General features: G+C 41.0%; 2 protein-coding genes across 3 annotated transcripts; both read left to right on the forward strand.

Annotated features, from left to right (window-relative positions):
• The first annotated feature begins 1,190 nt into the window (after positions 1 to 1,190).
• FBXO9 (F-box protein 9) lies at positions 1,191 to 51,506 on the forward strand. 2 transcript variants are annotated; one of them, XM_005300222.5, is made up of 13 exons: positions 1,191 to 1,571; positions 13,818 to 13,895; positions 16,381 to 16,530; positions 19,196 to 19,253; positions 36,224 to 36,323; positions 38,965 to 39,095; positions 43,088 to 43,202; positions 44,400 to 44,518; positions 44,812 to 44,902; positions 45,949 to 46,044; positions 47,102 to 47,195; positions 48,350 to 48,504; positions 49,599 to 51,506. In XM_005300222.5, the coding sequence occupies exons 1-13, from the start codon at positions 1,569 to 1,571 to the stop codon at positions 49,705 to 49,707; spliced, it is 1,299 nt and encodes a 432-aa protein (XP_005300279.2). In that variant the 5' UTR covers positions 1,191 to 1,568; the 3' UTR covers positions 49,708 to 51,506. The 2 variants fall into 2 exon arrangements, with proteins under 2 accessions (XP_005300279.2, XP_005300280.2); XM_005300223.5 differs by lacking the exon at positions 16,381 to 16,530 and having other exon boundaries at positions 1,286 to 1,571.
• LOC135982221 (myb/SANT-like DNA-binding domain-containing protein 1) lies at positions 5,988 to 10,051 on the forward strand. The gene is made up of 2 exons (XM_065587801.1): positions 5,988 to 8,504; positions 9,495 to 10,051. The coding sequence occupies exons 1-2, from the start codon at positions 7,730 to 7,732 to the stop codon at positions 9,959 to 9,961; spliced, it is 1,242 nt and encodes a 413-aa protein (XP_065443873.1). The 5' UTR covers positions 5,988 to 7,729; the 3' UTR covers positions 9,962 to 10,051.
• Positions 51,507 to 57,187: the final 5,681 nt, after the last annotated feature.

Below are 57,187 nucleotides of genomic sequence, written 5' to 3' on the forward strand. Positions count from 1 at the left end.
TGGAGTTTTGCTGTTGACTTAGAGGGAAGCAGGATAGGATTCTGAGTCAGAGCTAAAGACAAGACTTCCTGTTTTGCCAGCCCTAGTAATGATATAATTAGGTCATTTGGGTTTCAAAGAATTTCCATTGTAAGAAGCAAACTTTTCCCTAAGATGCATTGGTGCAACAAAGGGCAAAATTTAGTCCTAGAACCCTGGATCCTGTTTAAGTCAATGGGAGTTTTGCAATCAATTGCAATTGAAGGATGATCAGGTTCTAAATTCATATTTTCACTTGCTCATAACTTTTTATAACATTTTCCTTTAAAGTGGAAACTTCTCATTCTTATTCTCAGACCACAAATGAAACGGGTTTGGGAGACGTGTGTGTGTAGTGTTTATGCTTGTGTGGTGAACGGATAGTCAATTCTACCTCCCTAAGATTCCCTATGCTACTTAAAGTGGAAGTCCACAAGTCTGCTTGGCCACGATCCTGCATCAGACTCTATTAGAAAACACAGACTCCTGCTCCTGTGCACAATTCAAGAGGAGTTCACATGATCCAGATGTCTGGGCTATCTTATACCAATTTAGGAGTGGGATCCTACACTGTTGAGTAGCATTGTCAGACAGATGCCTATTTCATCCCAGAGATGGCTGCATGTCGGTGGTGGGTGACGCGATTCATATACAATTATAAAGTTTGTTATATCCGTTGGATTCGACTGGTTGAAAATGGTGCTGTATTACTAGGCTATTATACATTATTCTTTGGTCCACACTGAGTAATTCTACGTATGGTCTTCAACAATGCCTGGGTCTGATCTTTGGGCAGGCAGATAATGCACCAGGCTAGCCCCAGCAGAAACACACTGTCATTACAACGTGGATCAGCTAACAGCAACCCCCATCCTTAGCGCCCTACCTGCAGGAGTACATACAACCCGCAGGAACTACAGGTCCCAGCAGCCACTGCTCCCATCTCTAGTTGAATAGCCCATGGGAGACTAAAAGAACAGGAGTACTTGTGGCACCTTATGCTCTAATAAATTTGTTAGTCTCTAAGGTGCCACAACTACTCCTGTTCTTTTTGCGGATACAGACTAACACGGCTGCTACTCTGAAACATGTCTGTGCTTCCTTTCCATTTGATTGGCCTGTTAAAAACAATTTAATTCCCAGAATGCAATGCTTCTCCTCGAGCGGAGTACAGAGACTACATTGCCCAGGAGGCAACGCTCCACCTTGAGCCAAGCGGGGAACCAGGCGGAATGGTGTATTGCATGCTGGGACTTGCAGTCCTCACGGCCGACGCTCCGTAGTTAAACGGCCCGTGCGTCGGGAGGGCGACGCTCTGTCCTTTCTCTCAGTGCTCGTGGGGGTCTGTCTGGGCCAGGGTCTCGGCTGCTCCCGGTCCTCCTGCCCCTCACTCTCCGGGAAGATGGCTGCCGTACGCAGGGCTCGCAGTTACTCCCGCTGCGTGGTGCGCTTCTCCGACCGAGAACTCTGCTAAGTCACCCTGTGGGGACGAGACACGGACCGAGCACGGGGCAAGGACCCCCGGACAGCGCCGCCTGACCGACCGCAGCATGGTGAGCAGCGCCCGGCCCGGCCGTGCCTGCTCCCTGCGGCTGCTGCAGTGCGGGCCCTGGGGCGGGAGGGGGCTGGGGGCAGGGCGCGGGCCCGAGGCGGCTGCTGTCATTGGCTGCCGGAGGGGAGGGGGCGTCCCTGGCAACCGTCAACGGTGGGTGTGCGGGTGTTTACCGCTGGAAGCCCGGCCCTGCTCTCCGCTCCGCTGGGGACCTTCTCCGCGCCGGTGTGGGCCGGGCCCTGCCTTCTCCTGGGGCCGTAACCCCGTGTGTGTGTCTCGGGGGCTAGCGCTGCACTGACCTCGCCCCTCAGCTCCTGGCCCTTGTGGGGTGTGTCCTGGCAGACGAGCTGCCTGGGACCAGACGCACCTGGAGGGGGGAGATCCCAGTGCGAGGTACTGGAGGATAGTGGTGTCGTGGCACCACGTTGTGCCCCAGGACAGCAGTGTGGCATCAGGCTGTTGCGCCTGCCACAAGGCAGCAGAGGAGGGGCCCTGCAAGCCCCGTTTGAAGCAGGCTAGCCCCTGTCCCCCCCACTCATTAGAATTATACGTGGATGTGTACATGACCATATCAATAAAACATTACAGAGACTTTGAAGGCTCAGGGCTGTTTTGAAGAGCCTAGTAGGCCAGGCTTCTCTGCTTGGTGGAGCATTTGCTGCAGAGGTCAAGCCTGCTGGTGGCTTTGTACAAAGCAGTAGATAAAGGGACTGTTGTCCTGAGGGCTGCACCTCCCTGTGAATTTTTAAAACATCAATCATCAGATTATCTAGACACACCTCTACTTTGTACTGATGGTAGCAATCAAAAGATCTCAAAACACTTTACCCCAGCCACTAAGCTTTTATGTTTCTGCAGAACAAAGAAGATTATTTCCCTTTAAGTGGAAACAGATGGATAAGGTTTTATTGTCTTACACTGCTAAAAAGAACCCAAGCACCTGGCTTTTAGTTCTGTGCTTTAACCTCATCTTTGGGTGACTACAGTCTACATGAACTTGTGCACATTTCCCATGTGCTTTTCAGCTGGGCATAGTATAGATGCCCTTTGGCTGGATCCGATCTGAGGTCTAGGTGTTTTTGACTGACATCCAAGGAGAGAAAAATATTAGTGCATAACATATCTTATCTGTAAGGAAATATCCTGTGAAAAGTCCTTAATCTTCCCAGAGCTTTTTTGAAGCAGACCTGAATTATAATGCTCATTAGATACATGGAGAAAGGTAAAAATATTAACCAGAGGAAATAATAGGGCAAGGTCAAAGTCAAAGACTTTCTTGGTTCTAAGTCTGTAACATTATAGGTGGAGGAAAAACTTTCTGCCTGTTCTGGTTTGAAGATTAATGATGTCATTTTTGCCTAAAGTCTGTGTAAACCCAAATATGGTATGTTAGCTATGGAAAGATGTGAAGGGTGATTTGTTTTAGAGTAGTTGAGCACATTAACACTTACTCAGGAAGGGAGGCTTACTTTGCACTGTTAATACTGGTTCTGTGAAGGTCTTTGTTCATACCTTGGCTACAATAAAACTTCAGTGGTGTTTCCTCAGTAATTGATAGGCTGCTATATTGTCTCAGAAATGCACTGTATAGTGCTGGTTTGCAGGACAGTGATAACCGAGCTCTGCAAATAACAAGTTTTTGAAATATGGCAACTTCTTTGTAAATAAACGTGAATTAAACTGACCCAGCTGTTTTTAGATTTTGACCTGTACAGCCAGTAACAAATTGACTATGTTTCCCTTTGTGACTGTTTATTTCAGTGTTAAGGGAAATGGAAGATTAATGTAAACTCTGTATGGCTTAGTTATTAGTGCATGTTAAAGTGATTAAAGGTGAAGATACCTTTAAAGCAGCAGGGTAAAGTCTTTCAATGGCTTTACTTTCTTGTTTGAGTTGTGATGTAGTAACTAAATATGTGATGATGTGAAGTTAGTAGGGGAAAGGTTGCTTCTGTAGAGAAGCAGAGTAACTTCTCTTGTCTTATTGGGTCAGTGTAAGTGTTAAGTGGCCTTTAAAAAACAGTATTTGAGTGAACTTCAGAAAAATACAGATCTTTACTCATTACACAAGTAATTGAACTTTCAAATCAGGAGGAGAAACTTAAATTTACGAATTAGAAGTGAGTTGTGTTTGAGCTTTGTACTGAGTACAGACAAATGGGAGACCAATGGAATTCAGAACTCACAGTTTATAACGGCAGCTTGAAGGCTCAGCAGTTCTGACAGTTGGTTTTGGGCAGGACCTTGAAGTTCAGAGTGGCAGTCTTGCTTGCTTGGATTGAAGATGAGCAATTAGTTATAGGACTCTCCTGTAAGGACTTCCTTAACAGCATTGAATTTCACTCTGGAAGGCTACTGGCCAGAGAGGGGATCGGCAACCTTTCAGAAGTGGTGTGCCAAGTCTTCATTTATTCACTAATTTAAGGTTTTGCGTGCCAGTAATACATTTTAATGTTTTTAGAAGGTCTCTTTATGTCTATAATATATAACTAAACTATTGTTGAATGTAAAGTAGATAAGGTTTTTAAAATGTTTAAGAAGCTTCATTTAAAATTAAATTAAAATGCAGAGTCCCCCGGACCGGTGGCCAGGACCCGACCAGTGAGTGCCACTGAAAATCAGCTCGCGTGCTGCCTTTGGCATGCGTGCCATAGGTTGCCTACCCCTGGGCCAGAGTAAAGTCTTAGTGGCAAAGCGAGGAGTTGTGTTCTTGGCACAAAGGAGCGTGAAAGTACAGTTGGCTCAGACACAAGCTTGGAGGAAAAATCATGATTCCACCAAAGACATCTTGTAGTAGGTTACTTAAAACAGATTAGATCTAAAGTTGGGTATTTTGTTCCAGACAATTGTCAATTAAGATTTAAAAGTTCACCACTTTGTCTAGTTAAACAGGTGGTTACTTGTTAAGTTTTATTGGGATCATGCCCTCACTTCCTAGAAGATATCAGGGTTTGTTGGGTTTACAGAACATGATTAGATACTGAAATGCTACAGTGATAGGGGCACTGTAGTCCAGTACACAATGTCTACCAGGAAGTAAGGGCAGAGTCCCATTATAATCCAAATTTAAGAAGCAATGTTGCCAGCAGAGTGAAACATGCATTCTAAGATGAATGTCTGGTTCAAACTAGGGTTTTATATTTTGACTGTTTTGGATAACCTGATGACTAGTACAGGAAGCAACATTAAGAAATTCAGAAGAAGTGCAGTTTTAAGTTCAGATCACAGACTGCAGAAATAGATGTAGATCTACTCATTCTGCCATGCTGCAGGTTGTGTGGTCTGCTATGCGAATCCTGAAAGATATCAGCAATCCTGGGACAAATCATTCAAATATTGATAAAATCAATGCATATATGGATAACAAGCTAGCCCAGCTAACTTGTAGTAATTTGGGACAGAAGATACCCAAGTGGGACTCCAGAAAACATAAAGGATCTTCTGGCTGTCATTTCATCTGTTAGGTAAAACAAATATAGTCTTGGCATACTTCATTTAAGTGGAGCACAGCAATGTGATGTAATTTACTTATCATAGGACTTTCAGATGGAATAATCTGGTGATGCAAGTTCATGGAGTCCTGAATTTTTGCATTTGTACTGTGAAGGAAATTAAATCTATACTGAAGAAGCCTACAGTATTTCCTTTAGGGCTGTCGATTAAATTGCAATTAACTCACACTATTAACTAAAAAAATAATCCCAATTATTGCAGTTTTAAATCATAGTTACACAATAGAATATTAATTGAAATTTATTAAATATTTTTGGATGTTTTTCTACATTTTCAAATATATTGATTTCAATAACAGAATAAAGTGTACCTTGTTCACTTTATATAGTTTTGATTACAAATTTGCACTGTAAAAATGATAAAAAATATAGTATTTTTCAATTCACCTCATACAAGTACTATAGTGCGATCTCTATTGTGAAAGTGCAACTTACAAATCTTTTTTGTTACATAACTGCAATCAAAAAATAAAACAATTTAAAACTTCAGAGCCTACAATTCCACTCAGTCCTACGTCTTGTTCAGCCAATCGCTAATGGAATGATGGCCGAAGCATGAAGGGGCATACGCATTTGTAGCATATCTGGCGCGTAAATACCTTGCAACGCTGGCTATAAAAGTTCCATGCGAATGCCTGTTCTCTGTTTCAGGTGCCATTGTAAAGAAGAAGTGGGCAGCATTATCTCCTGCAAATGTAAACAAACTTCAGAGGGGTAGCCGTGTTTGTTGTTTTTTTACAGATCCAGACTGAGTGTCCTGTGGCACCTTATAGACTAACAGATGTATTGGAGCATAAGCTTTTGTGGGTGAATACCCACTTCGTCCGACGCACGTAGAACTGCTGAGAATCCCATTAATAAGTACAAAAATGTAATGCTAGGTCTCTTTGGCATGACAGAGAATTCTAGCAACATCTAGGAGAAACCTACTGTGCAACTAAAAAATGCTGAATTCTACATCTCCCCCCTCCCCCAAAATCAGTTTAAAACTCAAGCTAAAAGGTGAATTTGCATCCTATCAAACAGGCTTTTGCAGAACTATAAATTTAAACAGCCCTTGTAATCCCTCCAATCTTAAATCAGAGTAGAGTACAACTTCTGGGATACTTCACCTGCAACAGCAGCTTTTAGACACGACCAAATCTGCTGCTTTCTCAGGCAGTCAGACTGATCACTGAGTGACAAGTCTGTTTGTGTGCTGTTGCTACATGATTTGTAGCAATTTGTCATACTGGTATTCAAACTTAAGCAAGACAGAAGTTTTAGGATAGCTTGTTTACAAGCTAAGTGCACTTTAAAATAGGTTTTGATCCTTTGTTGAATGGGCAACTACTTAAAGCAGTTGTATATTTTTAGTCCTCTGTTCTAGAATTGGCCCTCTTTGGGAGTGGGGTCTGTTTAGCTTTGTTCAAGTTAACATGTATGCCAGTCCTGTTGAACTAGATTCATGCTCCTTAAATATAAATTTGTATAAAAGACTCATTTTAAAGTTATGGGCAGCTCCAGTTTCTTTTTATCATCAGCAAAGGTTGTAAATCTATATTAAACATTATCTTCCAAGTTCTCAAGTTGTCTACACACGTGAGGCTGTTATAGTTTATATCTTATAATTCTAAGCAATAGTCTCCTTTTAATGTGCAGTATACAAAAAATATTCAAACTACTGTCTAAAAAAGATTAACTGCTATATTTAAAAAAACCCCAAACACGTGTTTAACTCTAAGGGCATTTTAAAATGGCACTGTGTTCATGAAGCACAAGGTGCACTTCATGTTTCTTTTGGCTCTGTTTGTATGCTTTGATTTAATAAAGATCCATGCACTTAATTCAGTAATAGTGAACAGAATATTTACATAAAGCTTTACTACAAAGGTCTGCATGATGGCACAAACTTTCAGCCTAGAAAAAAGTAAGACTAGACTGAAAACTTTGTTTGCATAAGTTTGTCTAGATCGGGGGACACTACCATAACTCTTCCAAAATCCTAGATGAGCGTGTAAAAGACTGTAAAGTTTCTATTTTGATTAGCTGTGTTTAAATACCCCACCCTCCGCAAATCAACTTACATGGTGAATACCAGTACTTAAACAAAATTGACTCTTGAAAGGTTTGCAACCTTTTAAAATTATTCTTAGTATGGATACTCCTATCTGTTTCCAGTAAGAAGGTCAGCCAACAAGATCAGATATGGCTCTTAAGATATATTTAAAGTTGAGACTTAGTTAAAACATGACAGTTTCTCCTCTCTTGCAGTCGTAAGGGCCTAAAAGAAATAAATAGTATTCCTTCTAAAATGCCATTATTGACCAAACAAATAGCCACTTCATCTCACGATGTTAGCTACAATATGAACAAGACGACAGTAGGTAGAGTAAACACTAAATTTTCAGTGTTCTGATTCCAGCAGGAGCTCTTTTCTTTCCCTGTCTAAATATTCCAGTGAGTATCATAGTAACTTTGGCCTGGTCTACACTAGCAGGTTATGTCGAATTTAGCAGCGCTAAATCGAATTAACTCTGCACCCGTCCACACAACAAAGCTATTTAGTTCGACATCGAGGTCTCCTAAATTCGACTTCTGTACTCCTCACCAACGAGGGGAGTAGCGCTAAATTCGACATGGCCATGTCGAATTAGGCTAGGTGTGGATGGAAATCGACGCTAATAGCTCCGGGAGCTATCCCACAGTGCACCACTCTGACTCTCTGGACAGCAGTCAGAGCTCAGATGCTCTGACCAGCCCTCAGGAAAAGCCCCGGGAAAATTTGAATTCCTTTTCCTGTCTGGGCAGTTTGAATCTCATTTCCTGTTTGGACATCGTGGTGAGCTCAGCAGCACTGGCAACGATGCAGAGCTCTCCAGCAGAGATGGCCATGCAATCTCAGAATAGAAAGAGGGCCCCGGCATGGACTGATCGGGAAGTCTGGGATCTGATCGCTGTGTGGGGCGATGAGTCCGTGCTTTCGGAGCTGCGATCGAAAAGACGGAATGCAAAGATCTACGAGAAGATCTCCAAAGCCATGACAGAGAGAGGATACAGCCGGGATGCAACGCAGTGCCGCGTGAAAATCAAGGAGCTGAGACAAGGCTACCAGAAGACCAAAGAGGCAAACGGACGCTCCGGATCCCAGCCGCAGACATGCCGTTTCTACGAGGCACTGCATTCCATCCTAGGTGCGGCCGCCACCACTACCCCACCACTGACCGTGGACTCTGAGGATGGGATATTGTCCATGCCCGCTTCCTCTGAGATGGTAGTGGACGGGGAAGAAGAGGAAGGAGATGAGGAGGACGAGGCAGTCGACAGCGCTTACAACGCTGATTTCCCAGACAGCCAGGATCTCTTCATCACCCTCACAGAGATCCCGTACCAACCGTCCCCAGGCGTTAACCCGGACCCAGAATCAGGGGAAGGATCAGCCGGTAAGTGGTTTAAACATGTAAACATTTATTTATAAAAGAATATTAATATTAACTCTGGCTTTTTCATGATTAGATTGTCCTAGGCACTTAAAGTTCTAGTCTTTGGCAGTGCAACTGCTGCAAAAAAATCTAACAATGTCCGGTATATCTTGATCGGTTTGCCCTAGGTGCTGTACTGTTTAGCCCTTGCCAGTGCAGCTACAGTAAAATTCGGTCAATATATCCGGGGATAGAGCAGAAATCCTCATGGGACATCTCCATGAAGCTCTCCTGGAGGTAATTGGAAAGCCTTTGCATGAGGTCCGTGGGAGAGCGGCCTTGTTGTGTCCTCCATAGTATGAAACGTTTCCGCCCCAGGCTACCATCAAGTACTCCGGTATCATTGCCTTGCACAGTATGGCGGCATACGGCCCTGGTCTTTGGAGGTTTTCCCGAAGCATGCGTTCTTTGTCGCTGTCTGAAATACGCATCAGAGTGATGTCGCTCATGGTCACCTGCTTTGAATTAGGGGAATGTTAGTATTGGGACTGCTTCCCTGTTCCTTTACAGAACTGTAACCGCCGGTTTACAGCCATGCGGTGGAGGCGGGAGAGGGGCAGCATAGAGGGATCTTTCCCGGGGACAGCCGCGAGGGGGTGGGACAAGGGCAGAGTTCATGCTTGCCAGATTGCTGGCAGCAGGAACTGGCCAATGCTAGGAGCATTGCTTTGAACGTGAAAGTAGGGCAGTGCTATTATTAAAGATTTAAAATGCCACAAGTCTACGGCTTACCATGTCAGCCCACTACACAAATTCCGCTGTGCTGTTCCGATTCTGTGATCTGCACTGCAGGACCCCAGGGACTGAATGCGAAGGCCGAAAATTCGACCTTGTCCTGAGTGCGCATGTGATAGGTGCTGTGAATGGTCTTTTTCACAGAGAGACTATTTTCTTTGTTCACCCAAAAATTTATCTTTCTGAGGAATTCACTCCCTTTTTCCCATCCCACAGCTGTGGCTGTCTCCCGACCTACCCTGTCAGACTCCCAGAGGCCTTCGCAGATTAGGCGTAGACGTAAAAGGACACGGGACGACAGGTTCTCAGAACTTATGGGCTGCTCCCGAGCCGAGGCAACCCTGCAGAGTCAGTGGAGGGAGAACATGTCCCAATACCAGCGAGCACACAGCGAACGGGAGGAGAGGTGGCGGCAGGAAGACCAGCAGGCGACTCAAACACTGCTTGGACTAATGAGGGAGCAAACGGACACGCTCCGGTGCCTTGTGGATGTTCTGCAAGACCGGAGGCAGGAGGACAGAGCCCCGCTGCAGTCTATGTGTAACCACCGTCCCCCGCCACGAAGTCCCATACCCCCCTCACCGAAAGTACCAAGAAGGAGGGGCTGCAGAGCCCGTGAAAACTGTCACTCTACCCCTGCAGACTGCTCAAGTGGCAGGAGGCTGTCATTCCCCAAAATTTGATAAGTCCTTTCCTTCCCGCATCACCCAATCCCCCATCCCAGTTTCATCCCCTAACTGTCCATTTGCTAATAAAAAATAAGTTTCTCTTAATTGCTGTTTCCATCATATTTTTTTTTAGATGACAGTCTGTTTTAAGGGGGGGGAAAGGTGGTTGGTACAGACACAGGGGCAGGTTCAGCAGCAGGTCACACACACAGTGCAGTCACTAGGCACCCTGGTCAGTCTGGGAGGTGGTTTTCATTGTCTGTTGGGGGCGGGGGGCTATGAGATTTTTTGGCGGTGGCAGAGCGGTTACAGATCTTATGCAGCGGTCCTTATCCTGGATCACAGAGCCACGCAGCAGGGAATCTGTAACCGTCCTCCCCCTGCCACAAAGTCACATAGCCCCCACACACAGAGTCCCGAACAGGAGGGGTGGCAGGCTCCGTTCAAACAATCAGTCCGCCAGTGCGGACCACTGTAGAAGCAGGAGCCTGGCATTCCTCGAGTTTAGAAGCGTCCTTTGCATGAGTACACTACACCCGCTCCCCACCACAGTCTGCGTCCCAGTTTCAACACTTTACCGCGAAAACAGTAATAAATAAAACGTTGTTCATTAACAAATTTTCAGTGATTTTATTTTTAAACGTGGGTTGGAAGGGGGTGAACGGGGTATGAAACTGGAGAGGATTGTGAACAGTCACTGGGTAAAGAAACGGGGGCAGGTTCAGCTTCTCTGTAAACCAACAAAATTGTCACAGGTTACCCTGCTCACTCAGGAACCTAGCGTTCAAAGCCTCCCGGATGCACAGCGCGTCCCGCTGGGCTCTTCTAATCGCACTGCTGTCTGGCTGGGCGTAATCATCAGCAAGGCAATTTGCCTCAACCTCCCACCCCGCCATAAAGGTCTCCCCCTTGCTCTCACAGAGATTGTGGAGCACACAGCAAGCTGCAATAACAATGGGGATATTGGTTTCGCTGAGATCGGAGCGAGTCAATAAGCTTCTCCATCTCCCCTTGAGACGTCCAAAAGCACACTCCACCACCATTCTGCACTTGCTCAGACGGTAGTTGAAGAGTTCCTTTTCACTGTCCAGGGTGCCTGTATAGGGCTTCATGAGCCATGGCATTAGCGAGTAGGCTGGGTCCCCGAGGATCACTATAGGCATCTCGACATCCCCAACAGTTATTTTGTGGTCCGGGAAGTAAGCACCTTCCTGCAGCCGTCTAAACAGACCAGAGTTCCTGAAAACACGAGCGTCATGAACCTTGCCCTGCCATCCGACGTAGATGTTGGTAAAATGTCCCCTTTGGTCCACCAGTGCTTGCAGCACCATGGAAAAGTAGCCCTTTCGATTAATGTACTGGCTGGCCTGGTGGTCCGGTCCCAGGATAGGGATGTGAGTTCCATCTATGGCCCCACCGCAGTTTGGGAATCCCATCGCTGCGAAGCCATCTAGGATCACCTCCACGTTTCCCAGGGTCACTACCTTTGACAGCAGTACATCAACGATTGCCTTGGCTACTTGCATCACAACAACCCCCACGGTAGATTTGCCCACGCCAAAGTGGTTCGCGACTGACCGGTAGCTGTCTGGCGTGGCAAGTTTCCAGAGGGCTATGGCCACTCGCTTCTGGACAGTCAGGGCTGCTCGCATCCGGGTGTCCTTGCGCTTCAGGGCAGGGGACAGCAACTCAAAGTTCAAGGAAAGTTCCCTTCCGCATGCGAAAGTTTCTCAGCCACTGGGATTCATCCCAGACTTGCAGCACTATGCGGTCCCACCACTCAGTGCTTGTTTCACGTGCCCAGAATCGCCGTTCCACGGCATCAACATGACCCATTGCCACCATGATGTCCACGGCGCGGGGTCCCGTGCTTTGTGACAGGTCTGTGTCACTCTCAGACTTCATGTCCTCATCGCGCTGCCGTAGCCTCCTCGCCCGATTTCTCACCATCTGCCTCTGGAAAAGGTGGCTGATAAGGTGCGAGGTGTTGACAACGGCCATAACTGCAGCGATGGTCGCAGCGGGCTCCATGCTCGCAGTGCTGTGGCGTCCGCGATGTCACTCAGCAGAAAAGTGCGCGAACTGATTGCCCGCCGGCGCTTTCAGGGAGGGAGGGCGGTAGTGACGGTTGGATGACGACAGTTACCCAAAACCACCCTCGAAACATTTTTTCCCCCAGCAGGCATTAGGGGCTCGACCCAGAATTCCAATGGGCAGCGGGGACTGCAGGAACTGTGGGATAGCTGCCCACAGTGCACCGCTTCCAATGTCGACGCTTGCCCCGTTAGTGTGGACTCACACAGTCGGATTGCTGTCCTTAGTGTGGAAACACACGTTCGACTTTCTAATATCGATTCCACATATTCGATTTAAGTGACATCGAAGTACTCTCGTAGTGTAGACATACTCTTTGGGGCATTATCTTATCCTGTTGAATATTGTAGATAAAAACTATAGCTTCTGTCACTCAGATATTGAAACATCTTTAGTGTGTAACCCCCATAGCTTAGCTATCAGCTTCATACAGTAGAACCTCAGAGTTACAAATTGACCAGTCAACTACCACCTCATCTGGAACTGGAAGTACACAATCAGGCAGCAGCAGAGATAAAAACAAACAGATACAGTACTGTGTTAAATGTAAACTACTGAAAAATAAATGGAAAGCAGCATTTTTCTTCTGTGTAGTAAAGTTTCAAAGCTGTATTGACAATGTTCAGTTGTAAACTTTTGAAAGACCTGTAACGTTTTGTTCAGAGTTACAAACAACCTCCATGTCCGAGGTGTTCGTAACTGAGGTTCTACTGTAGTTATAGCATCACAATACCTCCAGCATTGCTGCTAGTACTATCTTAGAGTAAAACTAATTTAACCTGCTTAGTGACCACAGAAAATGTGTGACTGATATGCATCTTCATAACTAGCAGAATTCCTTTAGTGAACATTTTGCTTGCTGCAATAAGTCTTAAAGTATGTTGCTGTTAGTGTGACCATATATTATATTGGAATATTTACTATAGTTTTGAAGTACATATTGGTGTCAGTGTTTTATAGCTACATCGTGTTTGAAATCTGCTTAAGTCTTCCATCCAAGTGCTGAAGAATTCTACAAACTTTCTCAAACGTTAAAGGGCCAGATTTCAGTATAAGTAGGCCTAGTTCCATTGAGATCAGTAGAGCAACATCAGAGCTGTATTTAGTTCTAGCTTTTTCTGTTTGGGATGGTTGCTTCAAAGTGCAAACTGGTGCACTGTGGTGTTCATTTGCAGCCCAAACTGGAATAGCCCCAAGAGATATGTACTAGCTGCATTGATTAAGCTTCAGAGTTAATATTATTAATCACTTCACTGCTGAATGATGTACCAGTTATATGCAGCAAAGACATTGTGGCTGAAAATCCCCTTTAATATAGAAACTGCTTCTGTAACACACCTTTCAGCAACAAAAGTTTAAAGAAGTGGCACCATTACATTGAACTCTTGATTTTACCTGGGAGAAGGCAGTACAAGGTGCAGTCAATTGTCTAAAATGTTTTTATGAGTGAAATTTCAAAGTCCTCTTTTTATGGAGTTAAGTAACTCTACAATGTTTTCAATCCAAACATTGCAGCAATGCACTGATGCATGTAAAATGGCAAATGACATCTAGCTAGACTCTGCATTACCCAGTTTAAGTGAAATGCAAAATGCTTATTTCATTATCAGTTTCAACAGGTAATGCCACTAAACTTAATTTAGCCAAATATTAAGTTGATGTCAACAGGGACATTATTTTGAGGGGGAACATGTTTTTTTGTAATGAGTTTGTGCAGTTCGCACACAGAGTAATGTGTATACAGACTGCATATTCATGTCTAACTGTTCTCTATTAGGCAGGAGCTGAAGAAGATTGTCACTCTGATCTGATAAGAGCTGATGACAATGAAAGGCCTGGTGAAGCAAATCTTCAGGTATGTCTAAAGTTATGCTAATTTTGAAATGAAGTTCAGTTGGCATTTTCTTCCATAGTAGAAAGCGGATATGGTGCAGTTTAAGCAATCCCATAAGTAAAAGCACATTCTGCGATAGGATACTTTTTCCTATGGTACTTGTTTCCACATATTAATACAAAAAAAAAAAAAACTTGGCATTAAGGTTAAAATATACTTTCAAATATACACTGAAGGCAAACTTCAATGAGGGAAGTGTCATATAGTGACTTCACCTTTGTTTTATACCACATTACCCTCCCCATTTAAAAAAAACAAAAAACCCACCAACCAACCCCTACAAATTCAAGTTATAACCTTGATTCCATTTAGGGCTGTCAAGCGATTAAAAAAATTCATTGCACAGTTAAACAATACCATATATTAATTTTGATGTTTTCTACATTTTCAAATATATTGATTTAAATTAAAACACAGAATACAAAATGTACAGTGCTCACTTTATATTCATTTTTGATTACAAGTATTTGCACTGTAAACAACAAAAGAAATTGTATTTTCAATTCACCTAATATAAATACTGTAGTGCAATCTCCATGAAAATGGAACTTGCAAATGTCGAATTATGTACAAAAACTAACTGCATTCAAAAATAAAAATGTAAAACTTTAGAGCCTAGAAGTCCACTCAGTCCTACTTCAGCCAGTTGCTCAGACAAACAAGTTTGGTTACATTTGCAGGAGATAATGCTGCCTGCTTCTTGTTTAAAATGTCACCTGAAAGCGAGAACAGGCGTTCGCATAGGCGTCGCAAGAGATTTACTTGCCAGATGCGCTGAAGATACATATGTCCCTTCATTCTTCAGCCACCATTCCAGAGGATATGCATCCATGCTGATGATGGGTTCTACTCGATAATGATCGAAAGCAGAGTGGACCAATGCATATTCATTTTCATCATCTGAGTCACATGCCACCAGCAGAAGGTTGATTTTCTTTTTTGGTGGTTCAGGTTCTGTAGTTTCTGCATCTGAGTGCTGTACTTTTAAGACTTCTGAAAGTACGCTCCACACCTCATCCCTCTCAGATTTTGGAAGGCACTTCAGATTCTTAAACCTTGGGTCGAGTGCTGTAGCTATTTTTAGAAATCTCAAATTGGTATCTTCTTTGCATTTTGTCAAATCTGCAATGACAGTGTTTGTAAATCAAACAACATGTGCTGGCTCATCATCCAAGACTGCTATAACATGAAACATATAGCAGAATGCGGTTAAAACAGAGCAGGGGACATACAGTTGTCCCCCAAGAAGTTCAGTCACAAACTTAATGAATGCACTTTTTTTTTAAATGAACATCATCAGTATGGAAGCATGTCCTCCGGAATGGTGGCTGAAGCATGAAGCGGCATACGAATGTTTAGCATATCTGGCACGTAAATACCTTGCAACGCCGGCTACAAATAAGTGCCATATGAACTCCTGTTCTCACTTTCAGGTGATATTGTAGTATCTCCCGTAAATGTAAACAAACTTGGTTGTCTTCGTGATTGGCTGAACAAGAGGTAGGACTGAGTGGACTCGTAGGCTCTAAAGTTTTACATTGTTTTGTTTTTGAGTGCAGTTATGTAACCAAAAGAAAAAAGGGGCTACATTTGTAAGTTACACCTTCACGATAAAGATTGCACTACAGTTCTTGTATGAGGTGAATTCAAAAATACTATTTTTTATCATTTTTACAGAGCAAATATTTGTAATCAAAAATATAAAGTAAGCATGTCACTTTGTATTCTGTGTTGTAATAGAAATCAATATATTTGAAAATGTAGAAAAACATCCAAAAATATTTAATAAATTTCAGTTGGTATTCTATTGTTTAACAGTGCGATTAATCGTGATTAATTTTTTGAGTTAATCACATGGGTTAACTGCGATTAATCGACAGCCCTAATTGTAATCAAAGCTAGTTTACAATAATATATTCACAAGTGTAATAAACCAATTTTGCTATATAAAATTGAAATTAATTTAAAACATTGAGCTGACATTTTCTTAAATTATAGATGAATGAGAAGTAGACTTATTCTAACATTCAGAAAGATGACAGTGAGATTATTTCTATGAATTTAGGCCAGTATTAACTATATCATAATCACTTCTTGCAACAACCCAAATTTTCTTCTGTATACTGAATCATCCAAACAGAAGTAATTGCATTGTTGGAACTAAATTGTCCATAAGCCATAGCATTTCCTTGTGTGATTTTTCTGGTAATTCCACTGTAAGTGAAGCTAGAGGAAATGCCAATTCTAATCTGAACCAGAGTTTGCTAAATAAAGTCCCTATATTTACCCTTGTATAGCTAGTATTGTATGTGTAACGTATATTCAAAGTTCTTATTTGTAGACTGAACCTGTAGAGACTATGTAATCTCTTGTACAGGAGATGTACTGTCTGCCCAGAAGATGCTAAATCAGAGCCTATTAGGAGTTAATGTTTCTGAATTTTTAGGCAGAGCTCCAGATGTTTCGAGCTCGGTGGATTTTTGAACTTGCCCCAGGCATGAGTTCTGGTGGTTTGGAAACTGTGCCACGTGCAAGAGGCCCTGGAGTAAAGGCTATAGATACCAAAGGAAAGCAGGAGCTAGCAAAAGAGGAGAAGGTAGGAAAAAGATCACTTATTTTACTAATGGGCTGTCTTTGTTAGCATTCCATTAGCTTTTAACATTGAATGTTTAGTTTCTGGTTAAACCTGAAAAAGATCAGGCAGATAATTTCCTCTCTGTATGCTAGATTCACAAAGGGATGGTGTGGTGCCTAAGTTTTAGGAGCCTAGAAATTTGGGATTCACAAACTCTGAGTTAGGTGGTCAAGCTCCCTATAGGGGAGTGCATAGGGGAGATAGGTACCTAAGACTACGTAGAGTACAAGCACTTCACGTGTAGCCACTTGCTACAGCGAAAGGCAGGCTGCATCCACACTTGGAACTGTGGTGTGAGCTATATGCTTCAGTGAAGGACTGTGGCAGAGGGGAGCTATTGGAGTCTTTTAGTGCAGTAGGGAAAGCCTCTGGCAGTGGGACACTACACTGCTAAAAATAGCATTGTAGATGTGGGAGGCACTACTCAGGTCTGTAGAGAGCTCTCATAGGTTACATACCTGGAGAGGGGATGGGGTTCAGGTGTGAAGGGCATTCTCCTCACATAAACTGTACTCAGTCTACAGTGCTGTTTATACTCATGCTAGCTGGGTGTGTGGTGTCTGTACTCTGCGGTAAGTGTAGTTATACGCTAAGAATGGGATTTCCAAAAGTCAGCACATTGAGTGAGGCGCTGCCTTAGCTAACCATTGGGAGATGCCAAGGACAGGGTGTGTCCTAAGCCTCACTCCTTCCAAGGAGTCAGGGTCTTAAGTCTGGGCTGCAGGAATGTGCTGTTTCCTGCTTGGGATTCTCTGCTGTGAAGCCTCTCCTGCATATATAAATATAAAAAAGAGAGAGAATGAATGAGTGACTATAGTTTGGTGGTTTGGGTTCTCACCTGGAAGGAGGGAGACCCAGGTTCTAGTACCTTTGCTCCAATGACTAGTTATACAAAGTGCAACAGCTTTATCAGGAGAGACTGAGGGCATTTTCTTCCTTCAGCCTGAGGGGAGAATTGAAACCAGGTCTCCCACATTCTGGGTGAGTGCTTTAACCACCAAAGCTATAAGGTGGGCACTATTGCTACCACCTCCTCTCTGGCCAGATTTTGAATGGGCCCAAATCTGGTAGGTGAATTCCAAGTTCAGCCTACTGGATTGGGCCCTGCAGATGAGAAAGACAGAAGAACTCCTATATTCCCCTCCTTTGTGGATTTTGCTGGGGTTTAGGTGTCCATATGCTTAGTGAGACAGCAGTATGCGTGCACAGAGGCAGAAACTGAGGCGCCCAGAGGACTTTTACTACCAAAATGTAGGGCCAGTTTAGTCACTTACAGGGTTAGGTGGTAGCTGAGCAGGGGTTTTGTGAATGCCAGTGGTGCCAAACTGTTGAAGTTGGGCACATAAGTCCCTTTGTGAATCTAGCCCTGTGTTCCTTACCTTTTGCCACCTTCCCTCAAAATCCTATCCCCTTTTCCTCCTCCTTCTCATGCGTGGCTTTGCCTCCTTCACCAAATAGATGTATTGTGAAGTGATAGTGGCCTACCTCCTTTAACAGTGGGTGTTATATAGGTGAGTTCCAGTTGAATGAAGTCAGAGGTAAAATGACATGAAGTTTGTCAATCATATCTTCTTGTAATGGATATGTACAAACACTAAGAAAGCTAAAGATCTTCTGAACTAGGTCTATCACTAATGTGTTCTGGTTAAGTTCAGCTGGCATTTTCTCTCCCAGTTAAAGAAAAGGAAATAAGAGCCCTCCTGCCTTCCTTCCCCTGTGTCTCCTGACTTCTTGCACACATTTCCATTTTTGCTCTGGCTAGTCACCTGCATTTGTGAAAGTTCTTTCCAAGCATAGTGTAGCAGTATGGCCCCCACAATACTCTTGACTTTTTGGATCACTTAGTACTCTTTTGCAGGTCCCACTGTTCTTTATTGTTGCAGACTGGATTTGTAATTGATGTGCTTTTGCTCTTGTAGGTCAACTCTGTGGATTTGACTCTAATATCAGCCAGATGCTTTCTGTCTCACTCCCTGAGCTTTGCTTTCACAAGTGCTTTGCACGACACTTCCAGAATTGGCCTGGACTTTTTAAAAAAAAAAAAAAAAAAAAAAAAACTGAGTTAGAGCCAACGTGTGTCTAGGCAAAAGTGAGATACTTTACATAAGTTGAAGATTGTCACTCCCGTGCCAATTTTGGTGACATGAACAAATTATCAATCCTTCTTTGCAAAGTAATAAAACTTTAGAAAGCTTGTTCATTCCTGAGATAAGCTATCATTTGAATGGTAAGTTAAATATGGCACAGTTAGACTCCTTTTAAAACAAAAAGGAATTATTAGTTTATAAACCTATTTTCATAGGTTTCTAATGTGAGTGCTATTTCAACCATGGTTATAGTGGTGCTAGAAGTTATGCAATTCCTTATTTATAAGGGCTTAATGCCCTGATTTAATTAAAACTGGTGTAAGCAAGATTTAGGATCAGGCTCTGCGTTGGCTCAGAAATTCAGTTATTGTTAGTAGAACCTGAACGTCACTTCCGTGTTATTATATGCAATTGTGCTTTTACTGTTCTCCTTACCACCTCATAGTATAGAGTTATCAACTTGGATGAAAATTCTGGTAACTGGATTTACGTGGATGCTTGTAACAATTTTTTTTAAATGTTCTGTGTAATTTGTACAGGCAAGAGAATTGTTCCTGAAGGCTGTGGAACAAGAACAAAATGGGGCTCTTTATGAAGGTAACATGCAATTCTGAGATTACAAATCTAGTGCCTAGAAAAGTACTATACGGTTGATCAGGAGCCACTTTTTATTAGTTGCTACTGAAATAGTGAGAGCTGTGCACTCCTAATTAATAACTGGAGAATTATAAGTAGCAATTTGAGAACTGGAGTCCTTGGGTCACTCAAGCACTCCCAAGACTAAACTAACCTAAGAAAGAACAGACAGCTATGCTAAAGAAGCTCATTATTATAGTTAAGATTAAGCAAAATTATGAATCCAAGGCAGACTAAAAACACTAAGTCTCTCCCAGTCTTTTGGCAAGGAAATGTTTTACCCTCTTTAGCAGTATCTACACAAGTTTCAGTAGACTGAAATTTGTCTGGAGCAGTTTTTCCAGGGCCCTGGATAGTTTCTTTAATAGGAAAGCTCATATCAATTATTTTCTTTGCTGTGCAGTTACACCTTCAGTTTAACTAAACTAGCTTCTGTATTTTTAAAACAAACTGATGTCACATTTAACATGTTCACAGCTTTCTAGTAGATGCCTTCTTAGAAGTGTTAAATGGTTGACACTTAAATCTGGTCATCTTTAATTTGTCAGGTTTGCCCCCAAAATTGAAAATTCCCATGTAATGAAAGATTAAAGGCCACCTTTAGACAGCCTTCCTTCCTGTTTCTGCCCCTATTGGCACAGTTCTGGAAATGGAGGTTCAGAATAGTTGGAGGGAAAAAGAGCTGTACCTAAGCCCCAATTAAACAAGGTACTTAATCATGTGCCTGTCTTTAAACACATGGATAATCCCACTGTAATCAGTGGAGCTACTCATACCTAAAGGTAAGCACCTGATTAAGTACCTTGTTCAACTAGGGTGTCAGAACTTGCATCAGGGATCCCTACATTATGGGTCACCACTTCTGAGATCATGCAGTGGCTTGGGGCAAAAGGACCTCAGAGGTGGCAAGATACTAAATAACTTTTTTGCAATAAGTGTTACTTAGTTTAAAGGATAAACCCTTAGGGCTTGAACACATGAGCACTTATTTTGGTATAACTTAAGTTGCTCAGGGGAGTGAAAAAGCCACCCCTCCGAGCGACGTAACTTACATAGACTTAATCACCAGTGTGGACAGCGCTTCTCCCGCTGACATAGCTACTGCTGCTTGGGTAGGTGGAGTAATTCTGATGAGGAGAGAGTTTTCTCCCGTTGGCATAAAGCGTCTGCACTAGCAGCACTACAGCTACATCAGTACAGCTGCGCTGCAGTAGCGATTCTAGTGTAGACTAGCTCTTAGTGATGTCCTTTAAAGCCACAATATTACTATAATCTGAGAATTCCAATTAGCAATTTAGTCTAGTGCAGGATGAGTGAGTAGGAGACTGCTCAAGCCTCTGTTCCCAACAGTATTATAACCTATACTTTGTGTGCCTGAATTTACTCCTTAAACACAAAACAAACGAAAACAGTACAGGTCCTATTAAACTTCTTGCATTCTGCTGCATCTAAGCTGTGCATGCAGACAGCCTGTTAGCTGTAATTGAGACCCAAGGACACTGAACCTCACTTTACTGTTGCATCTGTATTTAATCTGTATAGGTAAATTCTGGCTAACAAGCAAATTAAAGATAGTTTCATGAAGGACAGCTAATTATTCTAATCATAGAACTGGAAGGGATCTTGAGAGGTCATCTAGTCTAGTTCCCTGCACTCGTGGCAGGACTAAGTATTATCTAGACCATTCCTGACAAGTGTTTGTCTAACCTGCTCTTAAATATCTCCAATGATGGAGACTCCACAACCTCCTTAGGCAGTTTATTCCAGTGCTTAACCCACCCCACCAGTTAGGAAGTTTTTCCTAATGTCCAACCTAAATCTCTCTGGCTGCAATTTAAGCCCGTTGCTTCTTGTCTTAGAAGAAGAGCACCGGGGGGGGAAAAAGGAAAAAGGAAAAAAAAAAAAAAAAAAAACAACCACCCTACAACCTGCTTTATGTTGACCCAGCAACTTTCAAGTCTTCGTACTTTGAGACAGAACTTCAGAACACAAAGTACACTAATTCATAATTACAGCACACACGGTCCTGAAGTTCAGAACATAAAGCCTTCAAAATTGTTACAGCATTTAAAAGTCCAATAACTCACTGAAAGATAAACTTGAGGCCTTGACAGAAGTCAGCAAGTGTTGATTTAAACTAAGTGTCACACACATCCCTTTGGCATGAGGCACATATTGCAGAAAGTTACATTTTCCTGTGCAACAAACATGGCTTCATAAGCTATTGCGCCTACAGTGATTACCACATTGAAAAGTGTATGTTATTAATATATTGCACTGTATTGGTGATGTGGTTGCCTAAATCTGAGCAATTGCTTTCAAAGCTTTGGAAAATTGACTAAAGAATTCCGTTTGAAGATTTAATCACTGTCTGGTGCTGCACAGCTTTCAGTCTTTGCAGTACTGGTACATTTGACTGTTTTGTTGGAGACTTCCTCTCTTGAAAAGCTGTATCAAGAAGTAGTTGAAGCTTTCCACCACATTCAAGGAGAATGGTTTATTGTAGACTTTACAGCTGCTATCATGGCAATGACAGGTGAGAACAGCTGATCAGAGAGCTCCAACTCATTGCAACTAATGCCAGGATGTCACCTTCTACACTGAACTGTTGCTACTAGTAGCACTTGTAAAGCAGTACCTGGACTTTCAGGAAGCTGTTGCAAATAGTGAATTTAGTTAAAAGCTGTCTAGTGAATTGACTTTTTGCATTGTTCTGATGACAGGTTCCTTTTACTGGAACCTTCTTAAACTTTCTCATTTAAATGAGGCAACTCATGAGGTAGAGTTTAGGTTTTCCTGTATAATAAAACACATGCTCCATCTTTGCTAACCTCCCCCCCCCCCCCCAAAACAACAACAACAACAACCACCACCAACTGTCATTATGTTGTTTGGCTACTTAGACTGAGCATTTGGGGACCAGTATTATCTTTAATCTCAATTATCAGTAATTGTTTTTGCCGATACCAGAGATGAAGTTATTGAAGGTGACAATTTAAGCATCTTTGGTAACCTAAACGAGCTGGACTCTTCTCTGGGAGCAGAATAGGAGTGTTCTCTCCCTGCATGAGAAGGTAGAAGTATTCACTAACACTTGTAAATTGGCCTTCTGGACACACAGAAGAAACTTGTGAACCTGAAACTTGAAGCCTGGTTTCAAACTTTGAAGGAACCGAGGAGTTGGTGAGAAACTATCAAATTCAGTCAGAATCTGAGTGAACCTCAGGCCCAGCAGTGGCACTACTAGCCTGGTACCCAAAGGATAAAGAGGTGGACCATCAACCCCTTTATTCAGAAGACAGTTTTATCAATGTTGAATGTGCCATTGCAGGATAGACTGACAGACCTGAGACTGGTTCCTGCACCTAATTGAAGAGGAATTTTGCACATTGACGGATTATCTGCTTTAGCTGCAGAAACCTTGAAAACTTTCCATCTTGTAACTCTAAGCGAGGTTTCCCTGTGGTGATCAAAAATAGTTGCTATCACCTGTGGTTAGATAACTCAGGTCAACCTCATGTGGAATCTCCCCTCAGAAAGACAAGCTCATGAGTTCTTAAAAGGGAGAGTATAAGTTTACTCTTCAGAACTTGAGAATTAGTAGTTGCAGTTGATTATTGTAACAATTTCTTCTGCATATAACAAGATGTGGGGGGATGGGAATAGTGAAACAATTTAACATGGAGGATGGTGCCTAGTGTTGAAAGTTCTGAGACCCCTGCATTAGAGAATTTACACTAGTGTAGGTGACTCAAGATAACTGCAGGGGGCTAGATTGCTCAGAAGCTTTGGGTACGTCTATACTTACCTTCGGGTTCGGCGGTAAGCAATCGACCTTCTGGGATCAATTTATTGCGTCTTGTCTAGACGCGATAAATCGATCCCGGAAGTGCTCGCCATCGACGCCGGTACTCATGCTCTGCGAGAGGAGTACGTGCAGTCGACGGGGGAGCCTGCCTGCCGCGTGTGGACCCGCGGTAAGTACCTTGTATTTCGAACTAAGGTACTTCGACTTCAGCTATGTTTTATTCACGTAGCTGAAGTTGTGTATCTTAGTTCAAACTGGGGGGGTTAGTGTGGACCAGCCCTTAGTAATAAGAATTAGAGCCATTCATAGAGTCAGTAACATCTTTTAAGTATCATCTGGTAACACAGTGAGACCACTAAACAGCTGCCAAATATCCAGGTAACATCTATCACAGATGAACTTTAACTTTCTGTAAGTGGGAGACTCTTTGCAAGTTAAGTTTTGCACATTAAAACCTATCAACCATGGTTTTAATTTGCTAAAGTGTACTCTGTTTTGACAGTTGTAATTGATTTTTGATTAGGCACTGTAGAATATTTTACCAGATGCTTAGAAAAGATACTTCACTACAGCATGCTAAAACCTTAACTAGTTTTGGTACTGATTAAGTACATAGATTACCCAGGTTGTACTATACCTGACAGTTCTAGCTATACAAAAAGATCAAGATTGAACTAGAGTGGATCACTTAGAACAGCAGACAGACAATCACCAGTCAGTGGAAGACTTGCTGGTAGGCTGGCTGGTGTTGGTTCACTTTGTAGTGTTTTTTTTTTAAACTACACACACTATATTACTTTTCCCATTAAGCAACTGCTGTATGGCTGCCACAAACATGTTATGATTGATAATGGGAGAAAAGATCTGTGCTATCATGACTAGAAGTATGCCTGAGACACACTAAGTGACCCATGCAATGTTAAAGGTTTCAGAATCCCTGCTCTAGGAATCTAGGTAAAGGGTGCGCTATACTGGCAGACAAACCTGAGACAGTGCTACATTTGCTGTGGATAAAAAGGTGTGTAGGCTATCAATTCAGTACCTCTTAAATTCTATTTTCTTCATTTTTTAGAAGAGTTCATGCTTTCCTCCCTACCTAATCAGTGACTTATGCAGGAATGAAGCCTTGCCCTGAGATAGCTTCAACTGACAGAAGATGCAGCAGCCTGTCTGCCTAGCATGCAGTGCTCTGCTGTCTCCACTCACATTGAATGGAGTCCAGTTAAAGATCTGAGTACTAATATTCAAGACTCAGTCAACTGATACATGTTGATAATCAAATCAGATGAGATACTGCATTACACTAAGAAAGGGAAATTTTGGACAGTGCATTCCTTTTTAGAAGGCACGATGGCTCTGATTAAGGAAAGCACTTATGCATGTACTCAAATCCTTTGCTAACTAGTGGGGAGGTCCTGAAATGGGGCTTGTATGGGGTGACATATTGCCCTTGAAATGTTAAGAGTCCACTGCAGCTCTCAAAGTGTGTTTCAGATGTACTGAGGAGTTACTTTCTCATGGTATCAAGTATCAGAGGGGTAGCCGTGTTAGTCTGAATCTGTAAAAAGCAACAGAGGGTCTTGTGGCACCTTTAAGACTAACAGAGTCTGTTAGTCTTAAAGGTGCCACAAGACACTCTGTTGCTTTTCCCATGGTAGTGTAAAGTTGGTACAAAAGTGAAACCACCAAATAATTGATAAGAATCAACCATAAATCTAAGTTTTCCTTCTTTCCAACTTGGACACATCTGTGATGGGTTGAATCACAGAAACCCCCTTGGGAGCTGCCAACTGATGTGCCAAGACTACTACTATCCCTCCTTTCCCTGCCAGCTCGGGACCCCAGCACCCTGTCTTGCTGAGCCAGATACACCCGTCTGCTCCAACACAGACCCAGGGTCTGAATTACTTGCCCCAAAGCTGCAGACTTGACTGAAAGCAGCTAACAGAAGTGTTATCATCTTTAACACTCAGATGCCCAACTCCCAATGGGGCCTAAAACCCAAATAAATCAGTTTTACCCTGGATAACGCTTATACAGGGTAAACACAAATTATTCACTCTCTATAACACTGATAGAGAGATATGCACAGCTGTTTGCCCCCCCGGTATTAATACATACTCTGGGTTAATTAATAAGTAAAAAGTGATATTAAATACAGAAAGTAGGATTTAAGTGGTTCCAAGTAGTAAGATAGAACAAAGTGAATTACCAAGCAAAATAAAATAAAACATGCAAATCTAAACCTAATACAGTAATACAACTGAGTACAGATAATATCTTACCCTGAAAGATGTTTCTTTCACAGACTGAATGCCTTCCTAGTCTGGGCACAATCCTTTCCCCTGGTACAGCCCTTGTTCCAGCTCAGGTGGTAGCTAGGGGATTCCTCATAACGGCTCCCACTTTGTTTCTTTCCACCCATTTATATATCTTTTGCATAAGGCAGGAATCCTTTGTCCCTCTGGGTTCCCCCTCCCTTTCTCAATGGAAAAGCACTAGGTTAAAGATGGATTCCAGTTCAGGTGACATGATCATATGTTACTGTAAGACTTCATTGCCCTCTTGCCAGCAAACACATATACAGGAAGACTTACAGGTAAAACAGAGCCATCTGCAGTTAAATTGTCCTGGTTAATGGGAGTCATCAAGCTTCCAAACCACCATTAATGGCCCACACTTTGCATAATTACTATAGGCCCTCAGAGTTGTATTTCATATTTCTAGTTTCAGGTACAAGAGTGGTACCTTTATAAAAATAGGATGATCGCACTCAGTAGATAAGCTTTGTAATGATACCTTACAAGAGACCTTTTGCATAAAGCATATTCTAGTTATATTAGCATATTTTCATAAAATCATAGAGTACAATGTCACAACATCAACTCAGGCTAAGTTTTCCTCTGCATTCCTTCAGTAAAGAATATCTACTAGATAGTGACATTCCCATTTGAAGATGACATATTTAAACAGTGATTATTAGGTTGTTGCAAGAACATTATTCTAATACTAGACAGTAGCAGGGCTTTACTGCAGGTTTCCCAGCAAGCTTCCTCTAGTATACATAGGTTACAATAGTGGTCTTTATTTTGACCCAACTTAATACTCTCCAGACTACTGAGATATAATGAGTTATATTCTCTTGTTCAGTTAATTGGAGTTTGTACTAATACTTTACATGAACAAGCAAAAATCCTGTACAGCCTGTAATGCTTGACGTGTAATATTAGTATGGCTCCTATCTAATAAAGCCTTCATTACAACCACTTGATTTATCTGACCAAGTTTTATAGGGTTAGAGTTCTATTCCTGGTGGCTGTAACTTTAACTCCTATGTTCAGGGAGAGAAAAGCTCCAGTAACTTATCCTTCCTATGTTAAATAGCAAGAATGATTACCCAAATGCTTCAATCAGGAAATGAGCCCCAGCTGAGGTTCAAATACTATACCATAAAACCCCAGCACCACTATATCTAGGTGCTGCATGAACACAGGAAGAGATGCACAGGTCAGAACCCTATTGATTTTGGTGAAGAGTAGAAAATTAGTGTTTTCCAATTTTTAGCAAAATCAGTAGGGTTCTGATTAGAGGGGGCTGTCCAGGAAGGGGGGCAGGGGAAGGGAGAGAAATGGGAGGAAGCAAAGGGCCCACTAACCCTATACTTGAGATCATTGCCTCACCCCTGTATCTTAAGTATCATGGGTTGCACTACTCACCCTGGTCTGGTGCCGCCTCCTGGTTGCTGTGCGGATTAACTCAAGAGGTAGATTCGCTCTTCCACAGTTTGTATGCTGTCACAGGAATCACTCTTTTTCTCTCAGCAACTCCTCTCTCACTCCAGGACACATAGCATCTTCTTTGTGATTCAGCCCTCTGGCCACATCACTCACTGTTCCCCCTTCAGGGGTTCAATCCTAAGCAGTCTTCCCATTCACCACCCTGGTGTCACTACTTCAGTGGCTGGTGGGGGAACCCAGGTCCACCCTCTAGTCTGGGTTCCAGTCCAAGGACCCTCAACTCAGTAGTTGTGGACTTCCTCTCTTTGCCCTCACTGCTCCTTTCCTGGACTGCTTCCCCCTCTCTCCCTGAGTGTACTAGTTCCAAGAACCCTCTTCCCAGGAAGCAACTATCCTTTTTCAGCCCCAACCTGTACCCTACTACCTGACTTTATAGGCCCTCCCCCATCTGTTCCTGCACAGGTGAGCCTCTCTAATGAGCTGCCTCCAGCCTAAAGCTCCCCTGTTTGCAGCCTAATTAACTGATTGGGCCTACCTGACCTAATTCTGCTCTTGCAGGGCTAGTGGAAATCAGGCTTTTCTGATTTTCACCAAAATCAAGAGAGTTCTCCATCGGAGAAAGTAGAGAAGGCTCCTGCCTCATCTTGGGGTTGGGTTGCCAGCATGCACTAGAGGTCTCAGTTATTTCATGAGTGGTATCAGTTTTACATCAAGCAGTCGTCTTTCCAATGTTTTTAAAAAGGCCATTGCCATCCTTCACTCTAAGAAGATCCTTTGGTCAGCTAATTTTTGTTGGAAGAGTATTGCATTTTCCCCCGAAAGCTATCAAAAGTCCAACTATTATAATAGGGCTAGCTGTTTTTCTTTTGACTCCAGCTCCTTGGCTGACTGCTTAATGGAACCATGTCAAAATGACAAACTTCATCTCAGCTGTAGTTTAGTGGGTTATATGCCAACCAAATAGGGTAAAGCTAATTCATGCAGAGGTAACGAACCTCAGTTCTGCATAGTAGTGTCACATGGAGTTCTTGTAACATCCAGGTTTACGTTCGTTCCAGTAAGATGAGATATTACCATGCCACTAATGTAGTTTGGGAACTGGGGCATTGAGGGCTCAGCCTGAATCAGGGTGAGAAGCAAGGATGGAGAGTAGGCAACCTGCTACTTTAATTTTAGAAGTAGTGTTTCTTTGAAGTACTATAGCATTTTACATAACCCTTCACTAGTTCAAGTGTTAATATCAGCAATTACTGTCTAATGGCACTCTAAGGCAAGAGGCATGCTGTACAATCTAGTTAAAGTCCTGAACTGGCTGACCTCTGAACTGGACTCTTGTAAAGACCCCTGGCTTTTCCCAATCAAACTCCTATTTTTCCAAACCTTTCTGTTGCCTCTATTAAAAATAGGCTAATCAATGTAAGTGACAGGAGACTCAGGGCTGGTCTGCACTTGGGGCGGGGGGGAGGAATCGATCTAAGATACGCAACTTTAGCTACGCTATTCACGTAGCTGAAGTTGAAGTATCTTAGTTCAGCTTACCTGGCGGTTCTCACGGCGGCAAGTCGACTGCCGCGGCTCCCCTGTCGACTCCGCTTACTCCTCCTGACGAGGTGGAGTACAGGCGTCGATTCGGGGATCGATTTATCGTGTCTAGACGAGACACGATAAATTGATCCCCGATAGATCGATTACTACCCGCCGATCCGGCGGGTAGTGTGGACGTGGCCTCAGTCCACTATAACTTCTTAACTTCCTGTAGCCAGATGCCAATACCCACTGAAGAGAAGACAACCTTCTAGTAAGAGTCCAGGGGAAAAATAATATAGCCTGATTCAAAAGTCTAAGATATATCTACACTACAAGCACTAGAGCGGCACAGCTGCAGTGCTCCTGCTGTAAAGCTCTGTAGCAAAGACAGTTACAACAGAAGGGATTTTTTTGTTGCTGTAGTAAATTCACCTCTCCAGAGGCAACAGCTAGATCCATGGAAGAATCTTCCATTGACCTAGCTGCTGCAATGTTTCTCTATGGTAGTCAGGGTTGTGACACACCTTTCTACCCGCTGCACTTAGCATGAGGAAGTCTTGTCTGTGCCTGCTGTGAATCACCTCCCTGAAACCACCAGCCTCTGGCAACAAGCACTGCCTTGCTCTCTCTGTACAGGTTAATAGGCACACACCAACCCCTGAGTCCTCTGAGCATTCCTCTGGAGTCCTCTGCCCCTCTTTCACTGAGCACTCACAGCACTCTTAGATCCACTATTCCTAAAGGAATAATGCATACCAGCTTGTAAGATTCAACTTAGGATCACTGCTTTGCTTAACATACAGCACTTAGATAGCGAACAGAAGAATAAGTTTATCAGAGAAAAGTAATTCAAGTGATATAAAGAGAATAGTGGAAACAAATGGTTACATATCAAACAAAATCATAACATGCTTTCTAGAGTTCAAACTTAACAAGGCATTTTCCTGTCTCCTTTAAGATAGTTTACCCCAAGTCGTTTTCCCCCCATATTTTCAACCAGTTGGGTAGAGATCCCTTTTCATAAGATCAAGCTTGCTAGCAGCTTATCTTCACAGATTGAAGGAATGAGGATGTACCTCCATACCCCTTATTATACCCCCAAGTTCATTGTCCTTCGTTGTAAACAGAGCTCTCCATTGCTGGTTCACTTCTTCCTGTAAAATTTCCTCTTTGAAGATTTCACAATCCTTCGTTAGCATTTGGCTCAGATTGTAAATGGATGTCCATTGTGAACGATACAATATTTAATTTACATTTAAACAGATAAACAAACATTACTTGCCTGAAAGAAAACCTGTTTTTTACGTATCTGGTGTACAATCCTTAGATATAGACCTTAAAAATGTAATTTTCAGTGTGTGTGTCTATATCTATATATAGATATATAGACACACACAACTCCTTACACAGTGTCTGTACATATGGTTTGCAGTGATACTGATGGGCAGTGTGACAAGCTTTCATTAGCGATCTTATATGACATTCTTTTGGTGAACCCATGGATCCTTGTACCCCTGTGCCCTCTGGCAGTTGGCATCCAGAGGTTCTTGGGTCACAGCTGCATCTACAGCGAAGGTTAGGTCAACCTAACTACATTGCACAGGGTGTGAAATTTTTCACAGCCCTGAGTGATGTAGTTAGATTGACCTAAGTTTTAGATGTAGACAGGCCCCAATCACAGAATTTTGCCCGGAGTCTTCAGTTCCCACAGTTAGGAGGTTTGAACACACAAAAGTCTCCAGCTTATGTTACAGGTATTGGACTGCAAAATTATTTTTTGCTACAGACAGCAGACAGTTCTGGATTTTGAAAGTTCTCCAGATTTAAACTTATGTCCTTATTGTAGTACAAAACATTGAGTCAAAGCGGTCTTCAGAGGCACATGCAACGTTTGTCTTGAACTTTTTAGAACAGACAGAATGATCTTTTCACAAACATTGAAGTTACTGGCAGTGCAAGTGCACATAATCCAATGATTGGGTTTCAGTTTTCCAGTATTCAAGTGCTGTTATACTGTCAAAGGGCACTTCACATGTCATGTACAAGTCAAAATCATGTTTGAACTCTTCTGCCAGGCAAGGAAAAAATGCACAGAATATTTTTATAGTCGCTAAATTGCATGACATCTGTGCCTGGACAAATGGTTGGCAAAAAGAGATCCTGTTCCAATGACTACATTGTGGATATGGTTGCCTTCAGTTTGCTTTGAAATTCTGATGCAAAAGCCAGCCTTGCAGATGAAAGGAGTTGCCATTTGGAGCCCATTGACTTGAGGTCCACTTCTTTTAAGGCATTATCTACATCAGACGTAACTTGTTAAGCAGTGTATCAATGCAGTGTATCATGGTGCATTTGTCTCCATTTGCCAATGAGCCCTGTTGATTCCCCCCCCCCCCCCCCAAATAAACAAAGAAAAGATAAATTGCAGCACAGTTTTCACTGGTTTCCAGCGTCTTCGACCATCCAGCATAGTTTCATTGTCTTCTTTGAGGTAACTGTATTATCTTCTTAGCATCTGTCATGCTGTCCTAATGCATATGAATGAATTTTGCAGCCTTGAGCCAGGAAAACCAGCGTAATGGCACAACATGAGGGGTACCCGCAAACCCATTGGTCTCATGTTGTTGCTTGCAAAGACTTTAAAAAATGCTTGCTTCTGCATGTTGTCATTTTTCAATTCCACGAATATGTTGAGTATGCAGAATGTATTAGCTTTGATTGCATGATTAATCGGTATACGCAAAAGATGCCTGTGACACAATATCCTGAACAAAGTTTATGGGATTAAGATAAACTTTACTGAATTAAGTTAAACCTTATTGAATTATGGTTAATATCTTTGGGGTAGATTATATTAAAAATGCAATTGTGTATAGGTTGTTTTGGTATAATATATTCCTTTAGTAGAGAGGGGGATGCTAATGTACTTCCTCCATTATCAGCCCTTTGAAGCCATCCCTTAGAAGAGGTACACATTTACTAGTTCAAACTGGATTCTGCAGGGACCTACAGACAAGGGCTCTTTGGATGAATAGCCTAATTTTAAACTGATTTATGGTCTTCATGATCCAAGAAAACACTCAGGGTCTCTGGAGGACCCCAGTCCTTAGGGAAGAATTAAAAGGACCAACTGTCTCAATTTCTCTTGTTAACTATCTCTGAAGAGAGAGCAGGCAGGTCTGTTTAGGCAAACTGTCTTTGCTGGGGATAATACAGTGAAGGCAGAGAATTGTTCAGCCTGAACGTACACTAGTCAGAATGACAGGTTTGGAATGACATAGGGGTCTCCACCCACTAGAAGTGATGGCCAGGAAAGTTGGAAGCCTGAGAGTGGATGCCTTTGCTGGACCACTAAGGGGGAAAACAGGTGTAGTTACCTGGAACTGTGACAATGAGTAATACATGGAATGTGCAGCATATGCGGATACATTTCTTTCATGTCTTTTACTAAGCGTTGCATGTACATCACAGAGTCACTGTTGATTAACACTATTTTCCCACATTTGACTGTACTCTTGCAACACATCAAATTAAAACGATCCCCACTGAAGAACAACAGAGGCTTTCAATAGAATAGTATTAATGATTTATTCCTGTCAGTGTAGAACAATGATGTTCATTGCTGGCTGTCCAGAAAACTCTGGGGTTTTAAAGAGAATTTCTAACTCCTCAAAAGATCCTTCGTTGCAAGCTTGGGGCTGAGAGAAAAGTTCAGGCAGGTATTTTTTTTCCAGCTGAAGAAGTTCTGGGCCAGTGCAGGCTTGTGAAGCAGAACTATTACAGAGCTCAAACCACAGACATCATTCATTGGAATCACGTTAAAATACTACGCCTGTACCAGATTGTGTGGAAAATCTGAAGTTTCTTCCTTCTTTTGTCTCATTCTTCCAAAACAGGCTTCTGTTGAAGTATCGCCTACCTTTGCTTGACTTTAATTCAATTTCATATGAGACGTTGTTCAAATGTTCAGCAATACGATCTGCCTGTCCAGAGATTTGTTTTACAAACTTTTCAGTGCAAAAGATCCTCTTCTTTTCCAAACTTTCATTTTGAATTTGAGGTCAAGGTGTACATTGCAGTATTCCTCTAAGGTTTTTCTTTTGATTCATTACTGATATAAAATGACAAAAACTCCAATACACTATGTTAATCAGTCAGATCTGCAACTCCAGCACTGTTTGGCAGCTGCTGTAGCACTTTGCCACACAAGCATCTAGTCCTCCCACCCTGAATGATCCTGGCCTGGCCACATGTCCAGCCTCACCAGGAAGGTGTCCTGGTCCTCCCAGGATCATGATGGATGAGGATGAACCTCCTGCCATTAGGCAGGCCACCTTGCTGTTGAACAGCTCCAGTCACGCACATTCAGCTGGTGAATGAGGGAGTGAGGCCATGACAGTGCGGCTGCAGAGGGCTCCCTGCTCTGCCTTAGAACCAGTGAAACCTGATGTCTGGAGGCACAAGGTGCAGAGAAGGCTGCAGACATGGTGAGGCAGAGCAGAGATCCCTGGCCAGGACTGTGAGGAGGAAGAGGACAAGCCCCCTGCCATTGGAGAGGCCACTCTGCTGTTAGCTCCTGAATGGGGATGGTCCCCATGCTCCTAGCTAATGAGGGAAAGAGTGGGGTGGTGATACTGAATTCCTACAGGTGCAAGGTGCGAGGAAGGCTGCACTCATGCCAGCTGTTACCAATGGATATTTTTTCCATCTATTTCAGTATGTCAGCTGACAGAAACATTTACTAACATTATCTAAATTGAATCCTGTCAAGCCTAGCTATAATGGAGTAACGGCTCTCCCTCGCTCTCATTTTTTGGGAAAGAGGGCTGACCTGGCTTAGGCATCTACATCCAGAAGAGGAGTCACAGCTGTGAATCCCCAGCAGAGATAGGCGTCTAACTACTGGCTAGCTTACGGGTTGTCAGATCAGCTTGCTGCCTTTTGTGAATCCCTTTCTTATGTACCTAACTCACCATGTATTTTATAGGAAGCTTGAGTACCTGTTTAACCTACACACCTCCTGGGTAGTGGTACCGAGACCATTTAGAGAGCGATTAATGAGTCTACTAAAGCTTTTAGCTCATGCATTTAGCTCCTGAGGTTCCAGGTTCAAGCCTGCCCACCGACTACCAAAGTCTGTTGGTGTTACACCTGATTCCAGGGTAAGGATCGCACTGGGCAGCAGGTCACGTAAAAGTTAGATGTTGCAATGCTCAGCATTGCCACACAGTCCCTTTATGTATATAGCCCAGAGTGCATAGTGCACAGGAGAATCAAGACTAGCTCTGCAGGTCTGCTCTAAAGCAGGTTCTTGCAATCTCTCCGTAAACTTCAGAGAAGTTATCTGATCTTTGGGGTATCCTCCTGGGTTGTTTTAGTAGCAATCTTTTCCTCCCCTTCTCCTACATGCCAGGCCTTTTCCTTCTCTGGCTTTCACCTTCTCAAGCTCCAGAGAGGAATGGAACTATATAAATCCTAGTCCTTTACTCAAGAAATGTTGAAATAGAAACAAATGAAATATACACATGCTAAACTTAACTGGTCAGTCACTTTTGGCTTGGTGCATTCCAGCTCTCACACTGTAAGCAGACACTAACACAGGAAGAGAGCTTTGTCTTCAATGTCTTAACACTTTTCCTTCTCCCTCTCCATTCCCTTATCTCTTCCCCTTCATTTGTTTTCTTTCTCTCTTCATTCCACCCAGACCCAGTCTCCCTGCTCTCTCTTTCTTTCTGTACATTTCTAGCCAGGTCATGGAAATTTTCTCAGACACCCAGTAGCTAGAGGACTAAACCCCTAGGTAAAGAGAAATACAGAGACCTTGGGCCCAGCTCCACATAGGTATTTAGGCACCTAAACCCCAGATTTAGGAGCCACTGTGATCCACTGAATCCCTGCGGGCACCTAAATGTTCACTTTAAAAGTTCCCTAGGCACCTAAGTTTCTACCTCTGGGCGTGCACACTGCTGCCTCAGACTAGGTATCTGGACACTTACCTCACACCTGAGCCACAGTGTGACCCACAAAGTGGGGGAAGATAGGCAGAGGAGCACCTGTTTTAGCTATGAGGCCTGATCTGCTAGGTATGCTCAGAGGCCACCTATGGGATTGAGTCCCATTCAAAATCAGGGGAGTGGGGTGTGAAAGAGAGAGAATAACTTTATAGCCTAGTGCTAGTGCACCCACCAGGGAAGTGGGAAACCCATGTTCCAGTTCCCCTGCTCCAGTGACTATTATTTATCTAAAGAGGAACAACTTCAACAGGAGCGATTGAGGGAGCTCAACATCAGAATACCCCATATCTCAGTGGTTAGAGCACTCTGAGAGGTGGGAGACCCCTTTTCAAGTCCTCTCTCCCCCTGTGGAGTGGGGCATTGAACTGGTCTCCCACATGCCATATGAGTGCTGTCAACACTGGGCTAAAAGTTATAAGGTGTGCAGCAGCACCTCCTTCAGCCATTTTGTGTGGAGTGAGGCAGATACCTAACTTGTTCTCACAAGAAATAAGCCATCTGACTCCAAGAGAAGGGTTCCCAGGTGTGGATCACAAGCAGAGATAGGCACCTCCCTGCTGCCTGGACTTAGGTACCTATCTCTGTGAGAGGGGCAGGGTGGGGCTTAGGACCCGCCTCTCTCATTGGCATCTCCTGTTGGTTAATTTGGGGGTCTCCCCGCTACCATGCTGGCTTGCAACACCTAAGTCCCTTTATATAGTTGGTCCTTACTCCCTACAGGCAATACCCACTTGAAAAATCAGCCTGCTTTCTCTCTCTCTCTCCCCCCATGCCCTGCTAATAGAAGAGATGCAGATTCTAGTATTCCTACTAGGGTGCTTTTCCCAACTCTTATTCAGGGACACTCAGTCTGGATATCAGCCTTTGGTTAGTAAATATCTGAAATTAGAAGTATCCTCTCTGGATGCTAGAAACAGATGGAGAATTCTCTGTTCCCCATCTCATTGCAGAGCCTTATGGCTGCTTGCAAAGATTTTGGGATGGTCTCTGCTCCTCTATATTTCTTTCAACTTTCTTGCTGCCTCTGCACTTTTGAATGAGATATCCTTCCCAGTGACTAGCTCCAGTGCCTGCCATCACTACTGCTGCTTTGCCACTGAGCAGCAAAGTGAAATTGACCTGATTCTTGTCCATGTCACTGATGCCTACAAGGGTTCTGAATAGCAGCATTTTTACTCTGCTTTAGCTTGGTAAAGTTATGAGCATCTGAAAGACTGATGTGAAAGCATCTGATACTGGAGTCATCTGTCTGCAGACTTCCAGTACACTGCTGTCATCCTTTCACGCTCAGTTCAGATTTGGCAAAGCTCTTTGCAGCCATAAAAACATAGAAACTTTATGGACATTGGAAGCGAGTAAGAGTTGATGGGTGCCCAACATCTTTGGGAAAAAAATCAGGCCTTTATGAAATTTAAGTGTATAAAACACCCTTACCTATCAAGCCTTAACTGGCACTCCCATAGAAGATACTGAATGAAAATTAATTATGTAGAAGCTGATGGTATGTGTCCTCCACAAAAGGGGCAAGTGGATTTTCAAGCCCTGATAGATGTGTCAAATAGGTCCATCTTCCCTGCTAAGGTTACCATTTTTATTCTAATTGGTTTAGGTTAAATTGGATAGTAAAGAAACAACTGGGAGGGATGGGATTAGTGTCCAATTGGGCACACTGATGAGCAGCTTTGAAAAAAATGATTTTTTTAAAAAGTGTAATGCTATAGAGCCTTCCTGGCCTTAGTTACAGTACAGTTACAGCTAAAGTCATGTCTCGGGAGGAGCTCAATTTTGATCACTAGAGTAGGCATTAAATGTGTTCTAAGTTGTAAATATTACCTCTGTTTTCAGCCATCAAGTTTTATCGTCTAGCCATGCAACTTGTACCTGATATAGAGTTTAAGATCACCTATACGTGGTCTCCGGAAGGTGATGGTGTTGGAAAGAGCTAGTAAGTATGACAAGTTTACCACTGAGCAGCACAGGAGTGCACACATTTACACATTTTGTTTCTAATCCAAAGACATTCATTAAGGTGCCACCTATCTGTTTGTAATATAGTCACCTAATGTTTGAGAAGCATCTTTTTGTTTAACTTCAATTTAATTAGTAGCATGCATTATGGAAAGTTATATAGATCCTTTAATGGGCCTGGGAACACATTTTATACCAAACAATACAATGAGATGCAGTTCTTAATTTGTTTGGAGCCAATTCAAACTTAAATTGAGGGATTAAAATAATTTAGCAGAAAATAGTTACTAGGTGATTTAAAAATACAGAAGCCACCATATTACTTTTTACTTGGAAATTCAGCTCTATAAGCTATGCAGGCAGGATCATTTTTAGGCTAGTAAGAGCTGACATTGATTCTTGAAAGTTACACTGTAGTATCAAAAGAGTCTGCACTTGTAGGCTTGTACATACGTAGCAGTTAGACTTATTTTCCTCTTAGGGTAATAGCCAAGTATAGGATTATCTGGGTATTTAAGTGAACCCCCATTAACATCACACAGTGAGGTAAGAAAAATACTAGATTATAGAGTAGAGTTTTATAAAGTTCTTTTATATTCCTAGTATTTTCCCTCCCCTTTGAGCGACTCTCCGTTAGTCAGTTCAATCTATTGATGAGGACATGAACTTCCTTGTGGTCTTCCAAAAAATTTTTTTTCCTTATTGCCCCTCCCCAACTCCAGGTGATTCCAGGGCTGGAGCCAGCTTTCTTATCCTGCCCCCTTATTTGTTTTATAAAGTAGCATCTGCAGAGTATGCCTTTTTAGAAATGTTTGTTAGCACTATTAGTGCTTCTGCTCTCTAAACTAAAAGGTTGTAGAAGTTCTCTATGTCACACCAGCAAAAAAGTATAACAAGCTACTATAACAATGTTCTGTAATAGCTGTCATCTCTTCCAGTAATACAAGGTAAGTAATGAACACTGTTTTATCAATTATCACTCCCTTTCTCCACAACATCTTACTAGAGTTTTAGGCCTAGAAGGCCAAAACAGAGTTCTGTCTTCTCTTTACAGTATTTTAAAGATCCTTTTCTAGCTCTTTCAGCTAGAGTTGGAGCTTTTTTTATTCCATCACTTCCCTTATTAAACCCATCCCAATTAAAATTAAACTAAACATGCAAAAGAGAAATATAAGTAAGCTTCTGGAAGTTCTACACAAACTGTGTGTTCTCAGAGAGCTTGTTAGTCTTCTGGGCAATCAAAAATAATATACGCAGCACCTCATGAGTAAGGTTAGGTAGAGTCATGTGGTTTGAGTGGCTACTTGTACACACCTGTGTAGAATGGTTGCCCCTGTTGTAGAGAACTCAGATTTAATCTTTATGTTGCAGTAATATAATTTTATAGCATATTAAACAATGTTCATTAACCCTTTAGCATAGGGAGCAATCCATGAAGACACTTAGGAACCTAAGTCTTGTTTTTAGGCACCACTGCAATCCACAGAATTCCCACTGTACCCTGTAGGCACCTGAGCTCACTCAATGCCTAAGTTTTTGTCTCTGAGCAAGGACTCTGATTTACAAACTGAGGAAGCAAAAACAATGAGGAGTCCTTGTGGCACCTTAGAGACTAACATATTTATTTGGGCATAAACTTCCATGGGCTAGAAAACTGAGGAACATAATTGTTCAGCCTCCTGAGTGGCATGTGGGACCTGATCTGGTGGGTGTGCTCAGAGGGTGCCTACTGGATTGGACCCCTCAGGTGAATAAACACAACAGGTTGGCGGGGGGGGGGCATGTAGGAGGACCTCCGCCCAGTGATTAGGCACTCATCCAGAATGTGGGAGATTCCTGGTTCAAGTACTCCCTCCTCCTGAGGGTGAGAAGGGATTTGAGCAGGGATCTGCCACCTCTCAGGTGAGTTGCCTAACCACTGGGCTATGGGGTATTCTGATGGGCCTCAATTTCCTATATTGAAGTTATTGTACATTAAGTGAATAATTGAATAATATTAATTTGGCCAGAGAGAGTTAGAGATCAATATGTTGATGAGGAAAACCACAAAGGGACACTATTAGTTTTAAAAAGTAAAAAGTGACACCCTTCCCCCAAAAATCCTTATAATAATTACTATAATGAGCTCTATACAAATATAATTTACTTTTCACTGGTAATGCTGCTGTTTTATTTCTTATGCGCTGTTCATCTTAGATGACAAAAATAAATTAATTGCTTTAATATTTTGCTGCTCATAGACTAGCAGAGTTCTTCAATGATTGTGTTGCACATACTGCAGGTGAATGTAAAAATCCAAACAGCGAAACTGCTTGGTTTGGGATTAAAAGAAAGATAACTACAGAAATATTTCTGTTCATATCATACTTCTTAAAAAGACATCCTTGTTTTAACAAAACCTAAATAAACCTGATTAGGCCTCTTTTTTTTCTTGGCAAATTAGATTATCATTATGTGATAAGAAATCTTAATGACTGTACTTTGATCTTAAGAAACACAGTAATTACAAAGTACAAATCAGAAATAATATCAAATGAGAAGAAAAGGTCAGTATGAATACTAGATGTTGGCATATTTTGTTCCAGTCTCAGGTTTTGTTTTATTTTTCTTTACTTTAGCATTGAGGATGGTGATGATGATGGCAAGATGGCTGATCTTTTGTCCTACTTTCAGCAGCAGCTCGCTCTTCAGGAATCCTCAGTCAAACTTTGTCAGCCTGATCTTGATGTCAGTCAGACTCATATCTCAGGTGTGAGATTAATTATGTCATAAGTTTGTAAGGAAGGAATTCTTAGAGGTATATTTTTGAGCTCAGCTTTAATAAAATGTCTTGTCTCTTTTTATTCTAAAATATACTTTTAAAGAACTTTCTTGTAAATGACTCAAGGTATCTATTTGTTCATTATTATAACTGGATGTATGGGAAGAAATCTCATCAACTGGTTTAACAGCTCTTTCTTCATACATATTCTGGCCTTGTTCCTGTAGTCTATTCCACGCAGGCAGACTCATGCAGGCTTGCAGGCTCAGAACTTCACTTTGAAATTTACTTAGCTTGTTCCCTGGGAAGACTGTTCACATGCTACTTGTCTTCCTTACCTCTGACAGTTTATTGGGATTGGGAGAGGGAATAGGCTGACATTGATTTATTTTTGAATATAATATGGAAGGACTGTCTTAACACTTAACCTGCAATCCTGAAAAGACATAAGCAGGTGTTCAGTCCTACATACTGTGAGTAGTCCTATTGACTTCATTGGGACTACCCCCAGTGCGGAAGTAAGTACATGTATAAGTCTTTGCAGGAGTGGGTCCTAAATATTGATTTCTTAACCTTTATTATTGTGCCTCTGGCATATTTTTTTTAAAGCTGCTATATACCTTTCCTTAACAGTGAATTTGTGTTTGGAAAAATGAAACAGTTTCACATTTTCTGGTACACATGAGTCTGCTACAATTATGTGAATTAAAGTGATTTGTTTTATGGGAAGTGGATATTTTATATTTCCTGGTGGAGAGTATCCGATTCCTTTCAGTGAAAGCAAACATTTTTACAATTGTTATAAATGAATCCATTCACACACACACTAAAAAACCTCTGGCCACGCTATTTTAAAATGGCCAGTGATTTTTGGGTGCCTCCATTTTGAGCACCCAGCTTGACTCCTAAGGAGGGGTCTGATTTTCAGTGGGTAGGTGCTCAACACTTTCAGAAAATCAGACCCCTATGAAGCATCTCATTCTGTCTCCACAAAATCACTGGTCAGCTTTTGAAAATCTTAGTCTCACTACTTTTCAAAGGAAGCAAAATAGAGTAAATTTATGGAACTTCAGCAGAACTTTGGCACTATTTCTATTGTCTTCTGTGTTTAACTCAGACCATTTAGAAAGACCATTTTTCTTCTTGATTTTTGCCAAAAGAATTTGGAAGCTTGCACTTTGTATACCATATTATCATGAGATCCCAGCCTGAGTGGGGGAAAGCCTCAAGCCCTCCTCTCCTGTCGGTATTTCTTCCTCAGTCTCCATGATATTCCTGCATTTTACTATTCTGCTGCTCTGCTCTGCTTGTAGTAGAGTTGAAAGTCACTAAAATCTTGATCTTTAATCCATTTGTTAATCGGGTTAAGGATCACTATTGATCATTTCTGCAGCAGTCACAGATCCACTGGCCTAGGGAGAAAAGCAGCCTGGATGTGAAAGAGAACTTGAGAGAGTGTGCATGTGCGCGCCAAAAAGTCAGGTTCTCGGTTTGCAAGATGCTGTAAACACATAAGACACTGTCTCTGCCCTAAACTGACATTACTTCCTTACTTTTACAACATTGAAATGCCAGCAAAGAGTGCTTTAGCTGTATTTCTATTATTTTTTTCCATAACTGGTGTCTGGCATACAGAAAGAAATTAGAATGTGAGTGAGACCCAGAGAATGAGAGAACACTAGACTAATCAAGGATGGCAGTAGTATACAGATTTTTTTTTTTTTTTTTTTTTTTTTTTGAGTGATGATTAGTTCTTGGTGCAAGACAGCAGGGGAAGATCAGACTTCTACTACTTAACATAAATGCTAGATTTTTATTTCCCATCAAGAGTATAGGTAATGTTTGTTTTTTAGCAAATAAGATGTTTATGATCTGGACAACATTCCTCACCAGAAGTCTAAAAAAACTTTAGTTTAATATTATACATTTTCTAGACAGTGGACACATCATTTGAAATAATAGCTTTCTACAGTGGGTGAAGATATTCATTGTGATGGGGCAAGCAGCAAAAATTCTATAACGAAATGCAAAACCAGCATTAATGCAATGTTATGGCTGTACAATTCTGAATAAAGAGAAGTCTGGAAAGTCAAAAGTTAAGGTACCATGTTCACTTGGCCCTGTTGCATATCCTACATAAAGCATACATTTAACATAATCAGTAACATGTTAAAGAAAACAGGAATAAAAAGATTACTACATATTTACAACAGGGCTGCATTAACATTGCTGTCGGAAGATATGTACATTTCCAATCTTTTTTAATTGACTTGTGCAGTCTTAAGTTTTTGCTTTAGATTTCCTAGATCTTGCTAAACGAGAAAAGAATATAAGTATCCAGTTTCACATGCTTTGGCTGACTGATGACTATCAAATGATAACCATTGATGTTGTTCAAGTTAATAGGCCCCAGTTTGTCAAAGGCTCATGATTTTTAAGCTTCTTTAAGATCTCAGCTGTGTAAGCAGCATATTACATTCTAAGGAGTTATAGCTAATGCACTTAAGTTGCCAAAGACTGACTGGAGCCTGTTTATGTACTGTATTGCTATGCATGCATGTGTGCACAGCTATCAATGGTATAGGAGCAATATAGTTGTTAATATACCTGTTTTTTTAATTACATATGCTTCAAATGGTATGTTGAAAGTATCTGCTACTAAATTAAAGCAAAGTTTTCAAAATGGAGCAAAGGCATGACTCCTCAGTTAGGAATAATTCCATGTTGAGTTTTAACTTCCAAAGTTCAGATGTTTGTATCAGGTGAACAAATAATCTGATGTCATAAAAATAAGTATCTCTCTCCCCCCCCCCCCCCCCCCTGCACTACTCAAATGGCTAAATGCTGTTTGCCCAGATTTTCCAGGAAAAAAGTCACCTAGGGCTGAGACCAAATATCAAAAAACTTCAATTCAAAAGAGAACTTTTTTTCCAAAAAACAACGTATAAAAACAGTTATAATTGAATAGAAACAGTTTTGTAGCCTTAACTACAGCATCTGTCACTGGTGACCACTACACTTCTCTAGCTGTTTTTACTAAAGTGTATCAGAGCAGTTTAGACTGAGTAAATCTCACACTTGCCTTTTGTGAAATAGGTGTAAAGGTTATTTAGGAATCACTCAGCCCCGGGCAGTAGAAACAGCAACTGCTTAATAGCATACAGCAACACTCTTAACAGTAAAGGTTAAGTAGTAAAGATGATTATATCCAGCTAAAACTGCAGAGAAAATTTAGGGAGGTGGAATGCAAGTAGATGGAATTCTGGCTAAAACCCCAGGATTTTTTTACTCTACCTTTACTCTTACGAGAATTTTCCTAGTATCTCACTTGTCGATAACTTTGGACAGGATCTTGATTTATTTGTGTTTAAAGTCATTGGAAAGAGTCCAACAGTACCATGCCATCTGACATCCCATTGGCTCATTACTGACAGAGGGAGGAGTGATACAGTATAGATTCACCAGCACTAATTCCTGCAGGTTATACATGTTCCTAGTGGTGTCCCATACAAGTACTGAATTGCCTGAACCTCCTGAGCTTTTGAAGTCAGAGCATCACAGCTTGGCTTCCACGCAAGATGTAAAACGTTATGTAAGAAATAAAATGTTACTTTACATGTGTGATGTGCACAAAGAGCTTTCTATATATTAAAGCTGCTGGAGAAATAATTGTTTCATAAAATCAGTGATATACCTGTTGTGCCCCGAAAAGATATGTAGCTGTGTAGTCTTTAAGACCACATCTAAAAAATATTTTGTTAGCATGTCGTGTCTTAACATTTGTATATTATGTGAAGTTCTTTATAGTGCATCATATATTTTTTTGTAAGGTATTTGGTTGACTATTCCCAGTCAAACTTGTTCTCTAATTTCCTGTGAAAAACAGGATTTTGGTAGCTATCAAAAATAGGATCGGGGAAATAATTTATTTGATTATTGTCATGTTACCATGTGATCACTTAATTATTTTCTGTTCACAGTGCTGCCTATGGAAGTGCTAATGTACATTTTTCGATGGGTGGTTTCCAGTGATCTGGACCTAAGGTCATTAGAGCAGCTATCTCTGGTCTGCAGAGGATTTTACATTTGTGCCAGGTATAATTGAAACTTTATCCATAGAGTGAGATATTCACCTTCTGTTCTTTTGGGTGGAGAGCAAGGAGCTTTTCTTAATCTTAGTCTTTAACCTGGTTACTAGTATAAAATTGTAGCCGTAGACATTTATTTAGGTAGAAAAAGTCTGTGTGGGAATTAAAAAATTGCTGGTGGCATTTATCTTAATCAAATTGTCATTTTCTTGAGAATACAGTTTGTTTACCTTAATGTGAGCAGGGACTGTATATTGCTGTATAAACAGTTAAAATTGCCAAAAAAATATAATTTTGTGAAAAACCCTGCCTAATAGATGAGTGCTGTGCTGGGACTCAAGATCCCTAGGTTCTATTCCTGCCTCTGCCATTGGCCTGTTGGTGACCTTGACCAAGTCTTTTTGCTTCCCCGTGCCTCAGTTTCCCCATCTGTAAAATGGGAATAATGATATTGACCTCCTTTGGGAAGTGCTTTGAGATCTGCTGATGAAAAAAGCACTATATAAGAGGTTGGTATTATTAGTATTGGTATATAAAGACTGGTAGTGAATCCATAGAGGAAAGCTGCCTGTATTAAGAAAATGTTTTTGCTGCCTGTATTAAGAAAATGTTTTTGCTTTTAGGCTGTTAAATCTATATATTGGACTAAATCCTGCTCTACTTATTCATGAGTAGTCCCATGTTAAACTCCTGATAATACTAATCAGGTGCTCAAATACACCAATGATGTTTGTGGTGTAAATGTCTGGATAGATAGAAGCTATTAGTCTAATATAAGCTAATATGTTTTGGTGATATTTGAATGATGTTTACGAGCAAGGAGTACCTTTGCTCACAAAAGAGAGGACATATTGTTAAATGGAGTTGAGGAGTCCTAAAATAATAGTACCGTGACTTTGATCACCATGTAGACATCACTAAGCAATGCCAGGTTGACACACTCAGAAAGTTCTGTGCTGTATTGTCACTGCTTCATATGTTTTACTTTTTGATGAGAAAATGGCTTTCTAGCTCCTCAATGATTCCAAGTTCTATGTGGCTTAATAATTTAGTAATTAAGCAGTCTAAGAAAAATGCCTTTAACTCTATCCAGACCCCATCTACCACTACGTTCTTAAAGTTCCCCACTCGTCTTTTGTGCCTTGATAGTGGAGTTCAGCAAGGTGCTATAAAGCTATGGGTTTTGCTTTTATATCTTCACTAGGGATCCTGAAATCTGGCGTCAAGCCTGTTTGAGGGTTTGGGGCAGAAGCTGTAATAAACTTGTTCCTTATACCTCCTGGAGAGAAATGTTTCTGGAAAGGCCCCGTGTTCGATTTGATGGTAAGGAGTATTTTTGGAAACAGATGTCTTCATTGTTATGTATGATTTTGCCAGAAAAAAGTTGCATAATCTTTTATTTCTGTCTAATTATATAGTGCCACAAATGTTAGGCCTTATCTGAATTCAGTTTGGTTTTGAATATGCAGATCATCTTTAAAAGAAAGTTCTTCCTCCTTTTTAGGTAACAAAAATATAGCTGAAAACCTATACAGCCATAATTTTTAATCTTGTATGTTTATGCACTTTTAAAAGATGCTTGAATTTTTAGGTACTTATTTGCTTCATTTCTGTAGGTGTGTACATCAGCAAGACAACATACATACGTCAAGGAGAGCAGTCTCTTGATGGTTTCTATAGAGCATGGCACCAAGTGGAATATTACAGGTAGAACTGTAGTAAACTGAGTGAGGGAAGTATTTCCCCCTCTCTCCAAGTACTGTTCATTCAAATATAGATCTCAATACTGCAAACACTAGTAGTTCAGTTTAGCTCAGTGGAACACTAAGTGTGTAAAGTTACTTGGGTGTAAGTATTTCCAGGATCAAGGCCATAAGGAATACTATTACCTCTGGTCAATAGAGGTAGGTTTAGAAACTCATTTTCCTTCTCAGTTGCACCGTCTGCTCATGTCAAAACTAGAGCTTTAAAGATGCCACAGATTTCTCCCTCTCCCCAAATCATTCCTTTCTTTGCGCCCATCAAAATAGTGCTCAGAAAGAAAAAAAAAAAAAAGAGATTAAATAAAAATTACCTTTTAAATTTACTCATAACCAAGCAAGTAGATTTAAAGGCTGGTTTTTTTAAATCTGCCTTTTGAACTCTTTCCAATTACTCATTCACTGCCTTTCTTAGCCTTCTCATTCCACTATTCACATAGCTAATTGTTCTACTCTGCTGTCCCCTCCTGAGTCTAAAATGAGCTACAGGATACCAGTCAATCGCATAATCATTCATATGATTTGGAAAGTATCAGCCTGTCTTTCTAGATTTGGTATCTGATCTTAATATCTCAAATCTGATACTTAAGGTAGAGAAGCACTATCAAACAGACTTCTTCAGATTAATATGAGTTAAGAGCTAATTACATTTATCTCAGTGGGTACTGGGTAGGAAGAAGGTTCCCAAAGTTTATATAAGATTCATCTTGACTTCTAGTCAGTAGCTCCTTTTCTGCATTCCTTCTCTGAACAGAAGTTCTTAACTTCTGTGCTCTTGCAAAAGTCTGCATAGTTTGGTCATGTGGTCTCCCAAACCAGGTCTTTTGGTTTCTGATGAGCTGTTTCTATGCTTTTGAAAATATGTGAAAATCTGTTTTTAAATGCTAGGAATTAGCACCTGTAATGCTACACCTTTCTGTGAAGGGCTCCCATGAGAAAACAGAATGTCTACTACTTTTTCCAGGTTTTTATTGTATAATTGTATTTTTGCAGATACATGAGATTCTTCCCAGATGGTCAAGTAATGATGCTAACAACTCCTGAAGATCCTCAATCTATTGTTCCTCGTTTACGGACTAAAAATACAAGGTATGTTGAAATTGCACATTTGTCTGCCTCACGCAGAAAAAGGACGCTTTTCATAGAATCATAGAACTGGAAGGGACCTCGAAAGATCATCTTGTCCAGTCCCCTGCACTCAGGGCAGGACTAAGTATTATCTAGACCATCCCTGACAGGTGTTTGTCCAACCTGCTCTTAAAAATCCCCAATGATGGAGATTCCACAACTTCTCTAGGCAATTTATTCCAGTGCTTAACCAATTTATTCTAGTGCTTAACCATGTTAACTCATGTTAGCCTCTAGATTTAGGAAAAGTAAAAACAACAATGGAAACATCATTTATTGTTTCTATTGTGCCAGAGATATTCATAGTTCTTTACAGGAAAATTTAAGACCTAGTCCCTGCTTCAAGGGACATTACAATTTAAGACCCTGATTCTGGAATCAGACATCTGATTGTAAGATCAAGGCCTTGGACAATGTCTGGAGAAACTCAGAGTGAACAGATGGAAGAGACATGCATTGTTGGTCTTGTGATTTCAGGATTCCCCCCTCCCCCCAAGAAAGGCAAGGAAATAGGAAAAGAGGGCAAACAGTGAAAGGCTATCTGAACAGAAGTGAACGTCTAGGAAGGAGTAGAAAGAATCAAGGAAATATTAGTTTCTCTGGGTCAAGGAGGATGTTTCCTCCTTGAAATGTTCCCGTGAACTTATTAAATTATTGTGGAAATGTGTTTGCATCTCTAAAACAATGCAGTTTTGAGCTATTGCATAAGAATTTGAAAGTGAAAATAACTAGAAATTGTATTAAGAAAACTGACTAGCCAGTCTACTCTGTCCTACTTAAGAAAAATACTAAAAAGCAATTTTATGAACATTATAATTCATCACCTATAACAGGCCTGATGCTTTACAAAACACAGAAATATTCCCTTGCCCAAAGGCTCACATCCTCAAGTCAGTAATGGAAGGAAAACTAGATCTTACAACTATTGTCAGTCTTAATGCTTAGGTGTTTTTGTAGCATAAATAAAAACTAGTCTCCTTAACAGTACGTGCTTGAGACCATCCCTTTAACCTTCCAGAACTGATGCAATCTTGCTTGGCCATTATCGCCTCTCCCAGGATACAGACAATCAAACCAAAGTATTTGCTGTATTAATGAAGAAGAAGGAAGAGGTAGGTACCAAAATAAAATACAGAGAAATAAGAGAACAAGAGGGTAAGGAGAGTGGGATTTTTTTTCTTCAGGCTTCCCCACAATTGTGTCTTTAAAGAGCATATGGAGGTGTGACTGTATTAGAGATTTGCTAATGAACTTGGTGCATGAAGTGATGTCAGATAAATTACCACACATTAGAGCACTTGTAAAATATAACAACTTACTTGTCTCCTTCCAAAAATATATTAACTTTCTGAAGCAAGAAAGCAGTCTCTCGGAATCAATATATCGTGCCAAGCCTATTTGTTTGTTGTAAAATGACTTTGTTCACACTTAGACACCATTTCTCCCCCAGTAAGCCCTCTTCTGCCAACTGTTCCCCAAGCTTGATTGCTACACAAGGCCTGTATTAATTTATAACAGCCTTGCTAAATTTAAAAAGAGATGTGTATCCCCAGCTCACAAGATGGTGGCATGAGAATTAAGTCAGAGGAAGAAGAAAAAGGTGGGAGCAGCAGCAAAGACCTTTTTATGACATCACCTTTCATCTGTATGAAACTTATTTCTGCAGCATTAAATAAACAAATCTAAATAATGAATTCCTGGTCAAGAATTTAACTGGGAATAACTTTCAACAACAGATGTTGCACAAAAAAAGAAACACCTATAGTAAGTAGTGTCAAAGTAATTACAAGGGTTGTGTTATTGTACATGCAGCTAACTTAGTCTCAGTTTTTCCTCAAACCCTATATTGAGTTTGAGAAATTTTATTTTCTATGAAGTCCTGCTCCATATGTAGCTTGGTATAAGTTAAACAATTTTTCAAGTAATATTACTACTTAATTCTAGAGTTTCCTATGTGTGAGACATAGTGTAGGATGTGTGCTAAATAAGGAAGTGGTAAAACGTTCTAAGAGTTCTGAGGTTTAAACAAATGACTTGAAAATAAAATAATTATGGTCTTAGTTTGGCATTTTATCATCACTCTTTCCTTCTAAGAACTTAAAGGATCACTACTTTTTGGCAATGTAAATAAAAGTGTCCTATATATGAAAACATAGAGTTTTTGCTATTTCAGGATCTGTCTTCACACTTATTTAAAGTGTTATGGTAAACCATGGTAGTGCTGTATGTTCTTTGTGTGTCACTAAACTTTGTGTTTATTGTACAGAAACCAATTGACTACCACAAATACAGGTATTTCCGCCGTGTTTCTGTACCAGAAACAGAGCACAGTTTTCATGTAGGACTACAGCTATGTTCCAGTGGCCGCCAGAGATTCAACAAGCTTGTTTGGATACATCATTCTTGTAACATAACTTACAAGTAAGTTAATAAACTGAGAACAAGATGTTTGCAAGTAATAAGGCCGGAAGCATTCATCTATCCCATGACAAAATGTGCTAAGAGTTTTGTGGTTTAAACAAAGGAGTTGAAAATAAAATAATTATGGTCTTGGTTTGGCATTTTGTTAGCATTCTAAGAACTTACAGGATCACTACTTTTTGGCAATGTAAAGTATGGGAAAGTATCCTAAACATGAAGGCATGGAGTTTTTGCAGTTTAGTAAGATTTGTGAATAGTATTTGATCTATTGTACTCGGCAATCCTAAGCAGAAATATTTTTGTTCCTAGTAAACTGTTCACAAATATATATAATGCCATGTCACATTGAAAGCATGACTTGTATTTTGGCTATCTCCTGACTCTCCAGTATGTGCTTGTATTATTAATAAAATGATTATCACGATAAGCAATGGCATTCCACACTGCATTATACTTTCCATTCCTGTTATAGGATTCAGAATTTGGAATCCAAGGAGGAGGATATTGCCCTAGTAAAGCAGCCATAGCTAGGAATGTTTAATGTAAAAATACCATATTTGCATGCCTCAATGAGAATCATGAATCTGTACTACAGTAAAGTGATATCATATCTTATTAGCCTATTTAATGCTCATAGAGTTAGATTCCCAGTTATGTTCTCTATCTAGCACATGAGGATAGCCTCCTGACCTATACAAATTGATTTGTGCAACACTGTTGTTCTGCACCAGTGTGGAATTTGCCCATTGGCTGAAGTCTAGCATAAGGGCTATACACCATGTAAGCCCTGTTTGGAGGTTTTAATTGGGACCTAAATGATGCGTAGCCCTTGTGCTGTCCAACAAATGAACAACTCCTATAAAACACAATGTCACAGTGTAACAGTTACAATCTTTTTAAGGATAACTCAGGTTGAAAATATCAACTACTTAACTGCCCTGAAGTGGTTAGCTTGTGTGTCTGTGGCTTTGTGCATACTTTGCATTATGAAAATACTGGATTACTCCTTATCACTCCCCTGAATACAGATGGAAGGATTTAAATGGCAGTTTATATTTGATGAAGGTAACTCACTTTTGTAACGTTCTTTGTAGATCTACTGGTGAGACTGCAGTCTCTGCTTTTGACATTGACAAGATGTACACCCCTTTGTTCTTTGCACGAGTGAAGAGTTTTACTGCATTTTCAGAAAAGCCTCTGTAAGAAACACATCTCTCCTTTTGCCACTCTTGCATGATTAAAAGATTAGAGCAAATGAGCACTTAAGTTATAAATCTGTATATATTTGAAACTTATTTTAAAGTTTTGGGAATCTTTTTGGAAGACTATACTGGTAATATGTTCTATTTGATTTAGGGTGGCCGGGTTTTTATTGTTTTGAAATCAAGCTTATGAATTGTTTTAAACACATTTATGTTGTGAAAAGACTTTGATAACATGAAAAGTTTTTACATGTCACTTTTCATACAGATTTATGAACCATTCTCTAAAATGCGAGTCTTCATCTGCCTATGCACCTTAATGATATTTCAGTCCAGGAAGAATAATAATAGAAAAACACTTACTGTACATGTGACTTAGTGTGTGCGTGCTTTGGTGAAGGCTCAAAATGTGAAATAAGTTGTCCTACATCTGTTTAAAACTGTGTGTGACTTGAGAAAATAAATTTTTCTTTTAAAATAAATGTATTTTGTTTGCCTTTAAGAAATGACAAATTAAGTGCAAAGAAACCTGAAGAAGTGTGAAGTTCAACCATAAAATTCAGCCAAACCATGGTGATACTGCACCATAAATGTAATCTGATCTTGATAGCAGCCCATTAGAGCCTATCATCTCAGGGTGGCAGACCACTCTCAGGATCTGTAAGCCAGCCACAAGGGGCAAATGGCTGGCTTTCTCCTCTGTGGTCTAGGGAAGGGCTCCTGGAGTGCATGGTTCTGCTGGGGTGGTGTCATAGTGCAGATGTCACTAGTGTGCTGAATTTGAGTATGCACTGTTCAGATTTAATTGTGCAAATGAGAACAGGGCTCACTCAAACATGTTTGTATTTTGTTGTTAATCCTTCCCTGCTACAGAAACTGTAAATTCATTGGACATTTGTCATTCTTATTAAGTTAACTTCTGGGGCTGCTACAGATTTTCAGGTACCATGTGTACCTAAAATATGTTCCTTGGATTTTCATGCAGTTACTGTATGCGGCTTCTCCTGCATATATAACGTGGGAGTTTGGTGCAGATACTGTATGCTGCTTATGATAAATATGTACTTTGGGTTCTAACAACTAAAGCTTCTAAGTGTTTTTGTTCTACTAGATTCATGTAAGATTTCTTTTCTTAAAAGTAATTCCTTATAAATTTACCTTCTGAACAACTCATTTCAAAATACTAGGAATTAAAGAGGATGCAAGTACAAAAAAGCTGTTGAAAACTTTACTTGTTCCATAATTTGTAAAGTGTACCCTTGCATGGAGCTACACAGTTAAAATACATCAATAAATTAGCATTTTGCAAACAATTAATTGCTATTTCCTAATGTACCCATAAGTCACTGACTTTTTTTCACGTAGTAAAACATTCTGCATTCAGTAAGGAGCCTATACAATATACTATATTCAGTTACAGCATGATTGAGAGAAGTAAAAATATCAGTTGCTTTAAAATCTCAGTTTTTGGTCTTCAAGATAATGAAGTTCTGTCAAGTACATAAACTAGGAGTGCCTGTTATGAAGTTATCCATTGTAAGGGTTATGGTTAAAGCTCTGATTTTTAGATTATCTTTAACTAGTCCACAAATACCATCTGTACATAAAGAAATATCAGTTTGACTTGTATGAAAGAGGTTAAAGATACCAACTTTTTATTTAGGTGACATCAATAGTTCTTGATTTGGTAGCTTAGTGATACTTCAAGCTTGTTGCACATACGCACTGTGTAATAATGTATGTAACCTAACCCTATTTGAGTCTTTAGCCTGTACAATAAAAGCAATCTGAGGCTTACAATCTGAGGCTTTAAAAACACTATATCTGACATTTACCTGCTGCTTCCGATCTTTTGTTTGTTAGATTTCTTGTACACATACATTTCTGAGGCTTAAGTCTGGGGGTAATTTCAAGGCTGGCATGTCCTGTTGCACAGTAACTATGGCATGGTGTAGTTTCAGAATCTAATCACTAGTGCAACTTTACAGCAGAGGTTCTCATTTTTTTCCCATACTAAAGAAACACCAGGACCCTTCTCTCCATCTATCTGGAAAGTGGCTCGTACTGCCTCCTCTACACCCCATTTAGTAATATGGGAAGTTCAAGGTGGTTTGCCAGCAACAAAGGCTGCTAATATTTGTTCACATGCTAATATTAAAAGTATATATGTGACTTGAGCAAAGATACTGATTGTTTGGTCCTATATTTTTACTCAGCCCATCAATAATGTTATTGTCTGTCTACCAATTTCTAACGACCCATGGTGTGGCCTTTAGCTATTAAGGAAATATGCTCTTACATCTAGTATTTCAAAACAGTTGTCCCTCAAGGCTAAATCAGCAGTTAGGGACAATAGTAAATATAGTCAACATGCTGAAGGGACATGTGGTTTTCAAGTTTACTTGTACATCAGTAGTACCCAGACAGGAGCCATCTCCCAGTGGGCTTTCCAGCTGAATTAAGACAAGATGTGACAAGTGGGTGTAACAAACAGAGGGAGGACAGTTATAACAATGATAATGAACATATTGTTGCATGTGCCTATAAGTGTATCATTGTGGGTTGGATCAACGACACCCACGTTCAATATCTTAAAAGGAAATCTATGCTCCTCAGCATTTGGTCCACAAAAAGACTTTCTGATCACGAAAGGAACAAGAACCTTGATTTTTTTTATATGGCCTGGAAGTTTCTACTAAATGCTTTATCACAGGGGCCAAATAAGACTGAATCTCAACTGGTTGACCTGAACTGAGAACGTTCTCTACCATGTTTTGAGTTTACCTGTTGTCCACAGTTTGCTGCAAAGTGCTTCCCCCCACCCTTTTCTGACAGATCTAATAGAGAATAAAATAGTGTTCCCACTCTGTTATACAGTCCGCATACTTTGTATCTGTTAGAGCAGTGTTTCTCAAATTGGGGTCCACAAGGGTACTCCAGGGGGGTCTACGGGCACTGTTGATCAACTCTTCTTCCCTCCCTCCCGCAACAACTCCTCCTCCCAGCGCCTCCTGCATGCCAGGGAAGGAGGCGCTGGGAGGGAGGGGAAGGAGTGGGAACAGGAAGGGGTGGGGGCTGAGCAGGGGGCTTGGAAGTCTGAAAATTTTAAAATCAAAATGGGGGTCCTCAGGTTGCTAATGTTTGAGAACCACTGCTTGAGAGTGTAGAGATAGTGTGGTCTAATGGCTGGAGTACAGGATTCAACTTTAGGGCCCCAATCCCTAAAAGTGTTTGGGTGCCTAATCCCCAGATTTAGGAACCTAAATCCCATTTTTAGGCACCACTGCACTTCATTATAGAGTCAATCATGTCCATCTTCTGCCACTTCATGGATCACTAGTTCAGGCTTAGGCACCTATCTTCATGTCAGGAGTGGGAGTTAGGGCACATCCCTTTTGTGCACATTTCCCTTTGTCTGCCTTCGGTAGCTCCCCCTTAGCACACTGGCTTTGTGGGTTGCATTCTTAGGTCCCTACCTCAGGCTTTGTGGATTGCAGTGGTGTTCCTGTGATTTTTCTAGGTATCTAACAGGCATTGCAATGCTCTGCATCACAACACCCCAGTCCTTTTATGGATTCAGGCCTACGGACTTCCAAATTCTCAGCTCTGCCACTTACTGTTGGGAAGCAATGTGATACGAATTAGGCCAGTGCTGAGCTCTTCTGAAGATCCCATCCTTAACTTTTGTCTCAGTTTCTCCATTTGTAAAATATGCAATGTTACCCTGCCTTAGTGGATGGTTAACATATGAGTAGTTTGTGAAATGTTAAGCATTGAGTAGTGGTGCTAAGTGTTACTTCCTGTACATAAAATTTTACACTAATTGCAAAAGCTAATTATGTACAAATCAAATTTATTGCATTAAAAGGCAAAAGCTTTCTGAAATTGGATGCACTATAGATCCTGTATTGCGTCAATGAAAAAAAATCAATATAAAAACATTTTAAAGGGAGCATTATCAAGTCTACTTTGGTCCACTTAAAATTTTTAAAAGCAAGCAACAGAATAGCAATAGAAATGGATACATAATTAAAAAAGTTTCAATGGAATCAGTTTTGATTAAAAAAAAAAAATCCCCCTGCAATGGATGTAACTACAACATTTGCAACAGCTCACCAGTGCAAGAGAATGTGAAAGTGGTGAAACTGACTAGACTATTTATTTTCATTGCCCAAGCAGAGAAAAATGCAAAAAGAAAACTAAAAACTAGTGAGAAGTAAGTTTTTTGAAATTAGGCCTACTTTAATAAGATTATTAATGCATGTAATTAAATGTGAATTTTAACTTGATAGTACTGTCCAGGCTCTATTTAATTCTGAATTGCAGCTTTGCTGCCTCAGGATAAGTCTGGCTGCTTTTCAAGGTAAAATAACCTCTTACACAATAGTTGACCTAAAAGAAATAGAACAGTTAATGCTATGCTGTAAACTTTTATCTTGTTGGGAATTTAGCCATGGGGCTGTTATGTAGCCCCTAATTGAGCCTTTAAAATCAATTCAAAATTGCTAGTCCGTCCTGGGGAATAGCAATTCTATTGCTTCAGCTGGGATAGAAAAGCTGGAAGCTACCATTAAATGGAGTCTTTGGACATGAATAAATGTTGCTGGTTTTGTACAATTTAGCCCAAGATAGTTTTTGATGTCTATGTTTGAAATTCCTTTACCCTAACCCATACACACAGGCAGAAAAGCACTAAATGTGTTCTTTAAAAGGGACACGGTCAAAAGGGTAACCAGCTATATTTCAAGGAAATAAAGGAAAAAGCTTAGTTTTAAGGAACACGATTACACAGTATTGTTTATAGCAAAAATCACAAATTGAAAGATAATTGCATGTGAAAACATACTTTTCACCTATTCACATGCATCAAGCCTTAGATGATATAGGTCATAGGACATTCTGTATTTGAAAAGAAGGGCGATTTTGTAGTTAAGTTGCTGGACCGGGAATCTGGAGGCAGTTCTGCCATTGACTTTGTGTGACCTTGGGCACGCCACTTAATCTTGCTGCCTCACTATTCCATTGTCAAATGAGGATACTACTACCTCTCTATCACACAGAGGTGTTCTGCGACTCATTTAATGCATGGGAAGTACTCAGATACAGGAGCGAGAGGGGCCTAGATGGAAAATACGAAGAGCAGTCACCCTACTAGCTAGTTAAATATAACCTAATAGAAATGTTTCCACCCATATATTGTTTTTAAACAACTAAACATCCCTCTAGATTGTTTACAGCCCAAACATTGCATGCTGAAGACCTGAAAGTGAAACTGTCTTCCTTGTTATTTGATTGGCCAAGCTGAGAGAAGTGCAGAAAGTGAACAGCCAATGTCAATAGTGACTGATAAAAATAAATAAAATGTAAACTTTCTAATAATGAGGTTATTGGCAAAGAAATTAGTTAGTTTACAATAGACGACTTTTAAATTGGCATTGTCCTGTTTTAATCATCTGCTGCAATCCAGCAGTGGACACTGCCTCAGTGGGGTTTTCTGACCTGAGCCATTATTGCAAACTGAGCATATTGCTTTGCTGCCACTAGGTGGTGCCCCAAACTTTTAAATTCGGTTTTGTACAGTACTTGATTAAGTCTAGATATACATTTGTTCATGCCCGCCTCCTTTGAAAATAATTGAACATTCCACTAATAATAACAACACACAGCAAGTTACGGCTTAGCATCTGATCTAACCCTAGGCAAGTGCCAAGTGTCCAGATGGATAGCAAGATGAATTGCTAGGGTACTCATGGTGTTGCAACCCCTCCAGCACAGAACTACACCTTCCCCACTTATCATTCCTCCTTACTAGAGTGGAATAAATATAAAACGCTGCAACTCCCTGCAGCTGCCAAAATCCTCCCCCTTCTAACTATATTAATAGTGAGAGCTCCCAGCCCAGATACCTGGTTGCCAAGTCCTTCCCCTGAAAGTCTGCTAAGCCAGTTACAGAAATCACTAAGGTCTCCAAGCTTTACTTTGCATATGGTGCAACAAATTTTGGGTCAGTCCAACACAGCCTTAATGCACAAGTCTCCCTTTGCATTAGTATAAAGTAAGAGGAACTGCCATGACCATTGTCAAATTGTGTGAGAGAAAGGCAAATCAGGTCCAATATGAATAGTTAGGCAAAGATGCTACAGTTGCTGAGAAACCAGAATACGAAGGAGCAAATAAACAGAAATCCTTTATCACAGCAAAAACAGCAAAAAAATTTTAAAAGTTAAAGCATGAGGTGGGAAGGGAGAAGGGGGACACTAGGCTGCCAAAAATGTCTACACTAGACTTTTTCAGACATATAATTCCCACTTTTTCCACCCGTGGTACCAACAATGACAGACCTCAGGTTTTTAACCATCATGTCATCTAACCGTGCCCAGAGTAGTATTAACAAACTTGGTGGTAAAAAATGCACAAGCTCACCTGAGCCGCCTTCTTCTTCTCCAGGTGCTAACAGTGCTGGAGTTGCACCTATTGGGAATTGTGGCGGAAAAAATCTATTGCACACAAGGACCCAGCATGACTGGTACCAAACTGTGTTAGGAACAATTTTAGCTGGAGATGTAGTTAAGCTAAGTTTAATTGCTGTTCTCTAACATGGGTAAAAGGCTTAATAGGCGTAAGGATTAGTATATAGTGTTGTTGTAGCTGTGTTAGTCCCAGGATATTATATTAATAGCAAGTGCTCCCAGCCCAGACATTGGATGTCAAGTCCTTCCCCCAGAAGTCAACCTACATAACACTTTCAAAAGATGAGTCAGAGTTTAAATTCATCATTTTGCTAGACACTAAAAATCATGGCCTGAATAGAGACACTGGATTTATGGCTTATTACAACAAGCTGTAACCCACTAACAACTCCCCTCTCGGATGCTTCCTCCCATCCTCTGCTCCCTTTCCCCCCTATGACTGGAGGGGTGTAAAGGGCCTCTTCACCTTGAATGGTCCCTTAAAATATGTGTTAACTACTTATGCTAATCAATCTGTTCCACCTTGTATTTAGCTGTGACACTCTGAGTAGGTTTCCCATACTGAACAAGAGCTCTGTGTAGCTCAAACACTTGTCTCTCTCACCAACAGAAGTTAGTTCAATAAGAGATATTACCTCACCCATCTTGTGTCTCTTAAGGATTAGTACAGATTGCTGGGGCAATTAGCTATCAGGCTGATTGTTCCTTAAAGCTTTTCCATTTTCTTAATTTAGTTATGAGTATTCTCTCACAAAATGCTCAGTTGACTGCCCCCACAATCCATGAACAACCAAGGCAGTTACCATCTGTCCCAATATCTTCACAGCAGTCGCAGACCTCAGAGGCCTGTCTCACTTTGAATCATAGAAATGTGGGGCTAGAAAGGACCTTGAGAGGTCATCTATGCCAGCCACCAGCACTGGGATAGGGCCAAGTATACCTAGACCATCCCTGACAGGTGTTTGGCTAACCTGTTCTTAAAACCTCCAATGATGGAGATTCCACAACCTC

This window comes from Chrysemys picta, chromosome 3 (assembly GCF_011386835.1).
Source record: "Chrysemys picta bellii isolate R12L10 chromosome 3, ASM1138683v2, whole genome shotgun sequence".
NCBI classification, from domain to species: domain Eukaryota; kingdom Metazoa; phylum Chordata; order Testudines; family Emydidae; genus Chrysemys; species Chrysemys picta.

Excerpts from the sequence above, each read along its gene's own strand:
- FBXO9 (XM_005300222.5), top strand. Across the intron at positions 13,896-16,380 it reads CTGGTGAAGCAAATCTTCAG|GCAGAGCTCCAGATGTTTCG; the intron begins GTATGTCTAAAG and ends CTGAATTTTTAG. Across the intron at positions 47,196-48,349 it reads TAATGAAGAAGAAGGAAGAG|AAACCAATTGACTACCACAA; the intron begins GTAGGTACCAAA and ends TTTATTGTACAG.
- LOC135982221 (XM_065587801.1), top strand. The coding sequence starts at position 7,730 with ATGGAAATCGACGCTAATAGCTCCGGGAGCTATCCCACAGTGCACCAC. Across the intron at positions 8,505-9,494 it reads ATCAGGGGAAGGATCAGCCG|CTGTGGCTGTCTCCCGACCT; the intron begins GTAAGTGGTTTA and ends CCCATCCCACAG.